The sequence below is a fragment of the Sebastes umbrosus genome, chromosome 22 (assembly GCF_015220745.1).
Source record: "Sebastes umbrosus isolate fSebUmb1 chromosome 22, fSebUmb1.pri, whole genome shotgun sequence".
Taxonomy (NCBI): domain Eukaryota; kingdom Metazoa; phylum Chordata; class Actinopteri; order Perciformes; family Sebastidae; genus Sebastes; species Sebastes umbrosus.
The window spans coordinates 23,550,309-23,622,397 of NC_051290.1; the positions used below are offsets into that span (position 1 = coordinate 23,550,309).

The window sequence follows — 72,089 nt, forward strand, 5'->3', positions numbered from 1 at the left end:
TTGGGTCCATGTTTGGGTCCATGTTTACAGTTTGGGTCCATGTTTACTTCCTGTCAGCTGATGTTATTTACATACACTGCAACAGGAAAAAAACTGGGACACATTTAGAATGTTTACGTTTAAAACCGTGTAATATTGTAAAATATTGTATATTTGTGACATCACACATGGACAGAAATCCTGATGGCTTGTTTCAAATGCACAATTTCTGAATACGGGCTGTGCGTGTTTCTCCGTATATTGAGCATTTTGATAGTTTAACAGTTTTTATAAAGCACTTAAATCTGCTTTATAATATAAAAGACATGAAAATCTCACTTTTTACAATATGGGACCTTTAAGGTACTTCAGCATTGGCTTTACTTCTCAGACCTGGAGGTAGCCCACTGTGTTTACCATGTCCATCAACTTAGGCCAAGTTCAGACCGACTTAAGCTCTGCATGAAAATTAATTTCAATGAGACCAGTCCAGGGGTGCAGCAGGGTGCCAATGATTAAGGTTGAATCAATGCAAAGGCATTTCTACTGTTTAGCTTGCAATCACAACTGCCAACATGATGAGTTTCCAGAGTTGTAAAATCCAGTCTCTGAGTATTATAAACCACTGTGCAGTGTTTTGGGGTCTAAGAAGCCTTGAGATTCATGGATCCTCACTGAACTTCCTGGAACGTATTTCATTGTCTCACTAGTACCTGATGCAGTGCACCCCCACCAATGTAGACCCTGCCTAGTTTAACCCACGGCTGATCCTGGTCTGAACACCCACTTAGTGTAGTATATTACCATGCTAACTAGGGCTGTTAAATTTAACGTGATAATAAAGCGTTTCTGCAAATGCTTTTTAACGCCACTCATTTTTGATGCATCAACGCAACTTGAGATTTTTAGGTTGTAGTGGCTCAGTTTTAAAGCTAGAGAGAATCATGTCATACTAGCTTGTTGAGAAGAAGGTTAAATAACGCTCCAAACTTAGGCTAAATGTTTCCCAGGAAAAAACTTGCATGGCCATTTACAAAGGGGTCCCTTGACCTCTGACCTCCAGATATGTGAATGTAAATGGGTTCTAACGAGTCTCCCCTTTACAGACATGCCCACTTTATGATAATCACATGCAGTTTGGGGCAAGTCATAGTCAAGTCAGCACACTGACACACTGACAGCTGTTGTTGCCTGTTGGGCTGCAGTTTGACATGTTATGATTGGAGCATATTGTTTTATGCTAAATGCAGTACCTGTGAGGGTTTCTGGACAATATCTGTCATTGTTTTGTGTTGTTAATTGATTTCCAATAATAAATACATGCATACATTTGCATAAAGCAGCGTATTTGTCCACTCCCATGTTGATAAGAGGATTAAATACTATATACAAATATATTTATATAGATATATACAAATCTCCCTTTAAGGTTCATTTTGAACAGATAGAAAAATGTGTGATTAATTTGTGATTAATCACAATCGGCAGCCCTAATGCTAACATTTGCTAATTAATACCAAACACAAAATACAGCTGAGGCTGATGGGAATGCCGTTGGTTTTACAGGTATTGAGTTGTAAGTCAAAGTATGGGAGCCTTTATATATGTTAGTTTGTGCTGAAACTCCATTTGTGTCCCACCCAGATTAAGTTGTCACCGATAACAAGCACTCCTATTAATGAACATCTGACTTTGTTTTTTCTCCCACTCATCCCATCTGTGTTGGAGAGAGAGAGAGAGAAAGGTGTTTTTGTGTTTGCATGTACTGTAAATGCTCTGTGTAGACTTGGATTGTAAACCCATTCTCTTCAGTCTAAGAAGTGTGTGTGTGTGTGTGTGTGTGTGTGTGTGTGTGTGTGTGTGTGTGTGTGTGTGCAATAATGGATTACTAAGAACAATAAAAGTCTTTATCTTTATTCCAGACTTTCAAGGTTCACTTAAGCTTGTCTTTCATTGAATTTGGCATTTTCCGACTGTTTTATTTCAGTGGCAAACTTTATTTAATAAAAGAAGAAAAGTGAGAGAAGAAAAACAAGTTTTTTTCTGTCTTCTTCTGCAGGATCACATCACATTTGGTCAAGCACCATGGCTCCCTCTTCTCTTGGATCTAATCTCAGTAAGTAAGTGAGTATGAAAACTTGTATCTTTGGAGCCAGACTTCATCCCAAATGGCACTATTGAGCTCAGTCCAGGGGACGAATGAATCACTGGATCTATAAAGAGTTTTAGGACTGTTACAAGGGGAAATAACCCAATAACTTCCCAGAATCATACTCGGTTAGAAAGCGGTATAGGGCAACATTTACAATGCAATTTCATCCTTTGTCAGAGTTGTATTTATAAAAGTTATTTCTTGACAGTGATACTCAAAAAATATGTGATGGCTGTTTGGTTTCATTGCATTTAATATTAAAAAATATAGTCTTTATTCATTGTATTGACAATATAAGTATTGATTAATGAAGTAAAATCAAGACAAACAACTCAAGTTATCAACAACGTACAGAAACAAATAAAGCTTCAACAATCCTTCATGCATATTTAGAGCAAAACAGATTTTTTTCCCCCCAAAACTGATTTAATTTTAATAGTTGTCAGGTAATCCCTCAGGTTGACCTCACTGACCTCATGCTGAATGAGCATTGCTCCTGTGATGACATCTACAGGACATTTATGGTTATTGCAGTTGGATCCCAGTCAAAAATGCATTCAAAAACCATGGGAGTTTTCCTGCCAATGCACTTTTTATCCACCGTTACCTTAGCCAGCTTCTAAATTATATAACTTCCAGGATATATGTGTCATTAAAAGAGCCAGATTTAGTTTTGACTACGAGTCCACCATCTTTTTGTTGGATCGCAGGTCACTTTTTGCATAAAATAGGTCATATTTCACAATCAAACTCTTGATCTGGATAAACTTTAACCGAACTTTATTGAGAAATAAACCGTCAAAAAATTGGAGTACAGAACAGTATTATTGTAGTAAACCACATTTCAACGAGAATGTCAGGCAGTGGCAGTCAGCCTGGAGGTAACGATATCAGTACATGCCAGTCTTCACAAATATGATCCCACTGAGATACTAGACAAGCATTTTGGCTTCATGGAGGGAGGAGGTGATGATGGTTTCAGCAAGTTGGTGAGCCAGTAGATGAAGATTGCTGTCGTCGGCTATCTGCTCTATGTGTTCATCACTCAAGACCCAGTCGATGATGTCACGTGAAAGAGCCTCCGCGAAAGCCTCCATCTTGGCTCCGTGGTGAGATCCTACTTCAAAATAGTCTCTCTCCAAATCATCTGTGGTCAGCGAGTGCATTAGATGCTCCATTAGCTCCACCTGGGGGTCGCTGGCAGCTCCGTCCTCTTTGTCCTTTGGGGTCGGCGGAGGAGGCGAAGGCAGGAAAACCGTCGCCAAGCCTCCTTTCAGCTTCCTGGAGAAACTGTGTCTGCTCCTCTCAAGCTCAGGGAGGACAGGAGTGGTCGGAGGGGCGTCGGGGTAGTCGAGGGATCCCACCACGGGGAGCCCTGACTGGAACAGAGATGGGTGACAGGGGTTGGCGTCTTTGGAAGTCTGGATTTCTTTGCCTGGATCCATCTCCTGTCCACCGTCCATCTTTACTCCAGCTGACCTCTCTGACACTTCCCTCAGAGCGACCTCAATCACTGCGGAGGCTAACTCTTCAGCTAACACCTCCTGATTTCTGGACGCCTGGCAGTCCATCTCCAGTTCCACCGTTTCCATCTGGCTTATAAATGACTGGATTATGTTCTCGGACATATTTTGGGCAAACTCCTCAAGAACCCCGATGTTTAGGTGGCTTCTCTTGAGGCCTTCTTGAGTGGGCTCTTTGGCTGCCTGCATCGGGTCCTGTGAGGATAAAAGCAATAATCTTAGTGAAAGTGAAGGAAATCTTCCCTTTCCTGGAGAACATGGTGAAGGCCGGTACACGGCTTAAGCACAGAAAAGAGTCCAAACATGGTTTGAACAGCTGCCTCGTCCCTTTAATTAGTACATTATTTTTATGATATTTTTATTGGATTATTGCATGCGTGTTCAATTAAAGCCATGCAGGACATAAATATTCCTCCTTAATGGTCATTTTTTATATAATAATAAACTTTATAGCACTTTTCTTAACAAGGTTACAGAATGATTTCCAGGAAAAAAAACAGCAGATAAAAACCAGAAACATGCAACAACAATAGAACAAAATACAAACAACAGAGGGAAATTAAAAAATATATGAAATGGCAGAGGAGGGCTGATAAAACCCAGCAACAAATAAAGGATTGCTAATCATGTGGCGTGTGTGATTCCAATAGGCAGAGAGTTCAGTCTAAGGGCTCTAACAGCAGAGGCCAAGGCACCTTTGGTCACAAGACTGGATCTAAGAACAACCAGCAGAGCTGCAGCCAACGATCTGAGGGAACGCCCCGGCACAGAAGGGGTCAATAAATTGACCATGTACTTTGGAGCGAGGCCATTTAATGCTTTAAAAATGATCAGTCACATTTTAAAATTAATATGGTAAATAATTTGCAGCCAGTGTGCGTTGGCTAGTAATGCGTTCGTATCTCTGAAGCTTTGTTTATCCTCTGGCGAGGCATCTGACTCCGCAGATGGCACGCGAGCTACGAGTACGTACAGTGGCGTTTTCTCCAGAAGGCGTGCAAACAAAATATTCTCTGAAGAAGCAAGAAGTCAGCGAGTGTTACCTGCAAAACACCATAAACCAAACGCCTCAATACTGAGGAGGAAATGTAATTAACTATAAACTCATATCTCATATTCATGGACATACTTTATCACCTTTTATACAATCCCTGTATAGAAATGAGTCAAGAATTAAATGTATTATAATAAAACAAAGGCTGAAAGGTTTAATATCTCCTGCTTGTAAAGCATTTATATTGGCCGACTTTCTAATTCATTATTTTACTTCTTAATTTAAGGTATTTGCTTTTATCCTATTGTGGCTGTCATATCTGAAAAAGCCTAGTTACATAAATTCAGAGGTGCACAACCAAGCTGTGCGGCGACTTGCGGAGCCTTTGCGCCGTACACACAATACATTATGATGTCATTTTGCCTGGCACACCCTTGCACCAAGGCTTATTGGAAGAGGCTGCGACATGGTCTGGAGCCATGGGGTATGGCACATGTATGTGCAGTGTAACTGGTCGTGCGTTATTGGCTCAATTTCAGCGATTGCAGACCGGATTTTACTGCGTTCATCATCATGTGACATCTCCTCCTTTCAACGTCCTTGCCTTGCGTCGGGAACACTACGGCTAGCATAAACCCTGCTTTAGTGCCTGTTATAGTCAGTGAAGGGAGCTCTGGCTGATACCAACAGCAAGTGCAAATAAAGTGCATTCCAGGCGAGAATTTTTTTTTTTTAATTTATTTTAAAATAAATTTAACTTTATGTAAATCGGAAGGAGACAAAAAAAGATCTGAATTTAGAGATTCTTTTTTTTTTTTTAGCTCAAAGAAGCTTGCCTTTTTGTACTTATTTATTTTATTATATTATATTATTTTATTTTTAATATATATTTATATATATTTTGTATTATTTATTTTTTGTTATAATTTATTTTTATTTATCTATCTTTTATTATAATTTATTTTTATTTATTAATTTTTTCTTCCGATCCACTTAATTTGGATTATTATTATTCATTTATTTAGTATTTAACCATATACCAGTATACTAGATATCCAGTGTTTGTTACGTTTTGTGTATAAATGTTTGCATAAAAGTGGAAAAAATTTAATACAGATATTTGAATACAAAGAAGCCTGACTTTTTTTAAATATATTGTTTATTTTATTATATTATTTGTATTTTTTATTATTTATATTTTTTAATATTTCTTTCTTTCTTTTTTCTTCTGATCCACTTAATTTGGATTATTATTATTAATTTATTTAGTATGTAAGCATGCACCGGTATACTAGATGTCCAGTGTTTGTGACGTTTTGTGTATAAATGTTTGCATTCAATACAAATATTTAAATAGAAAGAAACATGACTGAACAACAGTATTTACTTGAGCATCAAAACAGAGATTTGCATCAAATATTACATAAATATTATTTTACTCTCTGCTCTACATTCCTGGCCTGTTTCAGATTAGAGCAGAAATAGATTCAAACTAAAGGAATGTTGTACTGTATATAGAAGAAACAGCAAAAGAGAAAGTAATCAGGACTGATGTAAATAGAGGAATACAACACAGATGCAGACAGAACAGAAAGTCCCCTCTGAAGCCTCAGATGGAAAGTAAGATTGAGGCCTCGACCACAGCCTGTCACCATATGAGCTGTCAGCCAGCCAGGAAGTGACAGGCAGGAAGTACTCGCTGTCCACAGCAGCGACCCGGCATTTTCTCTAAACTCTGTTTGCATCTGCATCTGTAGTTGATGGAGATATAGAGCTGCGTTTGATAATGCTCTTTTCAAGTCGAGAAAGAGGAAATGGAGCAAAGCAAATGTTACATGAAATGTGTAATGTTGTTTATTTCTGACGGCCTCTGAATCCATTTCAACACAATGGAAATAAAAGCTTTGGACAGACACATGAATGTTTGAGAGGCTCTTTGTTAGCCTGGTTCAGCAAACAGGACGGTTTGTTTTCACAACCAGTCTACAGGTGTGTTAATGCAAACTGCTAATAATATGAAATCTATAAAGTTATCGTTGCTCTCCAGGGCTCAGATTCACAAACCTGACTTGATATTTTTACTGCTGTTTTAGTATTATGAAGTCCAGACTGTCTCTAGGAAAGGTTTCCAGATATATTATTCTCTAATGTTCAGGAATAGTTCAACATTTTAGGAAATTGTCTCATTTGCTTTCTTGTTGAGAGTTAGATGAGAGGATGGATACTGCTGTCAGAACTGTATAGTCAATATGAAGCTCCTGCCAGCAACAACCAGTTAGCTTATAGCTTAGCACGAAGAAAACAGCTTACCTTTAACAAAATCCACCTACCAGGACCTCTAAAACTCATTAATTAACACGTTATATCTTGTATGTTTAAGTCCCACAAAATCTGAAGCGTAAAAATGACATGTTGTGGTTTTATGGGGGATTATGTGCCAGACAATTTCTTGGCTGTAGGCCTACAATAATTCTCAAATTAGCTCAAATGTTTCAGTAAAAGTACATTTTTGGTAAAAAGACAAACCTCAAAACATTAATTTACATGTTTGGGATAGGTTGTTCTTTCAAAATCAATAGTTTTATATACGGCAACGTAGGCTACATTTTTTAGTTTAACAGTTGCTAGCTAGCTAGCTGTAGCATTAGATAGCAGAAGTTGGCTAACGTAATAGCAGTTAGCACTTGCTAACAACATTTCTATTGTTGACCTTTTTGGCTAAAAAGTTGTAATGTAATGTCAAATTTGTTTGTTTGAACTGCTGAAAAAATTTATTGTCCCTCTTTTTAACCTTACGTTGCTAACGTAGCCTTTTGTCACATTTGCTAAGTAGGTTGTATTTTAAGTTTTCTGAGTGAGAAACTAGAGAAGCAGATGAGACAGACTGTGAGAAACTGATGTGAAACTGAACTTAACACCCATAACAACTTCCTTATCTTCTTCTTCTCTACTGTACTACTACTGTTACTACTGTAAAAGGACTGTCACAAATCTACAATATTTAGACCATGACACGGTTTTAAACGTGAACATTCAAAATGTGTCCCAGTTTATTACCTGTTGCAGTGGATGTAAATAACATCAGCTAACAGGAAGTAAACATGGACCCAAACTGTTGCCTAGCAACGCAATTCCATTGCAATTCCATTGCTAAAAAGGAGCGTTTCAGACAGAGGGTAAATACAGGTTTATTCAGGCAGACAGTATGAGGAAAATAATGTGTTTTTTGAACATTACAGCATGTAAACATGTTCTAGTAGAAACACAAAATACAAACATGAACCTGAAAATGAGCACAATGTGGGACCTTTAAAGGAACGATGTGTAACATTTCGGGGGATTTATTGGCAGAGATGGATATATGACATCAATTTAACAAAAATGTCCTTCAAATCAGGTTCAAAGCAATTTCCCAAACGCACACATACTCAGAGATTTTCTCTTTCCTCTCTGAGCTCCTTCAGCCAAAAGTGAATGACGCTCAGGGCGACGCCTGAGGTAACTTTAGTCTCTCGTGTGCGTGTTACAAACTTCATACGATGTGTCACAGTATTATCCTGCCATTAGATCATACGCCGAGTTCAATATGGACGGAGCCCAGAGAGGAGGACAAGAATGAAGCACAGATGTGGAACAAATTACAGCTAAAACAAAGAATGTTTTCTCTTGGCAGTCTGACTTGGACATCCTGATGGGCAAACTAATGCTCATGAAACGAGGATGCTACTTTATTCCTGTGTTCTTGTACAACCCTGTCCAAACAAAGTGTATTGAATATGACAGTCTCCAATAACATTCACCCAAAGTTTATACAAAGTGGTCACAATAACCAGCACAAAGGCCATTCAGTGCTTTGCAAAATATTGTTGTAAATGTAACGTCTCAGTTGACCTTTTACTAAAACTGGGTTTCTTCTACACCCATTTTCTAATGAAATCCAAAGACAAGGCAATCTGCATTGGAGTATTCAAAGTTTTAGAATCCACTTTTGCTGATAAATTACCTAAAATATCTTCACAATGTATCAACTTTTGTTTTAGTTATTATGTCAAATTAATCTTTGTTAGCCCAAGAAAAGCTGGGCAGAAATTAGCAGAGATTTTACACTACAAACATAGATTAAACAAGAAACTGTGTAAGGATTCCTGACCAAAAATAGTCAAATCAACTTGCTTTACATCATAAAAGTTTAACGTTTATGAAGTATGGCAGATGAAAGGGGCAACTCCTGATTTACTACACCGGAAACACGCAGAAGGCATCTCAAGGGCCAGTTGGATAAGAATAAAGCCAAAAGTTACGTAAATGTACCACAAAATATGGAAACAACATACAGGAAACACCAGACGGCATCTGTTGACTGTAGACCAACTTACCAGTTAGTAACGGGCTGCAATGTTTGCTGTTTGGTGTCTCCGGGGCAAATGAGTTTACACGGAAATGGTTTGACAGATGAGTTCACAAGTTTCAACCACTTCCTGTGTGTGTGTGTGCGTGTGTGTGTGTGTGATAGACATGAGTGTTATTTGCAGCAGTCTACCTCATTGACAACATACAGAAAATGACAAAGGTCGTGTCTAGGTAACCCACAATTTGGGAAACTCTCGTGAGATGGTTAAAGTTAGGCGTTGACCTCTAATGGTTAAGGTTAGGCGTTGACCTCTAATGGTTAAGGTTAGGCATCGTTTTGGGCGCCGTCGGCCTGGAGGTTCCCACTCTGAGTGAGCTAAACAGTTCAGCTTCAGACGGTTGATCTGCACACCTGTGCCGGTACAACGCAGCAACAGCCCGACCCACCCGCTGTACGAAGCAGACACTATTTAGCTAACTAACATATAGTCATGCACCCTGACCCCATGATGATACCCGTTGAGTGACAGTCCCCTCATTTGCATAATGAGGCAGAAATGCATAAAAAATTAATACAGAAGTTTGGGGAAATAAATAAGGGTGAAATGCAAAGGGAAAATCGTGCAGAAAATAAATAAATGCAGAAATACATGAATAAATACATACATTTGAAAATGAATATAGGATAAATAAATAAATAAAAAATGCAAACATAAATAAATAAATAATGCAAAAATAAATGAATAAAACAATTCTGAAAAATAAATACATAAATAAATAAAAGGGAAAATTAAACAGAAGAGTAAATTAATAAGGGAATTAATACAAAGATAAATTAATTAATTAAAACAGAAATATCAATTTATGTCACATTTCATCAATTAATTAATGGCTACATTTATTTTTTAGATTATTTTTGCTACATTTATTACATACTTTTAAATCCAAAATGAAAGAATTTGAAACAGATTCCTTAAGATGTCAATGTTTTTTTGTTTTTTTCATTTGTTTGTCACCCTCTGTGTTTTCTGTCTAACTGTGTTTTTGTGCTGCTGCCTGTCTTGGCCAGGTCACCCTTGAAAAACAGTTTCTTAATCTTAATAGGTTTCACCTGGTTAAATAAAGGTTAAATGAAATATATTTATTCATTCATTTATTTTTTATTTTGGCAGGTTCCGTCCTCCATAGTTTCAGACCAGTATCTCATCCAAAGAGGATTTTAAATACACTACTTTTGTGGTTTTACTCCAGTTTGATGCAGCCAGACAACTAGACAATCCTGCAAACTGATCGTGTGTGTGTAATTTCCTGTGATGCACTGTGCCGATGACACCCTGAATTTAGTGTCCAAACCCCGTCCAATTCAGATATCTTAACAGCTTCAACTAAATCACAAGACTTATATAACTATTCCTCGCCGCTCTGATGGAGACGCAAAGCAATCTGGATAGAAAGCGCTCTCATGTGAAGGCGTTTTGTCTCGGATGTTGGGAGATGATATCTTTCTCTAGACTTCGTTAGACGCCAGATTGCACTGCGGGAAACAATAACCAAGGGATGTTTGTTCGTTTTGGAGTTTAATGAGACTTGACAGTCTGTATTGCATTAATAATAGTGCTCTACAGGTCAGAAGAGGATTACCATAAATGTATAAGATTTATTTTGTTCTCTTAACAAGACTGAGATCCACTTTATGGCCTCTATTCAGAGCAGAATCAAAGATGAATCTATCAAACTGCTTGCAGCTGGATGGATGTTGGCTGCCAGCTCCCCCCGGTGTCCAACCTGAACCCTCACAAATGTAATGTAATGACCCGCTATTATCCAAACTGTTGCTGCAGTAACTCTGTTGCTCGGCCCCAGTAGGCTCACTGCGCTCCTGCCAGCTTCAGTTCAGGAAATACTTATCTGTGTGTCAGTGAGCTCATTGCTAGAGTCTACATGATTATTTAAATAGATTTTAAGGGTCATTTCAATCTTGTGTGACTGCCTAAAGGGAAATCATTACATGCAAGACCTGCATTACACAAAAGAACAACTAAAACATTTAAAAAATATATATATATATCATCCTCTGCATTCTGCATTTTTGTGAGGATTTATGCCACATTCACATTGAGTCCTTTTTGTCCTAAAGATCATGCTTATTTTCAGGTCAATACTTGTATTTTGGGTTTCTACTAGAACATGTTTACATGCTTTAATGTTTAAAATGCCCTTCATTTTCCTCGTACTGTCTGCCTGTATATACATACTATTCACCCTCTGTCTGAAACTCTCCGTTTTCGTACATTTCAATGGAATGGCAACAGAATTGCATTGCTAGGCAACAGCTTGGGTCCATGTTTACTTCCTGTCAGCTAATGTTATTTACATACACTGCAACAGGAAATAAACTGGGACACATTTAGAATGTTTACGTTTAAAAACTGTGAAGTGGTCTAAATATTGTATATTTTGTGACATCACAAATGGACTGAATCCTGACGGCTTGTTTCAAAAAGCTCCGTTTCTGAATACGAGCTGTGTGTGTTTTTTCTGTGAATTAAGTGTTTGATACTTTCACAGTTATTCATATAGAACTTAAACCTGCTTTATAACATAAAAGCCATGAAAATGTCACTTTTTACATATTGGACTTTAAAGGAACAGTGTGTAATATTTTGGGGGATCTATTAGCAGAAATGGAATATAATATTCATAACTATGTTTTCATTAGTGTAGATCACCTGAAACTAAGATCGTTGTGTTTCTGTTAGCTTACAATGAGTCCTTCATCTACTAGGAGGAGCATGTCCTCCTCATGAGTCCTCCATGTTGCTCCTTCCAATGTTTCTACAGTAGCCCAGAACGGACAAACCAAACTCTGGCTCTAAAGAGAGACTTTCATGTTTCTACATTACCTGATGGCCACCGTAGTTCTCCGACACGCTGGTGAAACTGCAGTAACGTGAAGCGCAGAGTGTAAAACCGTGGTACCGCCAGCCGCCGTCTGACTTCAGTTGCTCCTAAAGTAGAGTTATTATGGTATGGATGGCCTCTGAGCGAGGTGAACGGCGTTATCATGGTTTTGCCATGGATGTGTTACAGAGTTGGAGGCGGGGTCCCGTTCATTCCTATGAAAGTGTCTCAGTGGAGCATGAAGCCAAAATGGCTCGACTTCCGAGTGGAAAAGTTCCCAGATCTTCTGCATCCATTGGGCCTGTGTAGCAGGCGCAGTAGCGTCCGCTCGGTCACATGGCTCGGTCATGGGGTCACGGGGTCCCGACGTCACGGGGTCCCAACGTCACGCTGTCGTCACAGTTTGCTAACTCCTCCTCCCAGCCCTCGCTCCATCCTTGGTCTGAGTCTCATTCACATGAACGGAGGAAGGGAAATAACTCTGTATTCAGCTGTTAGTATATTTTACACCCTTTAGGACCACTATTAGAGTGTTTCATACTGGGGAGTTGGATTCACCTAAAAATAAATGATCCTCTGAGTTACAGACGTCTCTTTCCCAAATGGAAGTCTATGGGAAAAAGTCTTTTTGGGCCCGATGGCATCACTGCAGAAACGGAAGTTGTTCGTACCGCCGATTGGGCACTACGGAAAATTGGCATCAACCAAACCGCAGTCTTGGAAGGGAGGGGAGGAATCTGGTTGGTTACAATCTGCAGCCACAACCACTAGATGCCGCCAAAACTAAACACTGCACCTTTAACTGTGAGATAATCTCTATAAACAGATTCTGCATTCATTGTAGAATCCTGTCGGCAGAACGGCACAAGATTTTGGTATCAGAAGTGTTCCACGTTCGAATAGGCTTTGGTTGCAGGTAACAGTCCGTGTGGAGAGCATTGATTTAGCTTTTTATTGGTGTAAAATTAGCATGTATACTGTCTACTTTCGAAACAAACCCGGTCGGACCAATCCTCTCTCAACTCCTACTCAAGTCTTGGCCCTTGTTCCAGAGGTTTATCTGTCGTCAGACCTGAAGACGATGGGTTCTGAGATTGACTATGAGATGGGAAAACAGTTCATGTTAAACCATCAGGGGGATTCCTTAAATCACAAAATGCGTATGAATTAATTAATGAATTAGTGAACATATAAAATTCTGTAAGTTGTGAGGGTTGTGAATGCAGGTGAAAAACGTGGAAGCAAATTAGCAATGGTCCCCATGCACATAAACTAGAAATTAAAATCATATGCCATCAAGTAAAAACTGCTTTGACAAATATTTTTACCTCAAGGTTACTTGCTCTTTCGTAACTTACCTGGTCCTCATCATCAGATGGATTTGCTCAGTTGTCATGACTGATCAATATGATAAACACACACATTTCTGCTCAGACCACATCAAACCTTCAATTCAAATATCATAATTTTTATCTTCAGTTCTTTGTTTATTTTGAATTACTTACTGAAAATTGAGTTCCATACATCACATCTGTAAAACACCACATCTGTAGAACTAACATTTGGACAATCAGCTTTCTCCATAAAGCAGAGGGTGGGAGTAAGTCACACATGTGCAAGTCACAAGCAAGTCTCAAGTCTTAACTTCAAGTCTCAGCAAGTCCCAAGTCACTGTGGTGAGATCAAGCAAGTCAAGTAAAAGTCACTGCTCAGGTCAAGCAAAGTCACAAGTCAAGTCATACGAAATTCTGATGATCTAACCCAGTTCCACTTTAAAATCAGTTAATAGACAGTGATCATGAAAAGATGATTATAGACCATACTTTTACAGGGCTCATGGCGAGGCAAATTAAAATGTTACCATGCTGGCAAATTAAAAAAAAAAAGTTGCAAGTGAAGTGTCCCTTGAACATATAGAGTTAAGGATAATAATATTATTTACAAAATCTGTATCCTTCATGTCCTTCTCGCTTCCTTTTATTTTGATCTGGAGGCTGCTTATTAATATAACAATAATAATAATAATAATAATAATATAATAATAATAACAATATAATAATAATAATAACAGCAAATGTTATGGAAATACCACGTATTGAAATGAAAACATTTACAAACCTTGTCTGATTATGAATTGTGCATTGGTAGGCTATTACTATCCTTTAGCTATAAAAACAACAGAAGGCTAACATTTCAGAGACTTTAGAAAAACTTTAACAATTTACTTGATCATCAGAAAATAATGCATCGGATTATGAATGAAAGCAATCAACACCTGGCTGTAATCCCATCTGTCTGGTGCTGTGTCTAATCTACCTAACGCCTGGTCACCATATCAAACACTGTAGGATTACTTTACATAACGTTAGCTAACGGGCTCAGAGTTAATTTAGTTAGGGTATTATCACCAGTGTAGCTAACCGTAATAACGTTAGTCTGTTAATAACCTCAATCATATATCATAAGAAGCTCCTGTCCACTATAAATCTAGCATAACATTACTTGCATGCAAATAAAATTATTGAATTAACATACAAACGAAACGAAATGTACCTTGAAAACACATGAAATATTAGCTAAATAACAAAGGCTTTAATCACAGGACTGTCCTCACTCATGACACACTGACAGTCTGGGAGTCCATGTAGAGAGTTTCTCTCAGAGGAAACTTATTGTTGTCTGGGCCTACGTACAGTAGTTTTCAACTTTAGTTTTGAACCTGAACCATCTCTGTCACATCATGTTGCTTGCCACAGCCACAGCCTATTATAATTAAAATGTGGAGCTCAGACCACATTTTGTCAGGATGGAGACACCGTCCGGGGTGAAAGACAGACAGGACGGACGGTCCTGAGGGAGTTATAGAGAGGAGCCAAATGCCTGTTTGATGCGCAGAATGGAACTGTGTAGAATAATTAATCAAAACGACAGGTTTGATGTGCACATACTGTATAAAGCACGTGGGAGGTTCTGTGGTTCAAAACTACACTAAATGTAACCAGCGGATCTGTTGGTGTCCGTGTGTAATTGTGGCTTAACAGCTCGACTGCAAGCGGTGCGCTGTGCTGGCTCTCTGTATACTGATCTTGTGCGCACAAATTAATTAATGAGTGGAACATGATAAACGTCTATGTAAGTATAATATTGTTATTTTAATTGTAGTGAAACTGGGACAATTTGTTAGTGACTGTTGAAAACCGGGACATTTGAGTATTTACAGATATGTGTCGGTATCGGGACACGTCACCTTGAAACCGGGACTGTCCCGGACAAACCGGGACGTCTGGTCACCGTAAATAAACACCAAAATAACCGGTGCCTCCATCACTCAGATTGATAACCTGTGAATTTAACACACAGCTGTTTTAACTAGTAACGTGTCCCCATAGTTTAACTGGTTATATGGCCCCGAATCAGTCCCCCCATTGTCTTTTACATTAACGATATGTCTTCTCAACAAAATGCATAAATCGATTTGAAGCCAAGTCTAACGTAGTTTAAACTTAACGTTAGCTTTCTAGCTAACATTTAACCAGCCAATAAGTTAGCTAAAAAGACTCATGTAGCCTACTTTTCTTTGTGGGTTTTGTGGTGACGGATGAAGTTGGATGTTGTGGTGGTCACGGCACTGATTTTGAGCCGCTGTTCTCTTCTTACTACTGTAGGGATTTGGCTGTAACAGGTTTGGTTATTAGCAAATTAATTAATAAATAATAATAATAGAATTATTAATATTAATAAAGATTATCAATAAACATTAATAATAAATGGGGCACCACCCTGGAATCAGGGACCAATAGCCAAAATGTTAATATAGTCTCAATATATATGCTAAAACTATCATTTGGAATGTTGATTAATAATTAAATTAATAACTATAACCAAAATAGATAGTAAAGGTTGAAGGATATCGGAGTTCTTGACATAGCAGAGGTTGGCATTATTCACTCTTGTACAACATTAAACAGACCAGCATGTATATTCCACAAACATTTATTTACAAGATAATAAAGGTTTAAAACACAATATTAATCTAACTAAATAACTAAACTAAACAAACCAAATACAGTGTGTGAGCATGTGTGTGTGTGTGTGTGTGTGTGTGTGAGAGAGAGAGAGAGAGAGAGAGAGAGAGAGAGAGAGAGAGAGAGAGAGAGAGAGAGAGGGGGAGAGACAAGATGGCTTCTTGTCTCAAGATGTCTGCCTACAGACAAACGGGGCGAGCACTGTAAAACTACAAAGATGGCGGAATCAAAGATGGCCGCCAACATGTCACCACATGACCTCTTTGTTCTTCGGAGCACATGTGCTCAGGAAGGACAGGGGGGGGGAAGAGGAGGGGGGGGGGGGGGTGATGTGGGGGTTAAGATTATCTGAAGCTGTATGTTTATGATTAAAACTAATTCACAGTTTCTGTATGTGATCTTAATGTGTGTTATATATGCAGTGGGTTAGAAAAGATGGTTAGTTTGCATGCAAGACCTTGTCTATGTGAAGCATAAACTAAACACATCAGATGTGGCGAAGCCACCTACCCAAATATCAATACAAATAAATCTCCACAGTCAAACTCAATGATACATTAAAGGGACTATTTGTAACTTTCAGAATGCTTCTTAACAGCGACACCTGTGGCCGTGAAATCAACGAAAGTCAGCGTCGGGCTCGCGCTTGCTCGCTCTCAATATACCTGAAACGAGCATCAACTCAAAACAGTGAGGGCGACACACGTCAGCTAAAAACCACAATATCACTCTATATTTCAGCTGCTTGGCAGTAATATTAGCTGACCAGCACGAAGGTCTCTCCATGAACATGATTTAGATCTGATCCTAGTGTTTGGCTTTTCCTGCCTAGTGCAGGCTGAGGCAGCGGGGCTCTGCAGCATGTCTTCCTGCTCCCTCCTCCCGCAGCCAGGAGAGGAGAGCAGAGGAGACACCGGCACCCGGTCGGTAACGGAGAAACAAACGTAACTATCTGCACAGCTCGGTCACTTCCACAGACACGGAAAACCCCTGTTGGTCTGGAGGAGCTGCAGCATTTATTTCTGCACAAACGTCCACTGTACATTCACTAGATATTCTCAGGAGCTAAACTAACTCTTCTGCAGTGTGGAGTGAGCGCGCGTTCACGTCTGGAGGTGAGCGAGCTGAGCTGTCTGAGTGAAGGAGAGCAGGGCAGAGGAGGAGGGTACAGCGGCTACACCGAACGCGCATATGCGAGCGCGCATGTGTGACGACCCGCTACATTATAGCGCTTACAAAGTTCAATAGTCCCTTTAAACATGCAATACAAGTACATTCTAGAAATCAATGTTGAACAGTCTTGCTCAGACCATGTGCAATTGCTAATGGCTAAGGTAAGCCCAGTACGTTACCAATCCATGGAAGAAAAGGGTTTGTAATTCCATGTGTTGAAGTTGTGGCTCCAAGTCAAAGATGTCATCTTTGCTGTGCAGATTACTTTCTCCCCAGTAGCTTGATAGCTTGGTGCTAACTTCCTTGCGGTCGTTGCTGGAAGGTAGTTGGTGAGAAGGTAGGGCTCTCGCGTCCTTTGCCTTTTTGGTTCCTTGTGTTGCGATGGCTGTTTCCTAACGGCCATAGATCAGGAAGCAGAACTGCTTTGGCAGCTTCTGGAGAGCAGCAGCTCACCTCAGAGCAGGTCAGGAGGTGAGGAGATGAAGAGCAGGAAAGAGAAGGAACAAAGGACATTCCTCTGGTTTTGTTCTGGGTGAATTTCACACGTATGTGTGAATGCTACAGTAGCCAATGGCTACTGAGCCCTCAGTCAATGGCTACTGAGTCCTCAGCCAATGGCTAGCTGAGCTGAGCTGAGTCCATGGTTCAATGATCATGTTCTGAGTTCATGTGGTCACCTGCCATTTTGCTGGTCGCCTACACTACCGTCATCGACAACATAATCTGTGAATCTAAGATTGTATTATTTTTGTTATTGTTATGTACTAGGCCCCCTCCATGACGCTCGCTGCCTCCTGCGTTGGCCTCTGCTGCGTCCTAGTAGGTTGTCAGGTTGCGCGCATTGTACTAGAGAAATCCCCCGATGTTTCAAAAACAAAAGGTAACTTCTCAATATCTAGAAAAAATTAAAATATTTAATAAAAATAAGGCAAGTCCTTTTGGAGTCATCTGTCTTAAGTCTAAGTCAAGTCTCATTCTGAATACCAAGTCAAAGTCAAGTCGAGTCTTTTATCAATGTTAGTCAAGCAAGTATCAAGTCCTCAAATTTGCAACTTGAGTCTGACTCGAGTCAAAGTAATGTGACTCGAGTCCCCCACCTCTGCCATAGAAGGGCTGTCAACTCTGGAACATATTACCAACTGAAATCAATCTAATTCCAGATATAAAGTCCTTTACAACAAAAGGGTAAGGAGCTGGATAAAAGCAAAACAGAGCTTTATCCATTTATAGCAAATTGGTACTGTAAATGACCAAGGTGCATTAGGGTACTTGTATTTGTAGGTGGTATTGTGGTTTTATGATAGACATCTGTGTATTTTATTAATTACACTAAAGTACAATGTTAAAGCCCAACGAGTTGAAAAATTAGCAATAGCTATAAATTCTGTGCAGCACATCAGTTTCATACCCTGTATTGGAACTATGTTAAATTCCATCGTCCCTACCAGATACAAATCAAATCAAATCACATGAATATTTTCAAGTTGACTTAAATGCAGCATTATCTAAACAGTGCATGCCATGTGTAAGTGTGCATGTGTGCTGATCGTGTAGGTTTTTCCTGTACATATTCAAGATAAGATAGACATCATAGTAAAATAACTGTTCAAAACAGTATGTGATTGATATATGTGCATAACTGTTTACTATGTATAACTCACCATGTGCATACATGGTGAGTTATGCATATATAGTAAACACAATATGTTAACAAGCATATAAAAGATAGTACCAGTGTGTGTACATAATATATGTCACGTGTGTGTGTGTCCTGAAATAATAACCCCCATCGGTTGGTCATGTTGGTCATGAAGAAAACCTCATTAAATCCCTGCAGTTTAAACTGCTGCTGGCTGAGAGGAGGTTGTGAAAATGCTGCTTCGTCCTCCGGGGTTCGTTGGATTTAAGTACAGGAAACGAGGTGGCGGGTGTTATTTATAAATGTATTTATAAATAATAAGTTGTTCACACTATTTTGATTTAATTTTTCTTAACTTTCTCATTTACATACGATAACAAAATAAAATGACAATAATACGGGTTTCCGTTATAGATCCGTTTTAAACGCTACTGCTCTGATAATCAATGAAAGAACCGGCGGAGCCGTTATAATGAAACCAACGCGTCCATCTTGGCAACGGCATCCCTAGCGACTTCCTCATTGGTCCGCCCGGCTCAAATTCCAGCCATGAGAACGAAGCGCAGCAGATTTGGATCCGCAGCTGAAGCTCTTTAGTTCGAGCTCTCTCATCGTCTGAGAGACAACACAGCAGACCTGCCTACTATCACACGATTTATACACTAGTTACAGCAGTTGCACGAGCTGGATGCGCTGTCTATCGTCGCGAAACGGAATAAAAGGAGCTGGAAACTGTAAAAACACGGTAGGATAAAACTATAAATGTTTACCCAGTGTCGATGCAGACCTTTTCACGTGTGGAAGAAGCCCCCGGTAACACACAGCCACACACCGCCGTGTTCAGCTACAGTACTCATGTTGTTATCTGCAGCTAGTCTAACACCGTCTAGCCTGAAACACTCCCCGCTGTGTTTAGTTTTAAAACTCCCCGCCATCTTTCTGTATGGAGCAGATCAGATTTGTGCGGCTGCAGAGTCGTGTTTGTGGGAGTAGAGGAGCCAGCAGCCAGCAGCATGCCTCTACCGAGGGGGAAGAAAGCCCAGGTCCCCGCTGGAGTCAGATCCTCAAGCTGAACGCACAAGGAGTGAGAAGCAGTTAAAGAGAGTCACTCAGCTCCGGCTCGCTCAGAGGAAGGCCAGCTGAGACTGTAAACTCAGCAGACACTGCAGCAGCTCTTCCTCCAACACTGCATGACTTTTAGAAAGGATTCGAAGTTAACGAGACTTGTCCATGTATTTTCTTTTAGTGCATGTATGTGATGCGTGTGTTTGTGTTGCAGTAGGAAGGCCCGCAGGCGAAGAGGTCCTCCTCCCTCCACATGGAGGCCCCGAGAAGAGTACTGCTTTCATCGACATCACTAATGTGAAGTCTCGTCTGTCAGCTTTGTGGTTTCGGTAGAGAGAAGAGCATCCACCATTCATCATCAAAGATTAATAAACATATTAGATGAAGCAGTTGGATTCAAGGATGGAGACGCAAAAAAGTTCTCCTTTATTCACTTAAACCAACTTGGTGAGAAGGGAAACCACATTTAATTACTAAGTATTTGTGCACATATAGGGATTTATGTAACAAGTATGTGGAGAAAAAAATAGGTGTGTATATATAAATATTATATAAATTGGGGCTGAACGATTTTAAAAATCGAATTGTGTTATTTTGAGTGATATTTCATTGCGATATGATTTGTGATATTAGAGGGAATGATAGTTTTCTACTCATTATTCTCATTTTCAGTGGAAACAATGTTTGAATTGTTTATGGTGTGAATGTTTTCTTAAGTCTGTAGAAGATGATGTGTAGGCCGGGACATCTCTGCACGCACCACAAATATTTAATTTGAAATGTACTTTGACAACATTTCACCTTTACAAAATTAGAACCTCCTGCGATATGAAAAAAAATTGCAGTAACGTCATATGGGTTTTTGATAAAATGGAGTAATTGGGCTGCCAATAAATCAACAATAAAATAGAAAACATCTAATCGGCAAGTCAGTGTTCTGTAAGTTGTAACACAAAACAAATAGTGCAAAGATATAAATACTGGTTGGATATACTGTAGCATGGACTGGATGATTATGTACATGTGAAGATGTTTATATACGTATGTACTGTCAGAAAGGATTTATATTGACCGGTGACAGATGATCTGTACACTTTACAAAAAAATGTGCATTAGAGACTGTAAATTCTAATCTATAGTGGCCTCTCAGAGGGGAGAAACCTGGAAGAGGTTGGTTCCAGGGTGTGAACAAAGGGCCTATGGAAAGGAGGCAATTGAGCCAATCGCAACTAGGGATGTCACGATACCAGAAATCTAGTAGTCGATAACCAATACCAGTGAAATTTCCACGATTCTCGATACCCAATTCGATACCACGGTAAAAAACAACACAACAATAAATCCCCTGTAATTCAACACGTACTCTTTATTAAGAACATTTGAACATTACAAAAAAGAGGCATGTAGTCTTTAAGTAATAAATAAAAATAATTGACCCATTTAGTTCATTTTGGCGTATCAGCGCAAGTTATCAATCGTAGTCAGACAACGGACACTATATACTGACCGTGAACGCATCTGGTCCGTCAGCTCAGAGTAGCAGGAGCAGAGAATTTATTGTTGAAGTGAAAAGCAAACGCCCTATTTGTATATTTCACGTTTAATCTCAACGCTATAAAGGGACCATAACGTTAATGAGGTAATCGCCGCAAGGTGGATGGAGCTGTCACAGTCGGTGTGCACGGAGCAGCGGCGCCAGGTGACCCCGCAGCGGAGCCCCGCAGCAAAAGCTCTACCTAGAGGCCAGACACACTGCCACCCAACAGTAAAGATCAGAGTCAGCGCTCTGCACATGTTGACCGTCATCTTTTCTTGTAAAATGTCCGGTGTAATCGGTAACACCGGTGTTGTCACAAGTTTATTAACCGGTGGGAGCATTTTCCTCACTGTCACATCACTACCAACGACCATTATTGTGACATCCCTAATTGCAATGCACGACCGCAGCTTCGGTTACACTGCCGCATGTGTTATACCCCAATATGCGCGTCGGCCCGTGACCCAGCCTCCTTTCCATAGGCCTTGGGTGTGAAGGGTCCTGCAGTGATGCTTCCTGACTCTGGAGGTGTATCAGTCCCTGGATGGAGGGCAGGCTGGGCACCAATGTTTTTTTCACTGTAGTCTGTTCCTGTCCTGTTTTGGTGGCTGATCCAAACCACACAGTGATGGATGTGCAGAGAACAGACTGGATTATAGCCGTGTCCAAGTGTATCAGCAGCTCCTGGGGCAGGTTGTCTTCTGCGATGTAGAAAATGCGAACTCCTTTCACATCACCCTGGTTTGGGAAATGTTCAGGTGGGTCTCTAACGAGCGGCACAGGGTTGAATGATGGAAACATTTGTCAGCCTGTTGCATATTTTGCTACCATTTTTAGTCATCTTTCTGGTTGTTTTAGTACTTTGGGAGTAAATCAGTGTTTCCGTATTGATTGTGTTCTGGGTTAGTTTTCCTGACAACACAGTGGAGCTGTTCAACAGCTGTCTCTGAAGTGGATGTCTGAGCTTCCTGGCATCGCATTACCTTTGAGGCTCCAATGATTGCATCACTGTGTAAAGTCATCATGCGTTAGGTGGGAACACTTTTGCATTTGTTTCATACTGAAAGTCACAGCGATGCACAAAAAAATGGACTTGTGACTGTCAAGGAGATAGCGGGAACATGTGTGCTCTCTGGTTCATGGGTAGAAAGGCTCCTTTTATCAACATTTGTGAGATGTTAACATCTGTAATACTGCACATGTGATGTCGATAATTGTACACACATGGTGTCCTTAAGCAGAGTCTTGACTTGTGGAAAACTGTTTTTTAAAAGTGATTTCACCACCAAATATTTGTCATATTTCACGTGTGGTTTTTAGCCCAGTACACACTCACACAGTAGCAGGATTGTGTGTCACCTGTATCACTCCCTTTTTATGTGAGGGGAACAAGCAACCGGAAGAAGCTGACCTTAAAGGTTTTTGAAATTTAGACCGAGCTGACCTGGAGAGGACTTTAAATCAAACCGCAGCTTCAGATTCATCAGCATGCTGCACACGTCCTCTGTAGCATCTAAATTCTGACAAATATGTCATCATCCTCATAAAGCTTTCAGGTTTGATTTATTAAGGATGTCAGAAGAGAGAACGATGGGCTGTGAACCACTATCTGCTGTCTGAATGCTGAATGAGTTCTGGATGATCTCCCACGGTGCGTTATCTAATCTTAGCTGAGTTGTAGGACATTTTAAACAGTCAAATTATAGTGTGAGGCATATCTACAGTTTCCTCATATGACATGGGCCTCTTACTTTGACATTACCTGTTTTAGTTGTGTTTGCAAAGCGTCTTGCTCTGCTCTCTACTCGGCAGGGACACAGCCTCTCAGCTGAGTGCTCACACACACATCCATAGAGCATCATGCACGCATGGTTTTGAGGTGGTCGTAAAATGTACGCGCATGACGAATCCCAACTTGTTAATCAAAACTAATTTATTAGAATCCCCGGCTGGACTTAAACGAGCAGTCGGCTGTTTGGACGGCACTGATGGAAGCTCTGATGTGTGCGTTGTGCTACACGACATTTCAAATAGGTTGATCTTTGTGGCCTTAGGTCACGTAACTTTTCACCCTCCACCAATCAAGGTGATGATTTAAAATGACTCTAAGACCGTGACTAACTCCACCCTGAGGCGGATAAACCTACAAATGCTGTTTACATATAGAAATTACACACTATAAATTAGGGCTGGGACGATTCACCTTTCTCCCAATTGGATATTATCACGATACTTAAGTGACGATTCGATATTACGATTTATTTTGTTAACTTTTTTTAACACTAGACCATGAAGGGAAAAAGTTGAATCATACACTTCTAGGGACTTTTACTTTGGAAAATCTCTAAATGAATCCAGTACATTTTTGATTTCCAGCATGTATATAGGTCAGAGATGTCCTGAAGTCAAATATATCAGGATCAATGTCAGGAATTATTTATTATCCAGCAACCCAAAAATCAAAGAATAAAGACGTTTCCCTCACAGATTAGTGGTATTCATTTTTAATTTATAAGGGACATTTAATGTTTATACCTCTGGTGAATATAATCCATCAATCTTATTTCCATAGATGTATTTTGTATATACAGTTCCCTTTGTTAACACCTTATTTTGAAAAGCGGACGTAGTCCCACGTGTCTACTTCCTCTAACTTCTCCAAGGTGGGTCTCTAGCTCTCCGGTCAGCTCCGTTCTCTTTATCCATCCATGGTCAGCTCCATCGGGGCCGTTTCAATGCAGAGAACATAAATGTCAGTATCTGGGTGCTCTACAGTCGTAGCGTCAGCCTATTTGACCACGGAGATGAGAGTGACGGCCCGGCTCGACCGCAACGTTACCGCGATACAATAACGTTTCCTGTCCGTGACAGAGTTGGCATGCAGCTTTAGCCATGATGTCTAGCTCTGCTTTTTCTGTCAATGTGTGAAAGCCAAAGTGTTTCCATCCTTTACTGGATGTGTAGTGTTTACCACGTTTAACATGTGAGGGTGCAGATCGTATCCACGCTGACCCTCCAACACTTTCTACTGTCTTGTTTCGTCTCGCTGAGGTTTGTTTTGGTTGACGGATACGGAACGGATATGACGTCACGTTACTGAGACTACAACAATAAAAGCGGTAACTTCCTTCTACCTCCACATAGACTCAGATGAAGCAAATATATTGACTCTGGCATTAAAATATCAATTTAGAAATCGAAGAAAAAACAATCTGGATACATAGGTGCTAGTATAATTCGGCCTTAGTGGACATGGCATTTCTTAACTGTAGTTTCTGAGAGTGTGTCCCTGCTGGCCACCGTACACTCTGACAAAGCCAAACCATGACTCTACTGTATCCGTCAGGTTGTTAAATGTTTCCAAATGAGTTGCCTCTTGGATTTTATTACACCTCAACAGAATGTGTACACAAAATAGTGAAATGAAATTGTCTCACAGCAGCAGTTTTGAGTCACGTGTTGATACTAACATCCTGATATTCCAGCTCTTGGACATAAGTCAGTTTTTGTTCTTTGTGACTGTTTTTGACACTTTTGGCACTGATCCCAGTTCTCATTATTCATGAATGTTAGACATCGCCATCGTATCCCACTCACTGTAAACTATTAAGCGTGTATTATTGGGGGGAAATAGAAAATGAGTGATTTAAAGATGTGACTTTGACTGTGTTCACAGGCTCATAAGGTTCAGATCATCCTTCCAGGGAGGAAGAAGGAAGCGGCGAAGAAGCAGGGAAAGAAAACAGGGCGCCACCTCGGTGTCCGGCCAAGAATCATGCCAACCTGAAAAAGTAATCATACAAACAAGCTTTTCTTCTAACTGTTTACTCTGCTCGCTCTTTCTCCCGTAGTGTTCTCCTTAGCGCTGGATATCTTTTCATTTGCAGCCTCTCTCCCTCTGCAGGTCTTCGTCTATGAGCTCAGAGGGGACGCCCGCCGAGAAAGACAAGACCGACGCAGAGGAGGAAGAGGTGCAGAATGCAGCAGCTCCAGTAGAAGAGCTGGTGGCTGCTGCAGCGCCTCCTGCTGCCCGTGAAGTGCCAGCACACCTTCAGAAACAACAAGTAAGGGAACTTCAGAGAAGCTTTCTGAGCTGGAATTGTTTGTCGTTTCCCTCCTCTTTACTCCTATTCTCTCCATCTCCATCCTCATAGATCCCAGAGGAGTTTGACATCGACTCTGAGAACTCTGAGGACTGTTATTTTGTGTCCGGAGTACGCGAAGGACATCTTTGACTACCTCAAACAGAGAGAGGTGAGCCAAACCAACACACTGTTACCAAATTCTGAACCACGCTCCCAGGATTTGTTTCTTCCCCCCATGTGGTTCCTGAAAAGGCTTTTTTAGGGACACAGCCTCATCTTTCTGTTTTCATCTTATTGTCTGCAGGAGAAGTTTGTCCTGTGTAACTACATGCCCAAGCAGCCCAGCCTCAACCCAGAGATGAGGGCCATCCTGATCGACTGGCTGGTGGAAGTACAGGTGAGTGGTCCTTGTAGCCTGTTGTGAACTTGTGTTAAGAAGAGATATACTGTATTTCAAGGTTGTAAAGTGGGTGAGGTAATTCATTTGTAAAGTAAAATCATTGCTGATTAAAACTCCAGGGGGGGTTCAAATAAACTTTATATTTGAAGCCCATAATTAGTAAAATCAAGAGGACACTTCTGATGATTGAGTTGCTGCTCAGTTGGATGTTTCTTTCCTCTGTGTTTGTGCAGCATGTTGACTGGATTCTGTCTTCTGGCGTTTGTTTAGGAGAACTTTGAGCTGTATCATGAGACCCTGTACCTGGCCGTGAAGATGGCAGACCACTACCTGTCCAAGACTCCAGTCCACAGGGAGCTGCTGCAGCTCGTCGGCTCCACCACCATGCTCATAGCCTCCAAATTTGAGGTAAAGACGCACGGTGTACAATTCAGATAAAATTAGGGACGCCAATACCACTTTTTTGGAGACCAAAGCTACGGTCTCCCCCGCGTCCTCGGACCGCCAACAACACTGTTTAACAGACGGGCTTCACTAGATACAACCAAGAGGTTTTGCTGCTTCACTGTAGGTTGTGTTGGAGTCTGAGTCTGAACAGCGTAGACACACTGGAGCGCGCATGAGACACCGACCCGCAATGATTTATACGTGGAAGAAGTTACAAACAGTCCCTTTTAAGTTTACGCTATATTTACAATATTTTCACCGCTTTGCATTGCTGTCAGACAGCTGGAGTCTAAGACAGCTGGAGTCTAAGACAGCTGGAGTCTAAGACAGCTGGAGTCTAAGTTTCTGACGGAGAACTGAAGCCGTTTTCTATGCTCTCGCCAAAGCAACCAGACGCCATTGAGAAAAAACAGTAATTTGACCTCACAGAACAAAGGCGTTGCTGCTCTACCACTGCCTCGATCGGTTAGTTTGACTTTGGTTAGTTCAGATTCACCCAATATTTCACACAATAACACAAACAAACTAACTGATCAAGGCAGTGGTAGAGTCTGGTGGCTTTGGTGAGAGCATAGATGGATACAACGACTTCAGTTCCCCGTCAGAAAGGGCTGTCTGACGGCAAGCTAAAGTGGTGAAAATATTCTAAATATAGTGTACACTTAAACTGATATTGATTCTTTTAGGTGTCTAAATCTGTTCTGCTGCTGCCCCCCCGTCCACAGCAGTACATTACTTTACTCCTGTGCTGGTACTCCTGTCTGTTTCTCTATCCGGGGGCGTGCTGACTGTCATCTACTGTAGGTAATACACTGACTATGGAGAAGTACCTCATAAAACCCCACTGAGAAACACCTGAACTATCCCTTTAAATCTTAATTAAAAGCTTGAGACTCAGTTTTTCATTGGAAGATTAATCGTAAAAATCAATCCTGTTTTCTTGAAGGTTTTTGAGTATGATTTAATTGGCTCTGGCTTTGGTTAAAATTCACTCTACATGGCCAGTGGGTTTTATTTTAAAAAACACAGGTAAAAAAAATGAAGGTTAGGAGGCTCACAAGCTCCCCTCACAAACATGACTGAGAAATGGAGCATGACCGTGCTTACTGAATTAACCATGGGAGGGAGGATTACACTTTAACACAGAGTATTGTTTTTCCTGACGTTTGTTTCCTGTTTTATTTTGACGATCCTGCAGGAGCGCAGTCCGCCTTGTGTCGACGACTTTCTTTATATATGCGACGATGCGTACAAGAGGGAGGAGATCATCTCCATGGAGGCCAGCATCCTGCAGGCGCTGTCCTTCGACATCAGCATCCCCATCCCCTACCCGCTTCCTCAGACGCTATGCCAAGGTCTGTGTGTCCGTGTGTGTCTGTATGAGAGTGGACTGTTTACTTGACACCACTGGGTGTTTCTTTATCTCTTCCATCACCTTACAAAGCCACAGAGAGCCTTCTTGCTCTTCACAGTCTCTTGAGGTCTGTCTGCCTTTGCTCTTCTGATTGTCGTGTTGTGCTGTCTCTGCAGTGTGTGAGCGCGGGCATGGACACGCTGACTCTGGCCCGGTTCTACTGTGAGATGAGCCTCATGGAGATGGAGCTGGTAGCCGAGAGAGGCTCGCGGCTCGCCTCAGCCTGCCTGCTGCTGGCGCTGGTCACCAAAGACCTGGGAGGATGGGTAGGTTCTCCTTCATCACGTCTTCACACTGCAGCGCTGTTCTCATCGTGGCCTTTTAGCACTCTGTTAAGACCTTTGTTACCATGTCAGAACTCTGATTTGGTATTGTTCATTTTTGGTGTCAACATTAGTATTTCTGTTATTATAGTTTTCTCATATGAACTCGGGACAACGTCTGGAGAATCAGGAGTTTCCTTCTCACACATGTAGCACACAACAGGAGATTTTGTCAGATGTGTTCTCACCCACTGGAAATGCTCTGGGTGGTGTAGGCGAGGGGTGGAGTCTGGGTAGAGCGTGCAGGAGGCAGGAGGACGTGATGCCGTTTACACCACATTCATGTAGCCAGTTCGTAATTTGGTCATAAAAAAAACAAGTCTCTTGTTCCTTGAATTTGTCTGATGATTTCCGTCGGCCATTTCCGAGGAGACGTCCCTTAAATCTCGTCTCTCCAGGTGGACATTTTCATGTAAATGACCCTTCTTCACCCTCAGATGTCTGTTTTCTTTCTTTTTTTTTATCATGATTTTTATTGTTTCCTGAAGAAAAATGACTCCAACTACCTGAACCACATCACAGAATTCACGCCAGGCAGCGGCGAAGTGCGGCTTACAGCAATAATTCCATATTTCTGCAGCTGGGAGGCGTGTTCATGTGTTTTAAGCAGGAAGAAATTCTTTGTAACAATTAGGGATGTTAATAATTAATCGTTAACAGACATTAAGCATTTTAATCGATTAACGCTATTGGTTAAAAGAAATGTTAATAATTAATTAAAAAGAGGAGCGGCTCATCTCTTTAAGGCGAAAAGCTGGTCCACCTTAACAGCCCACCTTAAGAGACGGAGCCGGAGTTGCAGGATACAGGAAGTTGGCTCCGGTCTCCGGCTAGCTTGGTTGGAGCGGAGGAGTTGTAGTTTAGTAGCATTTATTCACCGACAAATAAACTGTCCACACACTGCTACACCTACGATCACAGCTAGAACGCCACCAACAACCTCACACTCACCGCCAACACACACACACGGTCTGTTGGAAAACTCACTAAAGTTACACAGACTAGGTAATGCTAGAGCTGCTAATGTAGCACAAATACACACACTGTTTGTTGGTCACTCGCTAAAGTTTCAGCCGGGCAGACACACAGCTGACAACCTGCTAAACTAAACTAAATGTGTGGTGGAGACTTTTACTGGGAAAGTGGCTGCATGTCCGCGACACTACACGCAGCATCGTAGCTGCTAAGTTAACGCTCCCGGACGGTGAACTGAGGACTCCCCTCAACCAATATCTGTTGTGCTCCTGCAGCTGGAACACCGCTGGATGAGGGGCACAAATTTTGTCGGTTAACGGTTAATAATCGGTTAATGAGGGTCGGTTATCGGTTAAGAAAATTTTTCAAAATTAGCATCCCTAGTTCCGATAAGTCAACATGTCAAAGGGTCTGATTGGCTACGGGTACTCCCTGGCCGCACTTCGCCGCTAAAAGTCAAACCTTTCCCAACGTTTTTTTTGGCCGCACATCGCCACAGAGTCAAGCGGCCGCAGCTCGCTGAGCTCGGTAGCGGCCGCTGCAGCTTTTCATTGACATTTCATGGCAGCTCGCCGCAGGCCGCACTTCGCCGCTGCTCTGGTGTGAATTCAGCATTACATGAGGCTTGCACGGTGTTCGGGCACACACGGATTACATAATATACACACCGTCGTTTTGCTTTTATTTATAGAAATAAAACCCATTTAGTTAATTTTTGCACATCAACGCCGTGTTATCAATAGATAGTCGGAGGACGGACACTACAAACTGAAAGCAGCATCTTTTCTTGTAAAATGTGTAATCGGTAACACCGGTGATGTCAAGTTTATTAACTGGTGGGAAAATGTCCTCACCGTCACATCCCTAATGTACATATAATAACGGATAGTAAATGTAAACTGGAAAGAAATATTCAAAAACAAGGTAGGAGAAAAAATGCTAATGATAATAAAATAATAATAATAATAATTATAGAAAAATATTAAATAAAAATAGAAATTATAATTAATGATAACAATAATAATATAAATATAAATTTAATGAATTGATCAAATAAATTCACACACTAGACTCTCAACACATCTACTTCTATCCCTGTGGTCCCACCCCCATGTTTATTCACCCACACAGGATACGGAGTACACACCGTGTGTTTGTCACGTTACAAAAGAGTAAATAAAACCGAATATAAAAGATGTCTTTACTTTTGTTTTTGCATAATAGAAACGTCATCAACGCGCCACTCCCCTCACTGTGAATCCTCTGGATAATAATGAGCAGCTCTTATATACACACATGAAGTCTGAATGATTCAGACGTATGAGCTCCTCTGGGTAAGGTCTAGATAAGTTCAGTGTTAGGAAATATGAGAAAATCTCAGGGACAACTCGCCTTATTGTCGTTGATTTCAAAGCAGAGGAGGGATTTTCATGTCTTTAAGCCTTTTGTTTGGTAGAACACAAGCTGGGCACTAAAGGGACGGGATGACTTGGCTCCTCTAAGTAAAAGGCTGTTTGTAGGGATGCTCATTTTGAAAAATGTTCTTACCCGACCCTTGTTAACCGACAAGATTTGTGCCTCGCATGCAGCGGTGCACCAGCTGCAGGAGCACAACAGATATTCGTTGAGGGGAGTCTCCAGTTCACCGTCCGGGAGCGTTAACTTAGCAGCTACGATGCTGCGTGTAGTGTCACGGACATGCAGCCGACTTTCCCAGTAAAAGTCTCCACCGCACATTTAGTTTAGTTTAGCAGGTTGTCAGCTGTGTGTCTGCCCGGCTGAACTTTAGCGAGTGACCAACAAACAGTGTGTGTGTTTGTGCTACATTAGCAGCTCTAGCATTGGCGGAGGCTTCGTGCTCGCCGCCGCCACACGTAGTCTGAGTAACTTTAGCGAGTTTCCAACAGACCGTGTGTGTGTGTGTTGGTGGTGAGTGTGAGGTTGTTGGTGGCGTTCTAGCTGTGAACGTAGGTGTAGCAGTGTGTCTACAGTTTATTTGTCGGGGAATAAATGCTACGAAACTTAAACTCCTCCGCTCCGCTCAGAGACCGGAGCCGACTTCCTGTATCCTGCAACTCCGGCTCTGCCTCTTAAGGTGGGCTGTTAAGGTGGACCAGCTTTCCTCCTGAAAGAGACGAGCCACTCCTCTAAGCCGCTCAGCTTTTGAGTTAATTATTAACATTTCTTTTAACCAATAGCGTTAATTCGGTTAAAATGCTTAATGGCGGTTAACGGTTAAACGGTTCATTATTGACATGGCCTAGTTCCTGGACCGACTCCAGAATCGGCTCAAATTTAGAAATGATAATGTTTATGTAACGTTATGAAACCTTCAGAGAACGAGCGATGAATGTGTGTTATTATATTTGTGTATCTTTAAGGATTCAACATCTTTGTGTTTGTTGTGCTGCAGAGTCCCGTCCTGCAGTTCCACTCCGGCTACCAGACATCTGATTTGGTGCCCGTCGTCAGAAAGCTCCACGAGATGCTTCTAGCTCCTGCTGACGACAAACTGAGAGCCATCAGGAACAAATACTCCCACAAGTAAGTTTAAAGATACATAAAACGAGTTAATTTCTGAAACGCACAAGCTGCTTAATATCATAATATCATTTCTTTAATATATTTCAGGGTGTTTTTCGAGGTTGCGTCTCTGCCATTGGTCGACGCTGACACTTTGGACAAAGCTTTATCTCAGTGAAAATAATATCTTTCCTACCTTGAGTGAAAAATTTTCCAAATTTTCCCTCCAACCTGTATATAATTTGTTAATATGTTTAATATTTATACATGTAGTCCAGCTTGTCTTTTATATAATATTGGAAATAAATCTTTTAATTCCACTTTGAGAAGGAAAAGAGTTCTTATGTGGGCATTTGTTCTGCCAGCAGTGTATCGTTGAAGTTATTAATAACGCCTTTTTAGTGTTACATTTGAGTTTTTTGGCATTCATTTTATAACATTTTATAAGAGGATATAAAAATCGTAATTCATTATTAATTTGTAAGCCCCGTCTGTCTCTCTGTGTGTATAATTTAAAAAGTAAGTTTTAAGATGATGGCGAGAATTTTCCTGCTGGATTATGCAGCGGCCCGGCCCACATGTTTTTATAGGTTTTCATCCAGTGTTGAAGTTAGCAGGTGTGCTTATATGTTGTACAGAGTTTATCATGTTAATATCACTATGCTAATTATTTGTATAAAAAGACGACCGGATGATGTTGTGCTATTTTAAATGGCTGTCATGCGTACTCTTAAAATAAAGTTGTGCTTTTTTTCATGTGTTTGATAAAATTGCTGTTCATTGTTTGGGTTATAGGATATTTATTATTATTATTATTATTATTATTATTATTATTTTTTTGATTTACAAAATGTTTATTCATCTTGTATCTATATACAAATGCCAAAATAATAAATGACTGACTCAATAAATAAATCAATATGCCATTAAACGAACCAAAATATTAAAATCACATGTAGTCAATTACATTATAAAATGTGAGAAAGTAGTATTTGTTTTAATTTGCTTCTTTATTTACTTCCCCATGTATCTACTCTTCTAATTAATTTCCCATTTATTTGTTTTATTAGCTTTATTAATTTATGCCTACCTTTAGTTTTTTTTAATATTATTTTTGGTTCATTTAGTGGCATTTATTTATCAAATCATTAATTAATTTTATTTTAATAGGGTTTTGGCAGGTTTATGGTTCCATAGACTTGAAGTTTTTTTTTATTATTTATTTTTTTATTTACCAAATGTTTATTCATTTTAACACATTTGGAATATATACAACTGCTTTATCAGGTAATGGAAAATAATAGAAAATAAATAAAAAATAAAAGAAATAAAAATACCGTAAAAGAACAGATGTTAGTTTTGGCCACATTCACAGTAAAATAAGTAACTACAGGAGTCCCTCGTCTGTCTTTACAGAGTTTTGCTATATTTTTTTCCATTGTTTACACTTTAGGTTATAGGAATATTTAATCATGTATCCATGTCTTGATGTTGCATTTGGTAAAAGCGTCTTTTTAAACCTTTGTGCAGGATATGTAGTTCTGTTGTTAGACCACTAGAGGTCAGTAACGCCCCACGTTCCTCCAGGATTCAGAGATGTCTCTGCAGGCTGCCTGCTGCTGCTTCTCTGAGCCCAAAGATTTATGAAATATATAAACTGGGAAAAAAAAGATCAGAAACTTGTGTTTGGTGGATTATTTCTCTGTTGTTACAGTACTAATGGTCATTGTATTTTACATGGTTGGAAAGCCTGTTTATTTACCTTCACAATGAGGTCCAACTTGTAAGGATCATGCATTTGTGGGATGAGCAGCACAGCTGATTATGTGGGGAGCGCCCAAGAAAAATGTTCCAAAATGCTCCGTCAATGGTAAACAGTGTATTTTCCTGTTGGTATTGACTCTTGTTTTGAGTTGTTTGGTGGATTGGGTGATTGCACTCTCTATCAGTAACAAGGAACAAACAAGACATATTGGCTATTTTACACTTTATTCATTTAATACACCGCCAGGAGCCTCAGTAGCGGTGGAAGATCCATACGCAGCCACAACAGCCTGGTACCTCCTCCTCATGCTGGTCACCAACCTGGTCACACGTTGCTGTGGGATGGCGTTCCATTCCTCAACCAGGATTGTTGCAGGTCAGCCAGCGAGGTTGTGTTGGTCACTCTAACACGTACTGCACGCCCAAGCTGATCCCACAAGGTGTTGAATTGGGTTGAGGTCTGGACTCTCGGCAGGCCGTTCCATTCTCTCTACTCCCACATTGTTGAGGTAGTCTGTGATGACCCTGGCTCTGTGGGGGCGAGCGTTGTCATCTTGGAGGATGAAGTTAGGTCCCAGATTGTGGAGATATGGGATCAACACTGGCTGCAGAATCTCATCCCGATATCTCACTGCATTGAGATGGCCTTCAATGATGACAAGCCTTGTTTTGCCAGTGAGGGAGATGCCCCCCCCCCACACCATGACACTGCCCCCACCAAAAGCTGTTACTCCATCGGTGCAACAATCAGCATAGTGTTCTCCACGTCGTCTCCATACTTTCACCATACCATCCGACTTTAGCAGACAGAACCTGGACTCATCACTGAACATGACATTCCCCCACATGTTCAGGTTCCATTGTCTGTGTTGTCGACACCAGCGCAAACGGGCCTGACGGTGAAGGGCAGTCATTGCAGGCTTCCTGGTAGCCTCATGAGAATACGCTGTTTACCATTGGTAGAGCATTTTGGCAAATTTTTCTTGGGCGCTCCCCACATAATCAGCTGTGCTGCTCATCCCACAAATGCATGATCCTTACAAGTTGGACATCATTGTGAAGGTAAATAAACAGGCTTTCGAACGATGTAAAATACAATGACCATTAACATTGTAACAACAGAGAAATAATCCACCAAACACAAGTTTCCTAACTTTTTTTCCCCAGTATGTACTTCCTGTATATATATAAAGTATATATACAGACGTAGGCAAAATTGTTGGTACCCTTCCGTTAAAGAAAGAAAAACCAATAATGGTCACTGAAATAACTTGAAACTGACAAAAGTAATAATAAATAAAAATTCACTGAAAATTAACTAATGAAAATCAGATATTGTTTTTGAATTATGGTTCAGCAGAATCATTTTAAAAAAACAAACTAATGAAACTGGCCTAGACAAAAATGATGGTAACATTAACTTAATATTTTGTTGCACAACCTTTGAGGCAATCACTGCAATCAAGTGATTTCTGTAACTCTCAATGAGATTTCTGCACCTGTCGACAGGTATGTTGGCCCACTCCTCGTGAGCAAACTGCTCCAGCTGTCTCAGGTTTGAAGGGTGCCTTCTCCAGACAGCATGTTTCAGCTCCTTCCACAGATGTTCAATAGGATTTAGATCAGGGCTCATAGAAGGCCACTTCAGAATAGTCCAATGTTTTGTTCTTAGCCATTCTTGGGTGTTTTTAGCTGTGTTTTGGGTCATTATCCTGTTTGAGGACCCATGACCTGCAACTGAGACCAAGCTTTCTGACACTGGGCAGCACATTTCGCTCCAGAATGCCTTGATAGTCTTGAGATTTCATTGCACCCTGCACAGATTCAAGACACCCTGTGCCAAATGCAACAAAACAGCCCATAACATAACCGAGCCTCCTCCATGTTTCACATTAGGTACAGTGTTCTTTTCTTTGGATGCTTCATCTCTTCGTCTGTGAACATAGAGCTGATGTGACTTGCCAAAAGCTCCAGTTTTGTCTCATCTGTCCAAAGGACATTCTCCCAGAAGCTTTGTGGCTTGTCAATATGCATTTTGGAAATTCCAGTCTCGCTTTTTTATGATTTGGTGTCCTCCTCGGTTGTCTTCCATTAAGTCCACTTTGGCTCAAACAGTGACGGATGGTGCGATCTGACACTGATGTACCTTGACCTTGGAGTTCACCTCTAATCTCTTTGGAAGTTGTTCTGGGCTCTTTGGTTACCATTCGTATTATCCGTCTCTTCAATATGTCATCAATTTTCCTCTTGCGGCCACGTCCAGGAGGTTGGCTACAGTCCCATGGACCTTAAACTTCTGAATAATATGTGCAGCTGTAGTCACAGGAACGTCAAGCTGCTTGGAGATGGTCTTATAGCCTTTACCTTTAACATGAAGGTCTATAATGTTCTTTCTGATCTCCTGAGACAACTCTGTCCTTAGCTTTCTGTGGTCCATGTTCAGTGTGGTACATACCGTGACACCAAACAGCACAGTGACTACTTTTCACCCTTTAAATAGGCAGACTGACTGATTACAAGTTTGAAGACACCTGTGATGCTAATTACAGGACACACCTTAGTTTAATATGTCCCTATGGTCAAATTATTTTACATCTTTTCTAGGGCTACCATCATTTTTGTCTAGGCCAGTTTCATCAGTTTGTTTTTTAAAATGATTCTGTTGAACCACAATTCAAAAGCAACAGCTGATTTTCATTAGTTAATTTTCAGTAAATTTTTATTTATTATTACTTTTGTCAGTTTCAAGTTATTTCAGTGACCATTGTGGGTTTTTCTCTCTTTAACGGAACGTTACCAACAACTTTGCCTACGTCTGTAGGAGCAGTGTCGGACAGTTTAAGATAAAATATTTTGGATGGATAAATGATCCGTAAAGTTCAATCTGTCCTGCTGCTTCATTCACACTTGTTTCCTGCCAGTTCATCATGGAATGTGTCTCTTTTTAAGTCATATGCAAATCCCTGAAATGTGCTATAGCAATGAACTTGCCTTGCACTGATATAGGAACTAAAAGCTCCCTCTACTTTTAGCTGAAAGGTGAAGGTCTGTACTGTGCACCTCAGAGAGAGCAATGACCTCCATTTATTAGTTTTCCTTTGGTTGCAACAAAACAGAGTCAAATGAATGTGACGCTAAAGGTCATGTTGCGGTTGAATGTGGGTCATCTTACAGGCATTCAGTGGTTCTTCTAAAGGGATTTAAAGTTCCTCTTTGGCAGGTCACATTTGAGACAGGAGACTTTTTGCTAAAAAGTAAACTCTGTATTACAACCTGAACCCAAAATCAACAACACACAAACATAATGTACAGATAGATTGGGCAAAGCATTCTGAGGCCAGAGCTTCTCCCCACCGCTATAATGAATGTTTGTTTTCCAACCGGCATTTTGGAAACCTTTTCTCCATCTGTTACATGCCAGTTGATCCTAAAGGTCCCATATTGTAAAAAGTGAGATTTTCATGTCTTTTATATTATAAAGCAGGTTTAAGTGCTCTATAAATACCGTTAAACTATCAAAGCGCTCAATATACGGAGAAATACACACAGCCCGTATACAGAAATTGTGCATTTCAAATAAGCCGTCAGGATTTCTGTCCATTTGTGATGTCACAAATATACAATATTTAGACCATTACACGGTGTTAAAACATAAACATTCTAATGTGTCCCAGTTTATTTCCTGTTGCAGTGTAATGTAAAATAACATCAGCTGACAGGAAGTAAACATGGACCCAAACTGTTGCCTAGCAACGCAATTCTGTTGCAATTCCGTTGAAATTAGCTCAAACGGAGCGTTTCAGACAGAGGGTAAATACAGGCATATTCAGACAGACAGTATGAGGAAAATAAAGGTTTTTTTGAACATTACAGTGTTGTGCCCTTAAACAGAGGAAATAGTGAGAGAGAAGGATGAAGAAATCACACACGCAGCTCTTCTCGACGGGACCACGATGCATCCGACAGCTAGCTTACATATCGACAGCGTTAGCTATAAACTTTCAAACACAATACAGAGTAGAAAATGTGCACTCTTCCTCTATAAATGAACAACACAACAACGTATAACAAATTCTTAATAACATGTGTTTCACAGACGTTATGGTGCTTTGTGACGTTATTTACCTTAACAGAGGGAAATAGTGAGAGAGAAGGATGAAATGAATCACACACGCAGCTCTTCCCTTCACTCGTCTCTGTATTGAGTGAGGAAGAGGGAGCGCGAATCCCCCTACTGGAACCCCGAGGCATTACGCACAATCAACCCACACAGACAAGGATCTGCATCACCTATCTGCATTATTCCTCTTTCTATTTCACTGCATATATGCTGCATACAGTGACCAGTATTGATTCACATTTATATCCCAAAATTAAATGACATGTCCTGAAAAAGATACAGTAATAACTGAGACAACAAAGAAATGAGCTTTTCTCTAGATAAATCAATTATGCCTGAAAAAAATAATTATTCTTGCATTATTCTTGCCTGTCACAACAGCTTGTTAACATGTTCTATTAGAAACATAAAATACAAGTATGAACCTGAAAATGAGCATGATATGGGACCTTTAATATTATGGTCTGTCTGCACCGTAGATAAACACATTTATTGGCATTTTGTTTTTCAACACATCACATCAAGACATACACCGATGTATCCCTCCCCATCTTCCTCTCTCCATAATCTTCACTCAAAGCCTCCCAAAAATATAATAAACATTGGTACTAAAATTCAACATTGACATTATTTAGTAAATGAATATCCTAAACAAAAAAACATTATAATTAAATAGAAAATAAAAATTAATTCAAAGAAATAATTAAATGGATATAAGAGGCATAATGCATTTTTCGTTTTAACAATAAGTTACAGAAAAGCTTCAAATTATCCGGTCACATCTTTCACACTAATTCGTCAAGATCGCACCTAGTTATTTTCCAAAGAATGTAGGAATTTACCCCATACAGTATTTTATAAAAGGTATTGGGCCTTCCTTTGATGACAAAGGTTAATCTCTCTAAGGCAAGACGTTGAGAGAGGGTTTTTCCAAAAGACAGATATTGTATGTTTACCTTCAAGAAGAGAGAGAACAATCATTTTTGTTCTTGTTGTTATTAAGCCTTTCAATCTCAGAGAACAGAACTGGGAACACACAGGACATTTTGGACATCGTGGTCATTTGGCTGAAACTATTTTTGTCAAGTTTCCAGAATCCGTTGATGCTTGGCCTGTAAGCAGTGAGACGGTGTGTCCTGATCATCATCAGTGCATTACACACACTGCTCTGGATTATTGGCATCAGAATGGTGTAATAGGGACGGAGTCACATGGTAATCCATTTGTACTGCAAGAGTCTAAATCTGCTCCCATTCGTTTTCTTATCTCTGTATCCAAACTACCAAGCAGGTTTCCTATTCTCTGAGGACTCCTCTGATTTAGTAGGTTAGAGATTAAAGACACTTACTACCAGAGTGATGCACTCTGACATCACTTTTTCCAACATGGAAAGTCAGTTTTACATTGCTACTAAATATTTGTCCTGGACTTGTAGCCAAATTTTGATCATAGACCAGGGCTCAGCAACCTTTACTATCAAAAGAGCCATTTTAGGCAAAAAAAGAAAGAAAAGAAATCTGTCTGGAGCTGCAAAACATTTGATCATTGTGATGAAAGTAACACAGTGCATAGTCTAAGTATATAGTATATAAGTCTAATGCAGTGAGGGCCAAAGAGACAATGTACTACGGAGTATTAGGGCCATATTGAGATAAAAATAAGGTCGGAACTTTACGTGGAAAAAAAGTCGTAATATTACGAGAATGAAGTCATAACTTAACGAGAAAAAAAGTCAGAACTTTATGGGGAAAAAAAGGTTGTAATATTACGAGAATAAAGTCATAACTTTACAAGAAAAAAAGAAAATAACACGTGCAATTACTACTTTATAATATTTTGACTTTATCCTCATAATATTATGACTTTATCCTCATAATATTATGACTTTATTCTCATAATACTAAGACTTTTTTCTCATATTACAACTTTTTTCTCGTAAACCTTTGACTTTATTATCGTAATATTACAACTTTTTTCTCGTAAACCTATGACTTTATTCTCGTAATATTATGACTTTATTCTGTATATCTCAGATTTATTTTTTTCCCTCAATGTGGTCCTAATACTCCGTCGTACCATAGACCTACAACTAAATAAAAATGAAAATGGTATCAAAAAACAGTTATTAATTTTCTAAATCCACAGGGATCCACTGGAGAGGGGCTGAAGAGACGCAGGTTGCTGACCCCTATAATCTGTCTAGAAGGAGTCAAACTGTCTCATGATGTAAGCCCCCCCCCTCGTTCTACAGAACCGGCTAAGTGACATCCTGAGAGAGGGAGGGAAGAGGGAACTGGAGGTGTGGAAATTGATTTTGTGTCTTCAGATTGAAGTGGGACGCGCTGCTTAAAAGTTTGAAAACGTTCTCATTGTTGAGTGGAGAAATGCTAAAAACCATGTTGGCTTCCATTTATTTACACTCATCCACATGTTTTATTTCCATCACCTGGGTGTCCTTAAATTCGTGATGTCCTACATTTCCCGGAGCGGGCTTCCAACAGTGGAACTTGGCAGCTTGAGTGGTATTGCATTCAGCTATGGATTTATCGTCATAGTGGCCTCGATGGAGCGAGTTTTTCCAGTCGACAAATGGTGAGTCTTGATCCTTGCCAACAACAATCCTGATGTTGCATTGCATCATGGTCCTCTGCCTCAAAGTGATGGATTTCTCTCTTTATATGTGTTGAACTGCAGGTGCAAAAATAGTGAGTCTTGAAAGCACTTATTTGCTCTTAAAATTCTGAATATTTTTTGGGGACAAATTCCCAACTGAAAATGGCAGTTATTCAAGGTAATTTATATTACAAAACGGGCATAGTTTGTATGGAGAACAGAACCTGCCAAAATAATAAATAAATAAATAAATGACTCAATAAATAATAAATATGCCATTAAATAAACCAAAAATAATTACAAAAAAATAATGTAGTCAATAATTTAAAGGGCGGGTCCTTCTGCGTTCTGTTCCCTTTTTTTCCAAATGGAAACGCCCACTCAGCGCTTGGCAAGAAGCAGCGACGTAGGTTACCAAAGTAAGCTAATCTAAGCTATATCAATAAGGTTATGAAAAATGTGAAACCTAGCACTAGCGAGTCAAAGTTAGCTGTGCTAAGTTGGGAAATAACTTAAGGGTTAGTTTCAGATATTTTCAGGTAGGGTTGTATGTATACTCCCGTATTCTGAGAGGTAAAGTGACCGTTTTATGAATGGAGTCTGGTCTGGTCTTGAAGGGGACAGAAAGGGCTGTCTGACGGCGAGGGTAACATGGCTGCAGACGTGAGCAGCAGAAAAACATATTTTAGCCACCTAAAAAATCAATATCAGTTTGAGTGTACGCTATATTTAGAATAGTTTCATAACCGCTTTACCTTCCATACAATCAGGACAGCCCTTTCCGACGGGGGACTGAGCGTTATATCGCTTCAAGACCAGACCAGACTCCGTTCACAAAAAACAGTCATTTTACTTCGAGGAACACCGACCGGCTAGCTTGTTTGTGTTATTGGGTGATTGTCGTATCCGAACTAACGTGAATGATAATCTAAAAAAGTCCTCTAAGTTATAAAATGTGACATAAAATTAATGTAGCCCTTGAATTTGATGCCACACAGGACACAATTACTTTGGGGTTTCTAGTAGCCTTAGTTTTATTGTTGACCACAATTTCAAGTAATTTCAACAGAGTGCAGAAGCTACACAAATGCTCTTAGTTTACTGGGCATGTGTTTCTACAGCTCCAGTAAGCCTTTACCGAAGATGGCTTAAAATAAAGACAAGAAATATAAAAATAACCAAAAGCAAAATACGGCAGTGGGCTATGGCTAGCAATAGAAAACAGAAACAAAATCTGTTACATACATATGTAACCATAACCCATCATATAATCTGGAAGGCACAAATAGATATGTACAAAGTACACTTACATTTCAACACCTTTCACAAAACCCCACGTGGACCTCCCTGGAGACTACACCGTCGTAGATCCTGTCTTTGCCTTCAAACAAAGATCAAATGAAGGTAAACCCTGCACTCTTTCACTATTTACAAGGTTCATTACAGTGTGCTGTTTTAGCAAGCTAACCTTACCAATGCAAATGGAAAACACAGTACTCGGCGACTGGCGCTCGAAATCCCATGAGAAACCAGTGGTGCCTAAAACAGACCTTCCCGTTAAGATATTGACAGATAAATTTAATTTACATATTTGTACGGTAATATTTAACCAGATGTCCTGCATTTACTTACTGCTTTTTACTACTTTATACGCCGGGTAACATCACTGTCCACTCTGTGATCTCCAGGTTGTTTGCGTGCTTTGTTAACAGGAAGAAAGACCGTAATGCACTTGCGAGTAGTCGCTATTATTACTCAACGCTGCCACCTACCCGTGACCAAAGGTCCGCACTGCCTGTGGCGGCCCACTTACAGTCTAATTCACATCTCATTGACTTAACAATGTCAACTACATAAGAAAAACAACAAAGAACAATTGACTTCGAAGACATGGTGGAACTATAGACAACTCTAAGTGGAACAATACATTTGAATTAATTTACCACCCGGTTACATTAACATTTCAGTTTTAATTTGCTTCTTTACTCATTTAACTTTGTATTACTTCCCCTATCTATCGACTCTTCTATTTAATTTTCCCTCTAACACTTCAGTAATGAACCTGCACCCTCAGACACAAAGTAAGAGAGCTGCTATATTCAATTTCTACACAAATGTAATTGCCGACTAAAATTTAACAGGACTTACGTCAACTAAGCTCTTCCTCTTAGTATCTGTGACAGCTGTCAGTCACCTAGAGGAGAGTGTAATCTATCTAGAAAGACGGCTACAAGCTTTTAAAAACCTCCTTATTGTCGACAGCAGCAGTAGTTTGTGTGTTTAGAGCTGCCTTAATGACCTAAAAAGAGAATTTATCAAGGACTCATGTGATATGAGTTAAATCATCTTGATGTTTGCAGAGTTCAGTCCAGACCGAGAGCAGAGTCTCCAGTACCCAGCTGTCTGTCCTATGAGAGTGTGACCGGTCCATAGGTATTCCTCCGGACTTCAGTAATGAACCTGGACCCTCAGAGTTCAAAGTAGAGACACTGTTTTTACTGTAAGCTGACCTGGTGGAACGATGATGCATTGAGGACGGAAGACAAAGACGTTCTGCTAAAAGATTTATATTCCTCAAAATGCAGCTTCATGTTGTACTAATTGAGCAAGAAGAAGTGTCATTTTCTGGCTACCATCTATGTTTGGATTATGAAAAAAGAGTTGCAACTCAGGAAAATGGCTTAAATTATTTTTTATTATGCAACAGACCAGAATATCTATTCTTCCAGATGTTGAGAAGAATCTTAGTCATATAAGTCTGAAAAAAAACAAAAAAAACAGAAATATTACAGAAAAAAGCACATTAGTTTTTAACCAAATTGATTTAAACATAAAATGAGATGACATTTGACCAAAAACTCATTTAATTCAACCCTGTTCAAGGCCAGAAGAGATTCTCATAAACACAACCGTGTTAAAAAGCTGATTTGTGTGAGCAACACGCCATTGTAGATAAACTCTGAGGTCAAAGTCTTCCTGTAAATGAATAACAGAGCAGAAGGAGGAGACTGAGGCAGGGTGAATGTTAATTCAACATTTTATTACTTTACTGCCAGACTCTCTGAGTCAGTTTTGTCTCTGTGGACTGTAGAGGAGAGAAATGTGTCGCTGCCACCTTGTGGTTTCCCCGACGTGCCCTCGCAATAAGCGTGTCCATGAGCAAGTTTGGCAGTTTCCTTTCCATCATGTTATATAGCCTCCAGAATAATATCAGTGATTTAAAAAGTGGCCAAAGAGAGCTGATTATGTCATTTACTGATTCACAGTCACTTTGGTTAGTTTAGTTTGAGTTAGTTAGGTTGAACTGAGGTTAGAAGTGGTCTAAATATTGAGTAGACCAGCAGTCTAAGACACACAGCATGTAACTCTGGTGTTCCTTGTTTAGAATAGAATAACATCAATGTTGTAAAAATGTCTGTTGTTCCTCTTTAATGAACAAACTTCAGTCAGCCAGATCACTAAATGTTTAATAAGAGACAGTCAGACAGGAAAAGCAGCTAATTCTTGTTTTTTAAAGCAGGAGAGAAAATAAGGAACATTTCATCACAGACTGAATGCTGAACTCAGTAACAACACTTCTCTTCTCTGTGACCATCTGAGCTTCAGTGTCGCCAAGTCTTGATATTCTTCACCAACAATCAACAAATGATTTTAGTAATAAAGTAATGTCTCCACAGAGAGAATAGGAGTCATGCTTCTGTGGAGGAGCCGATGTCCAGATCCAGAACAAGACCTGGACCTCAGACAGCCAGTCAGACCAGGCACAAGACCTGGACGTCAGAACAGCGGGTCAGACCAGAACAAGACCTGGGACCTCAGACAGCGGGTCAGACCAGAACAAGACCTGGACCTCAGACAGCCAGTCAGACCAGCACTGTTACAAAGTAAGACTGTAGATCGGTCTGATGATGTCTTCATGTCTGAAAACAGGACTGGTTGTTTTAAATACACTGACTATTGTTGTGACAACTGTTTAAGATCTTCTCCATCATACTATCTGCTCTGCATCACTTTTACTTTGTTATCCTTTGAGAGAAAATCTGAACCCAAAAGAAATATTTTATATTTTAGTTTTGTTTTTATGATATGACTCCTCTTTGCATTAACAATCGAATGCTGTTTGTTTTCCATCTGCATAGATGAAGATGGAGAACTATTAATCTCTGTAAAGCAACAACATCACTGTTCTATCACAGACAGACAGTCACACTGACTAACAGCCAGACAGCCAGCCTGAGACACGACAAGAGCCACAGACTTTGAACACCATTATCTTTCCTGCTACAGTCTCCTTCATCTAACTGACAAAACACACGTCTTGTCGCGCAGGAGCGACTTGTTGAAAAAACTATAAAAAAAATAAATATAAAAATCACTTTGAACGTTAGGTTTTGACTTCAAGAAGGGATGATGACTTTATAACCTTTATTTCTTTATATGTTCTTATATTGATTATTTTCATATTGGCATTGGAAATAATAAGTTTCTGTGTTGTCTCAACTTTGTCTCTCTCTCTTTCAGCAGATAGAGGGTCTGCAGGAGGTTGTAGATGAACATAAGATGCAGTCTGAATAGAGGTCTGCAAGAGGTTGTAGATGAACATAAGATCAGTCTGAGGAGCGATGTGAATGTGTGACTGAAGGAACTGATGAAACAGGAAATGGAACCCTCCTCAACAGGACTACACTGAGCTCTACATCACAGAGGGACAGAGTGAAGAGGGTTAATACCCCAACATGAGGTGAGGGCAGCTTGAGACCGCTTCCAAGAAGAAGACCCTCCATGACGCTCCAATCAAGTGCCAGGGACATCTTAAAAAGCCTTACCTGACCAACAGGGACACATCAGAGTCATTCTGACAAACGGCGTCGCTGGCGTTGGAAAAACCTTCTCAGTGCTGAAGTTCACTCTGGACTGGGCAGAGGGCTTGGAAAACCAAGATGTCAGTCTGGTGGTTCTGCTTTCGTTCAGGTAGCTTGAAACTTTGATCAGAATTGAGCGTACAGTCCTTCTCATGCTGACTCCATGTTTTCCATCCAACATTACAGAAGGGTCACAGCAGAGAAGCTCGTTGTCTGTAAAGTTCTATTCATCTTTGACGGCCTGGATGAAAGCAGACTTTCACTGGATTTCAAGAACAACGAGGTTGTGTCTGATGTCACCCAGAAGTCATCAGTCAACGTGCTGTTGACAAAACCTCATCCAGGGGAATCTGCTTTCCATCAGCTCTCGTCTGGATAACTTCCCGACCTGCAGCAGCCAATCAGATCCCTCCTGCATGTGTTGACAGGGTAACAGAAGTACGAGGCTTCACTGACCCCAGAAGGAGGAGTACTTCAGGGAGGAGAGTCAGTGATGAAGAGCTGTCCAGCAAGAATCATCTCACACATCAAGACCATCCAGGAGCCTCCACATCATGTGTCTAATCCCAGTCTTCTGCTGGATCACTGCTACAGTTTCTGGACCACATGTTGACTACAGACCAGAGAGGAGAGCTGCCCAAGACCCTGACTGACCTGTACTCACACTTCCTGTTGGTTCAGACAAAGAAGAAGAAGCAGAAGTACGGTGAGGGCATGAGACGAGTCCACATGGAGCTGACGGAGGCTGACAGGGAAGTTCTTCTGAAGCTGGGGAGGCTGGCGTTTGAACATCTGGAGAAAGGAGACATCATGTTCTACCAAGAAGACCTGGAGCGGTGTGGTCTGGATGTCACAGAGGCCTCGTTGTACTCAGGAGTTTGTACAGAGATCTTCAAAAGAGAGTGTGTGATCTTCCAGAAAACAGTCTACTGCTTTGTTCACCTGAGCGTTTCTGGCTGCAGTCTACATGATCCACTGTTTCACAAACAGCAACACAGAGGTAACTGGAGGCCTTCCTGGGGAAGAAGATATGTTTAATTAACCCTGGATGCCTTCCTGAGGAGACCCATAGGGGGAGAAATCCCTTGAAAGTAAAAATGGCCACCTGACCTGTTTGTTTCGCTTTCCTCTATGGCCTGCTCTCTGGAGTCCAACCAGAGGGCTCTTAGGAGGTCTGCTGGGTCAGACAGACAACAGTCCGGGAATCATCCAGAAAATCATCAACAACCTGAAGGGAGATGAACACGTATGAAACCTCTCCTGACAGAAGCATCAATATCTTCCACTGTCTGACGGAGATGAACGACCCACTCAGTACATCAGGAGATCAAGAGTTCCTGAAGTCAGAGAACAGATCAAAGAAGAAACTCTCTGTGATCCACTGCTCAGCTCTGGCCTACATGCTGCAGATGTCAGAGGAGGTTCTGGATGAGTTGGACCTGAACAAGTACAGCACAACAGAGGAGGGACGACGGAGACTGATTCCAGCTGTGAGGAACTGCAGAAAAGCTGAGTAAGTCCAGATGTGATTGTAGAGAAAGAGCTGTGTTGTGTTGAAGTGGTGTGAAGAGACAAAGAGTCACTCTCGACCGGACTGCTTTCCTCTCCGTCCATTTCCTGTTACAGACAGCACACTGTGAAACAATACTTTAACACATTACAGAGACACACGGTAAAATAAGACTCTAAACACAGAGACTCTTTGATGGATATGTGTTTTGGGCGAATTTCAGGAGGATGCTTGGACAGATTCAGAAAAGATGGAAATACACAGCTTCCACCAATTACTGCGGTCTGGTGAATATAAATTTATAACAGCAGAATGGTAGAATTCAGAATTTTTCAGAGATCTTATACACACCAAGATCAATGTTCTGTTTTTAATGCTGATATACTGATACATCTTTCTGATGACATTATGTTGAAAATAATGCAACCTGTATTGTTTATTAATTGTGTTTGTGAGCTGAATAGGTTTGATGCTCAGAAAACATATGAAGGTTTGATTATTTTATACCAAGTCTAATATTATTACGCGTTTGTTTCATTTCTCTATCGTTTGGCAGGCAGGTACTGAATTTTCCCATTTATGGACGTGAACTCTGACAGCAGCAGGTAGCAGGGCCAAAGAGAGGTCAACTATCACTGTAGTTATTATTACTTCTTCACTGAGTTTTTAAAAATGCTTTTCTAATCAAGAAGGCTTCATGCTAACTTGTGTAGAGACCAGACCTGGGATCAGATCACACTGACGGACTGGACATTAGGGAAGCCTCAATGTAACTACATGTTCTCTCTCTTCATCTGCAAGATTAAAGAAAAACTAATATTAAAGTCTGCAGGTTTGAGAGAGAGTGATGAGAATTATTGTTTCATGTCAACCAGTGAGATAGAGATTAGGCTGAAAGCCACTGATGTGAGGAGCAAATGTTAATCAAAGAAGTTTATATCAAACTGTTTAGTCATCAAATGCATGAAGTAATATAATCTGTCCTCTTTCATTATAAAATGTTTTTGTGCCATGACAGACTTGGACTCTGTGTACTCACAGATACTCACTGTGAAGTTGTGCCTCAGCTCTGAAGTCCAACCCCTCCCATCTGAGAGAGCTAGACCTGAGTGGCAGCTACCTGCTGATTCAGGAGTGAAGCTGATGCCCGCTGGACTGAAGAGTCCAAACTGTAGACTGGAGACGCTGAGGTCAGTTCACTGACTGTAGCTCATATAGTTTGTACACACCTCAGCTCTCCAACATGCTTGGCACAGGAGAGGCTTCAGTTGGTTGTAATCTCCTCACCTCACCACTAGATACCGCCAGAACCTCCACACTGGACCTTTAACCACAGACCTTATTTCAGGCATCTAACTAAAAACCCATTGACCTCAAGACGAGGGAACAGGAATTGCTAAAATGCTAACTCATTTCTGGGTTTCAGGACTCATTCCTGTAGCGCTCTATTTGAACATTTCTAAAGGTGCAGCACTCTCACAAACACGTATTGCACCAACTTAAAGGCACATAAGTGATGATTTTGAACGACACCTTCAAATTAGAGGTTTCTGTGGTTCTAAGTTATTCCCACGTTCTTTTTGACAGCAGATCTAACTGTGCTCTGTTTTCATGTCAGCATTGTCTAATTATTTGAAGCCACACACATTTAGATTGCAGCAAAAAACAAATAAATATTCTGCATCAGAAACATCTTTGCAGGTTCATCTTTTTTTAAGTCTATCTGAATACAATACTCACATGTTCATGATGTACATTCAAAGAGTTATTCATGTCTATCATCATTCCTTCTGTCTGTGAAGCAATCCCCGTATAACCTGAGTGTTACGAGATGAGGGACAAAATCCACAGATCTTGTTCTGTGTAAAATGGCCTGTAAGGTTGATCTTAAACTAATCATAGGCTTCAGCAGTCTAGGTAAGACGTATTAGGACTGGGTGACTTCTGCGTGAGAAATTCTATATCACAATATTTTTGACCAAATACTTTGATATCGATATTGCGACGATATTGTAGGATTCACCATTGGTGCTTTCACAAAATATTTACACATGAATTTTTGATAAATATCATCAGTAATGTGGATCTCATGACTAAGTGTAAATGATAAATATATAGAACAGACTAGAACAGTCTGGTAAGTTCAGAAAATTACATCACTTTATTGAAAGTTAGCCTTTAAAACCAGGAAAAGACGACACTTATGCATATCCCGATATCACGATATCAAAAATCTAAGATGATATCTCGTCTCATCTCACGATATCAATATAATATGGATATATTGCCGAGCCTTAGTATGTATCCAGTAAGTATGTTGTGTTTGACAGTTTCCTTGTTGAGCTGTCGGAGGATTAGTAATACAAAGAGGGAATTTGGTACTAAACAGTCTGTAACCTTGGTAAACACTACCGTGGGGAAAAAAATTGATTCACCTTTGTATCGCAATTTTTTTTTTTTTACGATTTTGAAATCAATGTTTTAATGCCAGAATCGATAAATTTACTCCATTTGAGTCTAGGTGGAAGTAGAAGGAAGTTATTGCTTTTATTGTTGTAGTCTGAGTAACGTGACGTCATATCCGTTCTGTATCCGTTCCGTATCCGTTCCGTATCCGTTCCGTATCCGTTCCAACCAAAACAAACCGCAGCGAGCCGAAACGAGGAAGTATAAAACATTGGAGGGTCAGCGTGGATACGACCTGCACCCTCACATGTTAAATCCAGCGTGGTAAACACAACACATCCAGTAAAGGATGGAAACACTTTGGGTTTCACACATTGCAGGAAAAGCAGAACTAGACATCACGGCTAAAGCTACATGCTAACTCTGTCACGGACAGGAAACGTTATCGTATCGCGGTAACGTGCGGTCGAGCCGGCCACCGCTCTCGTCTCCGTGGTCAAATGGGCCGACGCTACAACTGTAGAGCACCCAGATACTGACATTTATGTTAAATGAATTGAAACGGCCCCGATGGAGCTGACCATGGATGGATAAAGAGAACAGAGCTGACGGGAGAGCTAGAGACCACCTTGGAGAAGTTAGAGGAAGTAGACACGTGGGACTACGTCCGGTTTTCAAAATAAGGTGTTAACAAAGGGAAATGTATCTACAAAATACATCTATGGAAATAAGATTGATGGATTATATTCACCAGAAGTATAACGCATTACATGTCTTTATAAATTAAAAAGAAAATACCACTAATCTGTGAGGGAAATGTCTTTATTCTTTATATTTTTGGGTTGCTGGAAAAAATGTAACGAATAATTCCTGACCATGACTGATATATTTGACTTCAGGACATCTCTGACTACATACATGCTGAAAATCAAACATTCTGACTGGATTAATTTAGAGATTTTCCAAAGTAAAAGTCCCTAGATGTGTACAATTCAACTTTTTCCCATGGTCTAGTGTTAAAAAAGTTAACAAAAATCACAATAAAGCGCAAAATCAAATCATTCGTAGAATCACAGTACTTAAAAATCACAATACATATCGAATCGTGAGATAGTTGAATTGTCCCGGCTGCTGAATCTTCATATTAGTTTCAGTTGAATTTATGAAGTCATTTCTTACAGTGTAGTTGTGTTATAAAGGGACCACTTCACAGGAGGAATGATTACTGCCACCAATAACTCTTTTAATGTACATATGACATGTGGTTGTTGTTTACAGACACACTTGAACGAATGTGGACCTTTCCTGTAAATTACATAAACCTGCTAAGCTACCAGATACAGTGAGAAGAAGGCCATGTAATAAATGAAGTAATGAAGTCCAACAAGTCTGATTTAATATTGATCCTCTAATTCCAGACTTGACTGAGATCAGCAGCATGTTATTGATGTGTGTTGACATGAACAGCTGTATGAATGTTGTGGTGACATCTGGATGATGTCTGTAGAAGGCTGACATTATGATGATCCACAATAACACAATGACAAAGTCACTCTACTCATTTTAGGGAAAAGATCATTGATTAGGACATAGTGATGTTGAGCTACACATTTAAAACCTGAACACATCTGACTGGATTATTAAGTGATTTTTATCTTCATCATTTACTCTTTATTCAGATTGAGGGGCTGCAGGTTGTCAGAGATCAGCTGTGCTTCTCTGGCCTCAGCTCTGAAGTCCAACCCCTCCCATCTGAGAGAGCTGGAGCTGAGTAACAACAACCTGTATGATTCAGGAGTGAAGCATCTGTGTGGTTTTCTGGAGAGTCCACACTGTAGACTGGAGACTCTGAGGTCATACACCATTTTTTACTTGTGTACTGAGATTAATATGATGTGAAAGTTGTGGTGACACTAAACTGCAGACATAAGGTTGATATTATACTGATCCAAACTGAGGGCCCTCTTACACCCAATGCAAAGCGGCACGCAGCACAGTTTCAGACTGACGCACTCGTCATTTTCATGCCCAGGTTGTGTAAGTACCAGATGTACTTTAGCTGATTTTTTTGTTGCCTGATTTTCTTCCCTTTCCCCCAAAATCCATCCTGACATATTGGACATCTTTAGAAACTTTGAGATCTTGAGTTGAATCTTGAATCAGTTTCTGTGGTTTGTATTTGTGTTTGGCTGCTCAACATGAGTTTGTATGGATGGATCCACTGGTGGAGCTGTCAGAGTTGAAGAGGTGAAGTCACTACGTCTTTATTGAAGTAGCAGCACGTTGTCATTAATATTAATGAGAGCTCTGTTTCACTGTTTAACCTGCATCCTGTTGGCTTCAGGTGTTTGGAGTTTACATTTTCTAAACTTCTACGTTCTAAACGTTCTTCAGCTCTGAACACATTATTATACATTGAATGATTTCAAGCAGGAACGTTGTCTTTTAAACTTACATCATTTATTCTTTATTCAGATTGATGAGCTGCTGGTTGTCAGAGATCAGCTGTGCTTCTCTGGCCTCAGCACTGAAGTCCAACCCCTCCCATCTGAGAGAGCTGGAGCTGACTGGAAACTACCTGCAGGATTCAGATGTGAAGGTGCCGTCTGATCTTGTGGTGAGTCCACACTGTAGACTGGAGACTCTGAGGTCAGTAGAGGGTCGGAGTCGGTCCATGCTGGTTTCAGCAGTATTGTTGTGATGTGTTTCCTCCGTTAAGCTGTGAGAGGAGAACGGTGACACACAGAGAGAGAGAGAACAGTCAGCCAATCAGATCAACCAGAAGCTTGTTGTGATCATGTGTTAGAGTTGATGTGAAGAAGATGTTGTTGTTGTGTTCATGTCTCCAGGAAATAAAGCTGGATTACAGCTGACAGCATCACAACATGTATAGAGACAGTGGTCCTCATCCATCAAACTGTCGTACCATCAAATCTGATCAGAAAGTCTTTGTTCTCTCATTGATCAGTTCATCTCTGTCACAGCTCTGAGATCAGTCTGACTGAAGCCTCAGATCACTGGCTCTTATTTCATAGAACCGTGGTTACATTTAGTAACCATGATGTGGTCTGCCCATAGAGCTATTAAAGGAGGGTAACGGGATGAGGGTGTGGAGGTTTAGTGTCTTTATTAACTCGTTCCAGTCACTAGGAGCAGCACACTGGAATGAGTGAGGACCAGAGGAGGTGCAGACTTTAGGAACGACCACACTGATGAATTAGCTAGAAGATAAATTGCAGTTACTGTTGGAGATATTGAGTAGTGAGCGGAGATATGGAGGTTGGTTCTGCTGATGATCGTTTTATAAATGAACTGTGTGCTGCATCAGTGACTGACAGCTGATGAAGGGAGTCCCTGTAAACACTGATTCATGACTTCTGTTCTCTTCTTCTCTCATCAGATGGAAGCCGTGGTCTCTGTCAGTCTGAGTGATCAGAAAAGTGGATGTGTTGAGAAGATCAGCCGTGTCCTGATGATCCACAGAGGTTCACCACCTGGACCTGCATCTTATTTTATTATTATTTTTTTATTCATTCATATCTTCTGAACCCAAAGTGCCTCTGCAGAATAGTTCAGTTCATGACAACATAACTGTAGATTAAAGGGACTATTTGTAAGAATGTCTTGTTAACAGCGACACCTGTGGCCGTTAAGTCAACGAAAGTCAGCGTCGGGTTCGCGCTTGTGCTCGCTCTAAATAGACTTGAACGAGCATTACTCAAACCAGTGAGGAGACACACGTCAGCTAAAAGCACAATATCACTCTATATTTCAGCTGCTTGGCAGTAATGTTAGCTGACCAGACAAAGGTCTCTCCATGAATCACTGCTGATCCTTGTGTTGGCTTTTCCTGCCTCAGCCTCCGGGGCTTTAGCCTCCGGGGCTGAGGCAGTGGGGCTCCGCAGCGAGTAACGTTAGTGAGCGCGCATGAACGTGAGGTGGAGCGAGAATGCGCGAGTGAAGACAAGCAGGCAGCGGAGCAGAGTACAGTGTAGCCACACGCGAGTGCGCATACGCGAGCGGCGAGCGCGCATATGCGAGCACACATTGGATCCCGACCCGGTAGATTTATACCTTTAAAAAGTTACAAACAGTCCCTTTAACACATTTAAATAGATCTTTCTGCTTTGCTTTGTGTCGCAGCTCCACCCTGTGGAATGATGGAGTTTTGCTGTTTATTTCCACATATTTCTAAAACAGTGGAAGTTAATAAAGTTTGACGCCCATTTTCGTAGAGGCCAAACGGCGGTACTACAACTCTCGCGTCCATCACGTGATGCCATTGGGCCCAAAAAGACTTTTTCCCCTAGACTTACATTGTGAAAGAGACGTCTGTAACTCAGTGGATCATTTATTTTGAGGTGAATCAACTCCCCAATATGAACACTCTGATAGACATTATTTAAATCATTAGGTCCTAAAAGGTGTAAAACGCACTAATAGCTGAATCCAGAGTTATTTCCCTTCCTCTGTTCATGTGAATGAGACCCAGACCGAGGCTGGAGCGAGGGCTTGGAGGAGGAGTTAAAGGAGCGAGGGCCGGGAGGAGGAGTTAAAGGAGCGAGGGCTAGGAGGAGGAGTTAAAGGAGCGAGGGCCCGGAGGAGGAGTTAAAGGAGCAAGGGCTAGGAGGAGGAGTTAAAGGAGCGAGGGCTTGGAGGAGGAGTTAAAGGAGCGAGGGCCAGGAGGAGGAGTTAAAGGAGCGAGGGCTTGGAGGAGGAGTTAAAGGAGCGAGGGCTGGGAGGAGGAGTTAAAGGAGCGAGGGCCGGGAGGAGTTAAAGGAGCGAGGGCCGAGAGGAGGAGTTAAAGGAGCGAGGGCTGGGAGGAGGAGTTAAAGGAGCGAGGGCCGGGAGGAGGAGTTAAAGGAGCGAGGGCTGGGAGGAGGAGGATGAGTTAAAGGAGCGAGGGCTGGGAGGAGGAGGAGTTAAAGGAGCGAGGGCTGGGAGGAGGAGGAGGAGTTAAAGGAGCGAGGGCTGGGAGGAGGAGTTAAAGGAGCGAGGGATGGGAGGAGGAGTTCAAGGAGCGAGGGCCGGGAGGAGGAGTTAAAGGAGCGAGGGCCGGGAGGAGGAGGAGGAGTTGAAGGACACACTACTGCTCCTGCTCTATGGGCCGATGGATGAGGAAGATCACCTGATGATCCGGGTACTTCATCACTCGGCAGTCAATCCATTTTGTCTTCATGCTCCACTGAGATGCTCTCAGAGGAATGAATGGGAGCCTCCGACGCTGGATCCACTTCTCTTCTCCAATACCAGCCATTTCTCATATTATAGAAGATAAATATTTGCTTGTAACAAACAGAAATAATTAGATCAAATCTGAATTCAGTTGAGGCTTCACTTCAGTTTCTCAACTGACTACAAACAGATTCGTCTGGATTTTGGTGGAAAGTCAGCACCTTCATATTTTATATAATGTTTAATGTAAAATAATCAAACAGAACTGATTAACATGCGTACTCTAGATTTTATATACACTAATCATGTACATACAGGAAAATTCCATTTTTATGTGTGAAATCCGTGTTGAAGCGGTCGTGTCGTTCTCACCACCGTTCATGTTCTGTTGTTCCTGCTGGAGCTGCTTTCTGCCAGCTAATGTCACCGTTCCCTCTGTTTTACCACAAAGGAGGTTTATCTGAATGGATGCAGTGAACACTGAACTGATGATGTGAATGCTTTCTTCCTTACTGACTTGGTTCTGTAAATGTTAAGTGTCATCATGTTATTTTAAAATGTTGATTTAAAATGATGGAAACTGGATTTGATATTAAACTCAGCACACAAGTTGCACAAATGTCCACTTGGACTCAAGTATGAGCTGATTAGAGTTTGGTGGTCAAAGGTCAAAGGTCACTGTGACCTCACAAAACACATTTTTGCCCATAACTCAAAAATTCATATGCTAATTATAACAATTTCACACAAATATTTATTATGATAAAATGATGAAGTGATGACATGTTTGACAGACATGGATGTAAACTGCCACCGTGAGGCGGTAATTCTTGTTTTTTTCTGTTCGAAGAGGAAACAAGTTTATTTATTCCATCAATGTTTAAGTATTTTTAGTTAACTTATTTTAAAATAAGTTAGCTAACTTTGCGATATTAACAAAGAAACGTAGCTAACGTTAGTGTTAACGGTCACTTTCATTTTTTAAAACTTCAACATGTTTCTGTGGTTTTCTGTCCATATTTTAAGATGAACTAATATCTGTTACTGCACTGGACAGTGAACTCATCATTGTAGTAAAGATATAGATAAAGATGAACGGCACGTCCTTGCTCTTTTTTGTAAAACACAAGCAAAACGTTCACACCTTCTGTATGATATTGGAAGAAACATCAATATAAAGAAATGTAACTCATATGATAATATAATACATTTTAAAATTGTGCTTCACATTGTACTAATTGATCAATAAAATGTAATTTCTGGCTACCATCTCTGTTTGGATTATGAAAAATAGCTGCACAGTTGTAACTCAGGAAAATGGCTGAAATTATTTTTTATTTTATTTTAGAATAATTTTTCATCCAGATATTCAGAAGAATTTTATTTGTATAAATCTGTAAAAGAAAACAAAACAGAAAAAAAGACTTAAGTTTTATTCTAAATAGATGTATTAACATGATTTAAAGATAAAGATGAGATCTCTCCATTCCTACACCACCATGTTTTTGTTTGGTTGGCTTCGGCTGTGTTACTAGATTCGGTTTTACACCCTTCATTCACCACACGACCACACGTATGTGTTTATAGACAATATTAGAACTTTTGAAAGAAACGTGACAACTGAGGTCGTGCCCTTCCCAAACTCCGAGAGACCTGGGAATCAAAGTATATCCGAGCCATGCATCTGTTGAGATTTTGTCTAAGGCTATATTTTGGTCAGAGCTGATTTTAATGCTACGGACGCTCAAGAACACTGTGGTGAGCCTCGGAAAAATGAGGACGCCAAAATTGGCCTAATTTTTCCGAGTGTCCTCATATTGAAGGTGTGTTATCATAAACTTGTCCTCATTTGTCATGAAAACAAGTACACACACACACACACACACAGTAAATGGATCCCTGCCAATTCAATTCAGTGGCTATCATCTCGCACAAACGCACCCCAATGCTGCTCCTGTGCCTGGAGACTTCTGAGCCCATTCTTCCTGTTATTCACTCGATCAATTAAGGTGATTGATTGGCCGCATTGTGTGTGTGTCGTTCCCCCCAGTTCACCCTGAGCCACAGATCCCAATAACTCAGTCTGATTAAAGTGTGCCGGTGGAGATAGTGACCATTCGGCCCGGGCAGATACGCATCTAAAGCAGTGCTGCCAAACTGCATATGAGCTATTGATCAGTGGCGGGCCGGGAAGCAGACTTTCACTCTGTTAGCTTTGCACAATCAGAAGGAGCTGGCAGCTTTTCACTCTTTACTTCTCACTTCTGAGGTGCAGCTGCTGTTCCAGACGTCTGAGCTGCAGAATAAAGGGATGGCTGGTTAGGGGGGATTTTCCATTTTTCTTACTTATCCACAGTCACATAAAGTCTTGAATGTCTTTCCAAGTCTCTTTTGAAGCTTACTGGATCCAATAGATATCCAGAAAGTGAGCTAAGATAAGCAACCATTAAACTTCCAACTGCATGCAGAGTCCTGAGGCTCTGGTTAAAGTCCCCTTCAGCTCACAGCATCACACGCCACTTGTCCAATTTGTTCAGAGATTTAAATGATGTTTTGCCGACTTTCTGTTGAAGAAACCAGTCAGGAAATGCAACGCGATTGAAAACAATTTAGTGACCTTAAGACTCATAAGGTGTATGACATCAAAACGTGAATAACTGTAACACTACTTTTGTTGTGTACCGTTTATCCTGTACCTGTGGTTGTTTTTACATCGGCCGGACAAAGAGACGACTGAAAGATAGAGTCTCTGAACATAAGTATGCAATCCGAAAAGCTCATTTGAATTACCCTATGGCTAAGCACTTTTATGAAGTGTATAATAGCAATCCAGACAGCCTGATGGTTAAAGGCCTAGAAACCATCAAAAAGAACATTTGGGATTGTGATCAACTGAAATTATTACTGCAGAGAGAAACTTTTTACATCCACATTCTATTTTCTTATTTTATTTTTCTTATTTTCTCTGCTTTCTTGACTTCCTGTAGAGCCATCTAGTGACCACATTTTGCACCTGTCACCTGAGAGTTTATTGGCCTCTTGCTCAAGTGTTTGCAATCATCAACTGTCTGTGTACTCACAAAAGGGAAAGCTGTGTGCTGAGGGTTCCACCCTGAAGAAGGCTGTTTGTGCCGCTACGTGTGGGTTGTTACCCAGCTCTATCTGAACATGTACCAGCATTGTTTTTAGCATTTCATCATGAAATAGCCATTTGAATAAAGGCTTTTTATTTTTTGCCAGAAGAGTGCCTTGGACTCCCTCTATTTTTAACCTTTGTGTAACCCACCAAAGAGCACCTTCATCACACTGATTTGAACTTCCGAGCACTCTGGACTTTTTCCCTTTTTTGAAGAAAATGCAACGCGTTCCCGTCCCAACTCGTCACATACTGAGGCTTTGTCAGACCTCTTGGCGTCACTCAGTTCGATCACAGTAAACACGTGCTTTATGTTGTGAAGCAAACAAAAACATGCTTATGTTCAGGCAATAAAAGCACTAGTTAGATTTAGGAAAAAACTACATGGTTGGGCTTAAAACTACAGTTAAAATGAAGCTGAACGTTGTGAACACGGGACATGGACAAACGGCTGATTGTAACGTGACGCACCACACTTTCGGCGCACTTTCCTAGAGCGTTAATATTGACGCGGATGGGTTTACATTGTAGTTATAAAGCTTGGTGCGTCTCTGTTTTTTGTGCTTTTGTGTCCTGTAATTTAAAAAATCTGTAATTTTACTCACACTAAAGTAGGCTATTGTACTTTACTACATTTACAAGGTTCTACTTTAAACATTCTTTCAAGTAGTGATTGTAGTACTCTCTCCAGCCCTGATGAATATACTAATCAAACCAAGATGACGTCCTCAAATGTCTTGTTTGTCCACAACTCAACAACAACACAATTTAAGAAACTGGAATCAGAGAATTTGTACTATTTATTTGTAAAAAATGACTCAAACCGATTAATCGATTATCAAAACAGGATAAAAGGACACACAACTAACTAACTAAATAAATAAACAAAAAAAGGATAAAAGACAACTAACTAACTAACCAACTAACTACATAAATACATCAATTTAAAAAAGGATAAAGGACACACAACTAACTAACTAACTAACTACATCAATTTAAAAAAAGGATAAAGGAAACACAACTAACTAACTAACTAACTAAATAACTAAATAAAAAGGATAAAGGACACACAACTAACTAACTAACTAACTGACTAAATAAAAAGGATAAAGGACACACAACTAACTAACTAACTAACTAACTAACTAACTAACTAAATAAATAAATAAATAAAAAGGATAAAGGACACACAACTAACTAACTAACTAACTAACTAAATAAAAAGGATAAAGGACACAAAACTAACTAACTAACTAACTAACTAAATAAATAAAAAGGATAAAGGACACACAACTAACTAACTAACTAACTAACTAACTAACTAAATAAAAAGGATAAAGGACACACAACTAACTAACTAACTAACTAACTAACTAACTAAATAAAAAGGATAAAGGACACACAACTAACTAACTAACTAACTAACTAACTAACTAACTAACTAACGAGGTAACAGACACAATAGCAGTTATTTGAAGCTATTTTTGTTAAGTATTGTGTAGTGTTTTTGCTGTAAGCTGCTGTAATGGCACAACTTCCCACTGGGATCAGTCATTAATCTGTTTAGACAGGAGGGCTCTGTGGTGTGATGTGGCTGCTATAGTTGACATGTTAATGCACTTTATTTTGTAGACTAAATGTGTTCTTTACCTGAACAGAGCTATCATACAACATCATCATATACATGTTTTCTTTACCCTCTCTCCAACTCCCCTTTCCCTTTTTACACACTCAGATTACATTTTCTGACTTTTTTTTTAACCAATTTGACTGGTGCTTAAGTAAAAAATCTTCAAAGTAACAGTACTTTCACTTGATATTGTAGTACTCTCTCCAACCCTGATGGATATACTAAGAGAACTGAATTAGAGCTACAACTATTAATCTGTTGGTTATTTTCTCGATTAATCGATTAGTTGTTTGGTCTATAGAATGTCAGAAAATGGTGAAAAATGTGGATCAGCCTGTAGAGATACCGCTCTTCAAGACTCTTCAACTTCTCTTGAACGTCTGATGATTGTTTAGTTTTATCTACATGCCGACCTGTCTCCCTGTGTGTGGAGGTTTCATCTGATTTGATCCACCACGGACTTTGATTGATTGCTTAGATCCAGGCAAACTCTTTATCTGTAAAGACCTTCCAGATACTTTTGTAAAAATCTTGAATGGGCCAAGCTCGGCCAATTAGAAGGAAACCTGGGGAGGATTTTGGCTGTAGGTAGATCAAGATGGAGCTGCTAGGCTAGTTTTTGTCCCAGAATGCACTTCAACTGCTGCCATGAAGCTGAATTAGCGGTTGTGAAATGTTGACAGCTAAAATTGAAACACTGCAAAGTTTAAAGTTTAAAGGGAGGCTTTTGCAATTTGCATAAAAGGTTTGCCTGAAATTAACTTAAAGGGGAACTGTTCAACATTGACTTTACACCCAATTCGATACCACGGTACAAAAAAAACAACAACAACAATAAATCCCATGGAATTCAACACGTACTCTTTTATTAAAAACACTTGAACATTACAAAAAACAGAGGCATGTAGCCTTTAAGTAATAGATAAAAAGAATTGATCCATTTCGTTCATTTTGGCGTATCAGCGGCAAGTTATCAATCGATAGTCAGACGACGGACGCTATATACTGACCATGAACGCATCTGGTCCGTTGGCTCAGAGTAGCAGTTGTCACACAGGGGACGAGAGAGTTGACAGACCGAAAATGGCAGAGGATTTGTTGTGGAAGTGTAAAGCAAACGCACCTATTTGGCAATATTTCACGTTTAATCTCAACTCTATAAGGGAACAATAACGTTAATGAAGTAATCGCCGCGAGGTGGATGGAGCTGTCACAGCCGGTGAGCACGGAGCAGCGGCGCCAGGTAGACCCCCGCAGTGGAGCCCCGCAGCAAAAGCTCTACCAGAGAGGCTGGACACACAAGATCAGAGTCAGCGCTATGCACATGTTGACCGTCATCTTTTCTTGTAAAATGTCTGGTGTAATCGGTCACAAGTTTATTAACCAGTGGGAAATTTTCCTCACTGTCACATCCCTACCAATGACCATTACAGGCATCGTACGGTACCTTCAGTACTGTAGAAAAAGAGTACCGCCACTTTTTTAGAATTTGGGCATCGACTTGGTACCGAAGTATCAGTTCTCGTGACATCCCTAGTTTCAACAATATTAGGCTGAAAAAACGTGCATGCAAGCTGAAATTCAACCGTGGTGTTCTGTCAGGAGATCTACTCACAAGTGAGTGTAGAATAGCTATGTGTAAAGACAAGTCTGCTAGCCGCACGGCTAATTTATGCAGTGTAAAATGTGACAGGCTTAAGCTGATCATGGTGACTAACCCCACCCCCAGCATGTTGAATCGGCGGTGGAGCCCGTCAGTGAGAGAATTCGCTCTGATTGGCTGTTCAGCTTAAACGAATCAGTGCACGAGAAGAGAGACGGACGTGAGGAAAGCAAGCCAACGAGTAAAGTCAAGACGGCACACACAGAAAGCTCTTATTTTTCATCTTTGTGTCATCTGATCGTTCCAACACACAGATACTGTATTTTCACTGTGAAAATGGTGGAAAAACGCTGCTCTGTTTCATGTACGTATCACAACAACGGCTTGTATATCCGCAGTCCTCGGCAGATGCAGGTGCAGACGTACGTGGTAGTTGGCCGTTGGTTGTAAGTGCGTTGTGTTCAAGTGCAACTTTTCAGCCAAGACACGGGCGACGTGAGACAACGCAAAATGTGTCTGGGCCTTGATGAGAGTAGGAAAACTATGAGTAAGGAAAAGTCAGCTAGCCATAAGGCTAATTTATGCAGTGTAAAATGCCATAGGCTTATGCCAATAGTGGTGACTACCCCCACCCCACATCGGCGGCGGGTGAGTTTACCGGACCTCTGTAGCCCGCTCAAAGAGTATAGAAGCAAAGAGACAAAACTCTGGTGTTTTTTTGACAACAGCTGCTGCTGCCAATTTGGACTGAAAAGGCTTATTATATTTATAATATTTTATTGTTCAGGTTGTTTCGGTAGAATATGACAATAGAATAAAAATAATGTTGTTTTGCTTTTTGTACGGCACTTTTTAGACAGACGTTTTTATTGGCGTTCGGTAGTCGCTTTCAGTCCTAAATGGCGGAAGCGTAGCTCTGCTGCTGGATGCTGATGTTGCAACGGAACGAACAATTGACTTTCACTTCTTGGCGATAAACGTTCTTTGGTCCGCTCTTCATCTCTTTTTGAGGCTAGCTCGAGGAGAGATTACTCGATACTAACATAACACACCTGAATCTCTCGGGTTGCATTATGGGTAATGTATAGGCGGCAGGTTTTTAACAAGGTAGAAGAATGTGTGTATTAAAACAAATGATATCTGGTTTTGGGGCATGGATTTTGAATGAACCGTCCATCGTGAGTCATGTTATAGGAGTGCAATGCTACCGGTGCACTTCTCTTTTATTGGGGGTTAATATAGTAGATGGTGTTTCATGACACTTGTTCCGTCCTGAGCATGAATCATGATTTCTTAAATCAGTATTTGCTGCAGTTTGTCTGTAGTAGTGACTCAGTCCCCCCTCTCTCTCTCTCTCTCTCTCTCTCTCTCTCTCTCTCTCTCTCTAGTACCTCTCTTCCCATTTTGCAGCTCCTCTGTTTCTTGGCCTGAACTACAGGTTTACTAAACAAAAGCCAGACACTACCAATTGTCTGTCATTGTGCGTTTCGTGCGTGTGTCACGGTGTGTTTCCTGTTGCTCACTGATACACGGTGTGTTTCGGGTCTGCTAGCTTGCGTTGTGTGCAACGTCTGGCTAATCGTCTTGGCCTCGCCGCGTCGCCATTAGCATTCCCCAGCTGGACGGAGAGGAAAGGGCAACCTCTTCCTGACAGAGAAAAGAGGGATTGAGAAGAGGAAAGACGGAGCGGGAGGCGAGAAAATAGATGAGCCAAAACAATAGAGCTTCTTGGATTTGGCTGCTCCCAGTGATGGTGTCTGTGCGCCAAATGTTTGAGAATCAAAACAAGCTGCATGAATATGGATGCAGCGGCCGGGGCTGCAGAGACAGTGAATACATCATCAGAGACGTCGCTATGTGTTTAAAAATACAACAATATCTTAAAAGGTCATTTTAATGCTGCTTAGTGAGCAAAACGAGGACGGCAGAGAGTCTGAAGGGGATAATGACTGGAATAATAACAATACAAACATTGAATTATCTGACCTGTGAAACTCAGATCTCTAGCCTGTGATGAACACACCAAAACAAAACCTGCATTATTGGTTCTGTTCTTATGGAGGTTGTAAAGCCTAATGCTTAAATGTGTTTACTGCTTACTTTGTGTCTCATTTAAGAAGCTCTGCACTTTTAATTGCAGTGTTGTTGAAGACGGATCGCAGCTTAAAGTCTGTTGGCTCTTTACTTCATCTTACATTCCACAGTCAAAACTTTGCATGGTTATCTGAAGGCATATCCACTAGGGATGTTAATAATTAACCATTAACCGACATTAAGAATTTTAACCGATTAACGCTATCAGTTAAAACGGTTAAAAGAAATATTAATAATTAATTAAAAAGCTGAGCAAAACTCAGAGCAGCTCGTCACATAAAGGAGAAAAGCTGGTCCACCTTAACAACCCACCTTAAGAGCGTCTCGCTCTAGCGGAGGAGTTGTAGCATTTATTCACCGACAAATAAACTGTTCACACACTGCTACAGCTACGTTCACAGCTAGAATGCCACCAACAACTTCACACTCACCACCAACACACACACGGTCTGTTTTGCATATACACTGCAGCTGGCGCACCGCTGCATGCAAGATGTTTACTCTTTGTTTTGAACACATTGCATCAGTCTAAAACTACTTTTATAGAACTAGGGCTGTCAAAGTTAACACAATAATAACTCGTTCATGCAAATTCGTTTTAACGCACTAATTTCTTTAATGCATTAAAGGTCCCATATCGTGCTCATTTTCAGGTTCATACTTGTATTTTGTGTTTCTACTAGACGTGCTGCTCTACATGCTGTAATGTTCAAAAAACACATTACTATCCTCGTACTGTCTCTCTGAAAATACCTGTATTCACCCTCTGTCTGAAACGCTCCATTTTAGTGCATTTCAATGGAATTGCAACAGAATTGCATTGCTAGGCAACAGCTTCCATGTTTACTTCCTGTCAGCTGATGTTATTTACATACACTGCAACAGGAAATAAGCTGAGACACATTTAGAATGTTTACGTTTAAAACCGTGTAATGGTCTAAATATTGTGTATTGTGACATCACAAATTGACAGAACGGCTTGTTTCAAACGCACAGTTTCTAAATACGGGCTTTGTGTGTTTCTCTGTATATTGAGCGTTTTGATAGTTTAACAGTATTTATATAACTATGAAACCTGCTTTATAATATAAAAGACATAAAAAACTCACTTTTTACAATGTGGGACCTTTAACGATGTATAATAATCGAAAACCTAAGGAACCCATTGGTACCAACCATGTCATATTAGCTTGTCGGGAAGGAGGCTAAATAACACTACGAAGTTGCGCTAAATTGTATTAATAATGATAATAATAATAATGATAATAATAATAATAATAATAATAATAATAATAATACATTTTATTTGGTGGCGCCTTTCAGGACACCCAAGGACACCTTACAAAGATAAAGTTATACTCAAACAGATAAAAACAACCAGACATGACAGAGACATATTTATGCAGACACACATGATGGACTGATGGACACTACAGGGAATAGGCCAGTTTGAACAGGTGAGTTCTGAGGTGGGATTTGAATGTAGTAACAGTGTCAGACTGCCGGATGTGAGGAGGGAGGGAGTTCCAGAGCCTGGGAGCAGAGCAGCTGAACGGCCTAGCTCCCATAGTGCTGAGGTGTGAGGTGGGGGGGTGGTCAGAAGACCAGCTGATGATGAGTTCAGGGAACGGGAAGGGGTGTACTCCTGAAGGAGGTCAGTGAGGTAGGTGGGGGCCAGGTTGTGGAGGGCTTCGTAGGTGAGCAGAAGGTTTTTGAAGTCAAACCGGTGTTGAACAGGGAGCCAATGTAGTTGGATGAGGATGGGGATGATGTGGTCGGAGGATCTGGTACGGGTGATGATCCGGGCAGCAGAGTTCTGAATGATTTGAAGTCTGTTGAGCAGTTTGGTGGGAAGGCCAGAGAGGACAGCGTTGCAGTAATCAATCCGGGATGTGACAAACGCGTGGACCAAGATTTCTGTGCTGGAGTAAGACAGGGATGAGCGGAGTCTTGAGACAGGGATGGGCGGAGTCTGGAGACAGGGATGGGCGGAGTCTTGAGACAGGGATGAGCGGAGTCTGGAGACAGGGATGGGCGGAGTCTGGAGATGTTGCGGAGGTGGAAGAAAGCAGTCCGGGTGACGTTATTTTTTATGTGGGGTGCAAAGGAGAGGGTGCTGTCTAGGGTGACCCCAAGGCTCTTGACGTGGGTGGAGAATGGAACAGAGAAGCCATCAATGATGAGGTTTGGAGCAGTGGTGTTTTGTGATTTAGAGAGGTTGTTTTTGCCGAGGAAAAACTGTCATGGCCATATCCAAAGGGATTCTCGACCTCTGACCTCCAGCTATGTGAATGTAAATGGGTTCTGTGGGTACCCACGAGTCTCCCCTTTACAGACATGCCCACTTTATGATAATCACATGCAGTTTGGGGCAAGTCATAGTCAAGTCAGCACACTGACACACTGACAGCTGTTGTTGCCTGTTGGGCTGCAGTTTGCCATGTTATGATTTGAGCATATTGTTTTATGCTAAATGCAGTACCTGTGAGGGTTTCTGGATCATTGTTTTGTGTTGTTAATTGATTTACAATAATAAATATATACATACATTTGCATAAAGCAGCATATTTGTCCACTCCCATGTTGATAAGAGAATTAAATACTTGACAAATCTCCCTTTAAGGTACATTTTGAACAGATAAAAAATGAGCAATTAGTATGCGATTAATCATGATTAAATATTTGAATGGAATGACAGCCCTACTTTAAAGTAACAGTATTTTTACAAGAGTATAATATTCTCTTTCCATCCCTGCTCTAGTTCCTGTCAGCTCTTCCATTGTAATATCTTTCAGTGCTTCAACTCCAGCTACTTTCATTTATTAAAGTGCTTCAACTTGATCTTTTTCTGTCATGCAGGTACAGTAATACATTTTAAAAGCTCCCATGAATAATAATTTCAACACATTTTAACTGATTAAAATGTTTTAAAAGTGGAAGCGATCACATTTCATTTTCCTCAGGCAATTTAGCCATTTGTTATCCCAGTATGTCTGTGCTGTTTTAAATTTGGTTGTTGTTAAGTTATTGTTCCACATTGTGGACGTAACAAATGGGGGCTCGTCCGGGATACTTTTCCCATGAACAAATCAACAACCGAATTGATGAGTCACTGTGGTAGTTGGAAATCTGTGTAAAAAAAAAAATGGCATTTAATCTACAGGATTTTGTGAATGGTCCTAATTTGGAGCAAGTTGAGAGATGTCGTAAAGACGACTTACTTAGCATTGCGGCACACTTCAACATTGTAGTGTCCAAATATAGTGTAAAAAAAGAAATAAAAGCGAAATTAATTGAAAAATTGGTTGAATTAAATGTTTTAGAGGTTCCAGGCAACCCTGATTCCTCTGTTGATGGAAGTTTACATGATGCAGGTTCCCTAGAAGAACCAAAGACTCCCAAGGAGGAGCAAATAGAATCAACTACTCCTCCGAGGAAATTAGCTGAAAGTGATCCTCCTCCTGCAACATTACCACGCTTTGAGGCTTTCTCTCCAGGCAGTCGAGGTTCTAGCAGTGATGCTAAGCTTAAGGTTCGTCTGGCTCGCCTTCAGTTAGAAGAGAAGGAAATGGTGCGTAAGGCAGAGTATGATCATCGATTACAACTTCGTAAATTAGAACTGGAGGCAGAAGTTAGAATACGGGAGCTTGATTTAGAGGCCCTGAGAATCACTTCCAATCGGTCCCTAAAATCTTCCGAGGAGGGTGTACCAAAACATGATGTTCATAAAACTAGGTTTGATGTAAGTAAGCATATTGCACTCGTGCCAACATTTAGAGAGCCAGAAGTTGATTCTTACTTTGGTGCATTTGAAAGGATTGCTACTGCACTAGATTGGCCCAAGGACATGTGGCCTATCTTATTACAGTGTAAGTTGGTAGGTAAGGCACAGGAAGTAGTATCATCTCTTTCGTTGGAAGACAGTTTGAACTATAAGGTTCTAAAGGAGTCTATTTTGCGTGCCTATGAGCTTGTGCCAGAGGCCTACAGACAGAAGTTCAGGAATCATAGGAAACTGGCTGAACAGACCTTTGTTGAGTTTGTACGAGAGAAAGGTGTTCTTTTTGATAAGTGGTGTGCAGCCAATGATGTTGAGAATAACTTTGAGTCCCTCCGTCAGTTGATTCTTTTGGAGGACTTTAAGAATTCTCTCTCAGATAAAATGGTGATGTTCTTAAATGAACAGAAGGTGACCTCAGTGAGTAAAGCAGCAGTACTATCTGATGAGTTTGTTCTTACTCACAAGAATGTGTTTGTGTCTTCCTCTCGTCCAGATAAAGTCACTGTGTCGCGTCCTGTGAGACCTGATCCCTCACTGGAGAAAACCTGGGGACCACGGTCTCCTCCACGTAGTGATCGTGAGTGCTTTTACTGTCGAAAAAAAGGTCATCTTATTGCTGATTGTTTGACTCTAAAGCGTAAACAACAAAATCCATATAACCCGACACAACCGAAAGGTGTGGGTCTGGTGAAGACTGTGTCCATGCCAGGAATCAAGAAAGTTCACAGTGAGGATGTTGAACCTGATCCCTGTTTCAAACCTTTCATTCAAAAAGGTTTTGTTTCTCTTACTGGTGATCCAAAAGACCAGCAGTCGGTAACGATTTTGAGAGACACAGGAGGTTCCCAGTCGATAATTCGAGCAGGTATCTTACCATTGTCGTCTATATCATCATGTAACTCAAGTGCAATTGTACAGGGTGTTGGAATGAGTTATATTCCGGCCCCTTTACATAATGTACATGTTCACCATGCCCTGGTTAGTGGGTTATGCAAAGTTGCTGTTCTTCCTGCGTTACCAATTAAGGGTGTTGACTTTATTCTGAGCAATGATCTGGCTGGTGGTAAGGTTGTGCCAGTTCCTGAGGTGGTTGAAAGCTCTCCTACCACTTCTGAGTCTGACCAAATGGGACAACTGCTCCCCAGTGTCTTTCCGGCTTGTGCTGTTACCAGGGCCCAGTCAAAGAAGTATGATCTTGATTTGTCTGACACTATCTTTGTTAATGACCAGGTTCCTGATTTTGCTGTGACACAGTCTGATAGTCAGCTTACTGATCAGCCCGCTGACATCATGTCTCAGTCCACTCGAGAGGTTGTTGAACTCCCGGCAAGTCGTGCGGAATACATTGCTGCACAAAAAGGTGATTCCACTCTTTCCAAATGTCTGTCTTCTGTCTTTAGTCAGGAAGAAGCTAAGAAAAAGAAAATGGCTTATCTGTTAAATGATGGCTTGTTGATGCGTCGCTGGACAAGTGAAGTTTCAGAGGATGTAGATGTAGACTGTAATGCAACTTACCAAGTTGTTGTTCCCACTGTGTATCGTTCACAGGTACTGTCCTTAGCTCATGATCACCATTGGTCAGGACATATGGGGGTTACAAAAACTTATAATAGAGTCCTTAGACATTTCTTCTGGCCTGGACTCAAGTCTGATGTTGTTCGTTACTGTCGTACCTGCCATGTGTGTCAGGTTTCAGGGAAACCAAATCAGGTGATTGCTCCTGCTCCTCTCAACCCGATTCCAGTGATGGGTGAGCCATTTGGGAAAGTAATTGTTGATTGTGTTGGACCGTTGCCAAAGACTAAGAGCGGTAATCAGTTTTTGGTCACAATTATGTGCTCTTCCACCAGATTCCCAGAAGCCATTCCGCTACGGAAAATCACAGCTCCGGTTGTCACCAAGGCTCTTGTGAAGTTTTTCACGGTATTTGGTCTGCCTCGTGAGATACAAACTGACCAAGGTACCAATTTCAAGTCCAGAGTCTTTGCTCAGGCCCTGAAGGCCTTAGGAATTAAGCATGTTACCTCTAGTGCTTACCATCCAGAGAGCAAGGGGGCACTAGAGAGATTCCACCAGACTCTGAAATCAATGCTGCGCAAACACTGCCATGACAGTCAGAAAGATTGGGATGATGGCATTCCTCTTTTGATGTTTGCTGCCCGTGAAGCAGTGCAAGAGTCACTTGGCTTCAGTCCTGCACAGTTAGTGTTTGGACATGAAGTTAGGGGTCCATTAAAGGTTCTCAAAGAACAGTTGGTGTCTCCAACAGACAAGATAAAAAGTGTTCCTGAGTATGTTGCCATGCTTAAAGTTCGTCTGCAGCGCGCCTGCTCAATGGCTAAAGAGGCTCTAGAATCTTCTCAGGTAAAGATGAAGCAGCACTATGACCAGAAGGCAGTCGCCCATTCATTTCAGCCAGGTGACAAGGTTTTGCTTCTCTTGCCTGTGTCTGGTTCGGCCCTCTCTATCAAGTTTTCAGGTCCCTATGTAGTAGAGAAGAAGCTTAGTGATACAAACTACGTTATCCAGACACCTGACCGCAGGCGACGGACCCGAGTGTGTCATGTAAATATGATAAAACTGTATCATTCTCGAGATGATCAAAGTGAGTCATCTCCAGTCCATGATGTGAAGACTGTTGTTTCACCTGTTGTCTCTTTTGCAGGAGTGAGTAGTGCTGGTGATGAAGATGGGTTGGTGATGCGAAATGCCACCCCACAGGGGGCAAGGTTGAGCAACTCTGAGGTATTGTCTAACTTGCCCCAATACTTATCTCATCTCCGTAGTAACCAGCGTAAAGATATTGAACAGATAATAGGTGAGTTTCCAGGTTTGTTTGGTGATGTTCCCTCCCGGACTTCTGTTGTCAGTCACGACATTGTCTTGACCTGCCCTCGGCCGATAAAGCGAAATGCTTATCGGGCAAGTCCAGCAAAAAGGGAGGTGATGAAAAAGGAGGTTGATTATCTTCTTAAGAATGGATTTGCAGTGCCAAGTTGTAGTCCATGGAGCTCCCCTTGTCTCTTAGACATAAAGTCTGATGGGAGTCCTAGATTTTGTAGTGATTTTCGCAAAGTGAATGCTGTGACTGTTGCAGATGCATATCCTTTGCCACTTATGGATGACTGTATTGATGAGATTGGTCCGGCAAAATTTGTCACAAAGCTTGACATGTTAAAGGGGTATTGGCAAGTCCCTTTAACTCCACGTGCTTCAGAGATTTCTGCTTTTGTGACCCCTGATCATTTCCTTCAGTACACGGTGATGCCCTTCGGCATGTGTAATGCTCCTGCTACCTTTCAGAGACTAGTCAACAAAGTACTTGGAGGTGTCTCAAACTGCAGAGCCTATTTAGACGACATTGTTGTTTACACCGATGATTGGGAGAGCCACAAGGCCACATTAAGGGAAGTTTTCTGCCGACTTTCGGCTGCATCTTTGACCCTTAACCTTGCAAAATGTGATTTTGGCAAAGGCACTGTTCTTTATCTTGGTCAGCAGGTCGGTCAAGGAAGAGTGCGTCCTGCAGATGCAAAGGTAGCTGCCATTGCGGCATTCCCTGTACCCACCACCAGGAGGGAATTACGGCGTTATCTGGGGATGGCCGGGTTCTTTCGTCGGTATTGTATGAACTTTTCCACTGTGGCGGCCCCACTGACTACTTTGACCAGTCCATCCAAGCCCTTTGTTTGGACGGATGAGTGCCAAAAGTCCTTTGAGAGTCTGAAAGCTCTATTGTGTTGTGGTCCAGTTTTGTCTGCCCCAAATTTTTCCTTGCCTTTCAAGGTGGAGGTTGATGCCAGTGGTGTCGGGGCTGGAGCGGTGCTTCTGCAGGAGGACACCCAGGGTGTTGACCATCCCGTGAGTTATTTTTCTCGCAAATTCAATAAGCATCAGCTTAAGTATTCCACTATTGAGAAGGAGGCCCTCGCTTTGTTGTTGGCTTTGCAACATTTTGAGGTCTATCTTGCATCCAGTGTTGAACCCATTAGAGTCTACACAGATCATAATCCTTTGGTGTTCCTCTCAAGGATGTACAATCACAACCAGCGTTTAATGCGTTGGTCGCTGATGGTTCAAGGGTTCAACCTAGAGATAGTACATAAAAAAGGGTCTGAAAATGTGGTAGCTGATGCATTATCACGTAGTTAGCAGGTTTGTAGTATAGCATTGTGTGTATATAATTCCAGCCATTGTTGGAATCTTATGGGTGGAGGTGTTACGTGCCTGCAGGGCCAGACAGGCCTGCAGAGCTTTTCTCCTGTGTTGTTCTGCCCCTCCTCCTTGTCTTGCAGAGGCTTCCAGGATCCAGAGTTAATGGAGGTGATTGGAGTCCACCTGTGCAGAGTTTGCCAGCTGCTGAGTGGCTCACACTCATTATATCCAGCCAATCGCTGTCGTGGGCTGCACATAAAAGAGACACACTCTGGGCTGTCTCTCTCTCTCTGACTCATTTGTAAATGAAGTATTTGAATTGTGCAGACACTTGTTTCCAGTGGGAAATTAAAGTTAAGGTTTGTGGTAAGGAGGTAGAGGGCATAGGTAAGTCTGGGGTACCCTGTACATTTTGCACGTAGGTTCTTTTCATGTCTAGAAACACTAGGTTTAGTGGTTGTTGCCTACCCCTGTATGTTTTGTAACCTGCTGTTTTTAGATAACTTAGTCAGCCTTTTGTTTGTTGTGTTTAAAGAAGACAGATTTAGTTAGGCCTAATTTTGGTTTGTTAATTTTGATTATTTGGCACAACTATATTGTCCCTACCTCCACCACATTTGTGAACCTCCAATTGTCCTTTAATAAACTGTTAAATTCTGAACTTCACTTTGACTCTGTTTTAAATTTGGTTGTTGTTAAGTTATTGTTCCACATTGTGGACGTAACAGGCCTTATTGGAGACCCTGAGCCCAAAGCGAGAGCTGTGTTCGGGTCCTCGGCAACAAGTCGGACTCGTTTCCGGTGGGGGTTGGCCTCCGCCAGGGCTGCGCTTTGTCACCAATCCTGTTCGTGATATTCATGGACAGGATATCGAGGCGTAGTCGGGGGCAGGTGGGTTTGCAGTTCGGTGTGCTGGGGATCTCATCGCTGCTTTTTGCAGATAATGTGGTCCTGTCGGCATCATCGGTCTGCGACCTCCAGCACTCACTGGATCGGTTCGCAGCCGAGTGTGACGCAGTCGGGATGAGGATCAGTATCTCTAAATCTGAGGCGATGGTTCTCAGCAGGAAACCGATGGATTGCCTACTCCGGGTAGGGAATGAGTCCTTACCCCAAGTGAAGGAGTTCAAGTACCTCGGGGTCTTGTTCGCGAGTGAGGGGACTATGGAGCGTGAGATTGGTCGGAGAATCGGAGCAGCGGTGGCGGTATTACATTCGCTTTACCGCACCGTTGTGACGAAAAGAGAGCTGAGCCGGAAGGCAAAGCTCTCGATCTACCGGTCAATCTTCGTTCCTACTCTCACCTATGGTCATGAGGGCTGGGTCATGACCGAAAGAACGAGATCGCGGGTACAAGCGGCCGAAATGGGTTTCCTCAGGAGGGTGGCTGGCGTCTCCCTTAGAGATAGGGTGAGAAGCTCAGTCATCCGTGAGGGACACGGGAGTAGAGCCGCTGCTCCTTTGCGTCGAAAGGAGCCAGTTGAGGTGGTTCGGGCATCTAGTAAGGATGCCTCCTTAGGTGCCTCCCTTGGGAGGTTTTCCAGGCACGACGAGCTGGGAGGAGACCACGGGGAAGACCCAGGACTAGGTGGAGAGATTATATCTCCACACTGGCCTGGGAACGCCTCGGGATCCCCCAGTCAGAGCTGGTTAATGTGGCCCGGGAAAGGGAAGTTTGGGGTCCCCTGCTGGAGCTGTTGCCCCCCAACCCGATCTCGGATAAGCGGTTGAAGAT

At 41.1% G+C, this 72,089-nt stretch overlaps 3 protein-coding genes and 1 long non-coding RNA gene across 6 annotated transcripts in view; 3 read left to right on the plus strand and 1 right to left on the minus strand.

Annotated features, from left to right (window-relative positions):
- Positions 1-2,386: 2,386 nt before the first annotated feature.
- On the minus strand, positions 2,387-9,110 carry si:dkey-171c9.3. 3 transcript variants are annotated; one of them, XM_037759756.1, is made up of 2 exons: positions 9,025-9,110; positions 2,387-3,849 (listed from the first exon to the last, which is right to left on the minus strand). In XM_037759756.1, exon 2 carries the CDS (start codon positions 3,841-3,843, stop codon positions 3,064-3,066), a length of 780 nt encoding a protein of 259 aa, XP_037615684.1. In that variant the 5' UTR covers positions 3,844-3,849; positions 9,025-9,110; the 3' UTR covers positions 2,387-3,063. The 3 variants fall into 3 exon arrangements, with proteins under 3 accessions (XP_037615684.1, XP_037615685.1, XP_037615683.1); XM_037759757.1 differs by lacking the exon at positions 9,025-9,110 and adding an exon at positions 7,706-7,738; XM_037759755.1 differs by lacking the exon at positions 9,025-9,110 and adding an exon at positions 6,959-7,253.
- Positions 9,111-19,679: 10,569 nt separating this feature from the next.
- ccnb3 (cyclin B3) lies at positions 19,680-32,270 on the plus strand. The gene is given in 15 exon segments (XM_037759607.1): positions 19,680-19,820; positions 20,019-20,043; positions 20,046-20,098; positions 25,015-25,080; positions 25,083-25,129; positions 25,243-25,402; positions 25,493-25,534; positions 25,536-25,592; positions 25,728-25,820; positions 26,094-26,231; positions 27,469-27,600; positions 27,602-27,625; positions 27,801-27,950; positions 31,396-31,526; positions 31,614-32,270. Coding segments are annotated over 15 exon segments (1,329 nt in total). The 3' UTR covers positions 31,684-32,270.
- Positions 32,271-51,577: 19,307 nt separating this feature from the next.
- LOC119482264 overlaps positions 51,578-72,089 on the plus strand; it is a 25,422-nt gene continuing 4,910 nt past the window's right edge. The window contains exons 1-2 of the long non-coding RNA XR_005205384.1: positions 51,578-51,587; positions 64,106-64,111. This is a non-coding gene — a long non-coding RNA (uncharacterized LOC119482264). The remainder of the gene's footprint in view (positions 51,588-64,105; positions 64,112-72,089) is intronic.
- Positions 67,713-71,015, plus strand: LOC119482245 (retrovirus-related Pol polyprotein from transposon opus). Its single transcript, XM_037759742.1, has 2 exons — positions 67,713-70,546; positions 70,867-71,015. Exon 1 carries the CDS (start codon positions 67,787-67,789, stop codon positions 70,349-70,351), a length of 2,565 nt encoding a protein of 854 aa, XP_037615670.1. The 5' UTR covers positions 67,713-67,786; the 3' UTR covers positions 70,352-70,546; positions 70,867-71,015.

What these genes read in the sequence shown, in the direction of transcription:
- LOC119482245 (XM_037759742.1), top strand. Translation starts at nt 67,787, where the DNA reads ATGGGGGTTACAAAAACTTATAATAGAGTCCTTAGACATTTCTTCTGG.
- si:dkey-171c9.3 (XM_037759755.1), bottom strand. Translation starts at nt 6,997, where the DNA reads ATGAGTTTTAGAGGTCCTGGTAGGTGGATTTTGTTAAAG. An exon ending in GTAGGTGGATTTTGTTAAAG is followed by an intron (nt 3,850 to 6,958) that starts GTAAGCTGTTTT and finishes TTATCCTCACAG; the next exon opens with GACCCGATGCAGGCAGCCAA.